The 54655-nt window shown below is 30.4% G+C and overlaps 7 protein-coding genes across 14 annotated transcripts; 2 read left to right on the top strand and 5 right to left on the bottom strand.

Annotated features, from left to right (window-relative positions):
• Window positions 1–6717: 6717 nt before the first annotated feature.
• On the bottom strand, window positions 6718–7471 carry LOC100777903 (alpha-amylase inhibitor/lipid transfer/seed storage family protein). Its single transcript, NM_001254265.3, has one exon. The coding sequence runs from the start codon at window positions 7383–7385 to the stop codon at window positions 6999–7001; it is 387 nt and encodes a 128-aa protein (NP_001241194.1). The 5' UTR covers window positions 7386–7471; the 3' UTR covers window positions 6718–6998.
• A 5365-nt stretch (window positions 7472–12836) lies between these two features.
• Window positions 12837–15013, bottom strand: LOC100820302 (trihelix transcription factor GTL1). Its single transcript, XM_003534697.5, has 2 exons — window positions 14647–15013; window positions 12837–13773 (listed from the first exon to the last, which is right to left on the bottom strand). Exons 1-2 carry the CDS (start codon window positions 14874–14876, stop codon window positions 12987–12989), a joined length of 1017 nt encoding a protein of 338 aa, XP_003534745.1. The 5' UTR covers window positions 14877–15013; the 3' UTR covers window positions 12837–12986.
• Window positions 15014–18167: 3154 nt separating this feature from the next.
• On the top strand, window positions 18168–22870 carry LOC100819062 (nudix hydrolase 2). The gene is made up of 9 exons (XM_003534902.5): window positions 18168–18581; window positions 19655–19881; window positions 20536–20601; window positions 20735–20872; window positions 21341–21418; window positions 21500–21550; window positions 21631–21665; window positions 22112–22220; window positions 22530–22870. The coding sequence occupies exons 1-9, from the start codon at window positions 18470–18472 to the stop codon at window positions 22728–22730; spliced, it is 1017 nt and encodes a 338-aa protein (XP_003534950.1). The 5' UTR covers window positions 18168–18469; the 3' UTR covers window positions 22731–22870.
• A 3944-nt stretch (window positions 22871–26814) lies between these two features.
• On the bottom strand, window positions 26815–27706 carry LOC100305641 (H4 superfamily). The gene has a single exon (NM_001251469.2). The coding sequence runs from the start codon at window positions 27636–27638 to the stop codon at window positions 27105–27107; it is 534 nt and encodes a 177-aa protein (NP_001238398.2). The 5' UTR covers window positions 27639–27706; the 3' UTR covers window positions 26815–27104.
• A 7891-nt stretch (window positions 27707–35597) lies between these two features.
• Window positions 35598–37656, bottom strand: LOC100305704 (uncharacterized). Of its 7 annotated transcripts, none has more exons than XM_006586549.4 (3): window positions 37369–37656; window positions 36176–36396; window positions 35598–36014 (listed from the first exon to the last, which is right to left on the bottom strand). In XM_006586549.4, the coding sequence occupies exons 1-3, from the start codon at window positions 37370–37372 to the stop codon at window positions 35826–35828; spliced, it is 414 nt and encodes a 137-aa protein (XP_006586612.1). In that variant the 5' UTR covers window positions 37373–37656; the 3' UTR covers window positions 35598–35825.
• A 1907-nt stretch (window positions 37657–39563) lies between these two features.
• On the top strand, window positions 39564–42747 carry LOC100811585 (SNF1-related protein kinase regulatory subunit beta-2). The gene is made up of 4 exons (XM_003534895.5): window positions 39564–40174; window positions 40944–41122; window positions 41380–41542; window positions 42233–42747. Exons 1-4 carry the CDS (start codon window positions 39932–39934, stop codon window positions 42557–42559), a joined length of 912 nt encoding a protein of 303 aa, XP_003534943.1. The 5' UTR covers window positions 39564–39931; the 3' UTR covers window positions 42560–42747.
• Window positions 42748–44686: 1939 nt separating this feature from the next.
• LOC100807490 (heavy metal-associated isoprenylated plant protein 7) lies at window positions 44687–49630 on the bottom strand. 2 transcript variants are annotated; one of them, XM_006586716.4, is made up of 5 exons: window positions 49435–49630; window positions 48990–49125; window positions 48347–48549; window positions 46607–46697; window positions 44687–45359 (listed from the first exon to the last, which is right to left on the bottom strand). In XM_006586716.4, exons 1-5 carry the CDS (start codon window positions 49441–49443, stop codon window positions 45013–45015), a joined length of 786 nt encoding a protein of 261 aa, XP_006586779.1. In that variant the 5' UTR covers window positions 49444–49630; the 3' UTR covers window positions 44687–45012. The 2 variants fall into 2 exon arrangements, with proteins under 2 accessions (XP_006586779.1, XP_003534939.1); XM_003534891.5 differs by having other exon boundaries at window positions 48990–49119.
• Between the last annotated feature and the right edge of the window lie 5025 nt (window positions 49631–54655).

Here is a 54655-nt window from a genome sequence, read left to right as displayed (position 1 = left end):
GTGATGTAATTAAGTGGAAGAAATAAAAGGAAAATGTATATAAAATGATAAAAATACCCTAATTTGTTATATATATATATATATATATATATATAACAAATAAGGGTATTTTATGTAGACATAATTCAATGATTTCAATATATATTAAAAATTATTTAAATAGTCTAAAAAATATTTAATAAATCTATTTTGAAATTAAGAATTTAAAATTGAAGTACAAATTAGAAGTTTAAAATATATAAAATCAAAATTCAATTTAAAGAATAAAAATTATAAATATTTTAAAGGCTGAAATATGTTTTTAGTCCTTTAAATTTGGGTAATTATTTTTTTAGTCTTTTAAAAATAAATTTGTTTATTATTCCCTCAAATTTTAAAAATGCTACTTTTAGTCTCTCTTTCAAAATATTTAACTATCATGGTTTGGCGGTCATATTCAAATATTCTAGTGGTTTTAAAGAAGAAGAAAAATAAAAATATGAATGTAAAATTGTTGTGATATTTTAAATATTATGGTAATTTTAGACGTTCACAAATTAAATTAAAAATAATAATTTGTGATACCATTAACACAAAAAATGATAGGGACTAATAAAAATATCTTTTTGAAGGACTAAAAATAATTACCCAAATTTAAAAGATTAAAAACATATTTAAATCTATTTTAAATATCAAAATTTTATGCAAAATCAAACAATTGTGAAAGGCTTATGAAAGAATAGTTGGTTGAATTGACATGTAGAGGTTCAAATTCTACAAAAATCTCTCACAAATAAATTAGTTGTGTTTATAATACACTCTAAAAGCATTACTTCAGTGTTTGCCCCTCTAATTTTATATCGATGATTAATTTTTATAATGACAATTAAATGGGAGGATCCAATTGAAAAAAAATAAAGTTCAAGGATCCAATTAAAAGAAATAAAAATTTAGAGAACTAATTAAAATTTGATAAAAGTATGGAGACTTACAAGAATAATTAATCATAAAGAAAGTTAAGACTTTATAGTAAATAAATATAATTTTTAATGAACTTTTATATGTGAAAAATTATTTAGGAGCAAATATGGTAAAACACTTAAATTTAAATTAGTAAGTTTTATTGTGCATTCACATGTGAATGAACAATTTATTTAGTGAAAAAATAAGTATTTGATTTTTTTGTGTATAAAATTTTCTTGGATTAGTATCAACAATCCACTATGGACGGAATAAGTCTTTGACTTGGTGGGTTAGAAAATATATGTGGTCTTTGATCCAAAAAAATAGAAATTAGTAAAATAAAAAATAGTATCTTAGAAAGTTGAGATTTGAAAAGAAGATTGGATAAAAAAAAGTTCTGTAAATAAAAGCTACTTTTCCTTTCAAAAAATATATTAATAAAAGTTGTTTTCTTTTTTAATGGATTTTTATAAATAAAAAAATTAGGTTATTTTTCCAAATAGACATATAAGAAATGGTGGAAACAAAAGTTTGTGCGTAAACATAATTGCGAAACTTTCTAAATGAGTTGAACAAATATATTTTGATAAGCTTGCCATAAAGAAATGTTTGGTTGGCAAGTTACTTTAATTAGTTTTTAGCTTTTTTCCTAGCTGAAAGTTTTGTTTGTCTATTCAACAACTAGTTTAACAATTAATTTTATCAAATATTTATAATTTAATAAATTAGCTTAAAAGTTTTTAACTTTAAACTTTTAGTTAGCTTTTCAACTTTCATTTAGTTTTGTCGAACATAACCCAAATGTATGGAAATAACTAAGCTAAAATGAACTTATTAGAAATATTCCGATTGACTCTTAAGTATGAAATAAATTATTTTGAAAAAAAAACACCTATCTTGTATGTGTTCAAGATCATCGATAAAGATTTATTGCATGAATAGTTTCATATCAATATCATGATTAGAAGAATGAATCTATTAGAAAGTTATAAGTATTTTTACAAAATTAAATAATTCTAAAAAAACTCTTTCAAATGTTTCCTTTTTTTACTAATTATTACACACATGGTTATAAATTGCTCTAACCAACTCTTCCCATTCTCTCAATGGCAAACACTAATAACATATATTTTTTTAGTATATTCTTTTAAATACAGTCTTTATCATTAGATAAATTTTATAAAAAAAATTACAGAATTTCATGCGATGCACCTTTTATTTAATAAACCCTACTTATGATTTTGTATGTATTTCCTCATAAATTTTATTGAATAGTATAGAATCTATCATAAGAAGTGGATAATTAGCCAAATATACATGTGCGGCTGCTAGTACTCGTCTCAATTATACATAATCAATATTTTTTTTATTCATTGAATAAAATATTAAAATTAAATTTTATAATATATATTCTGCTTAATCAATTATTGAGCTAAATTCCTTTAGTATGCATAATCAATATTTTTTTTCTTTTCCCATTTCAAGATGTATTTCAGGTACTATTACCACAACAATCCAAAAAATTTATATCTCGATCATCTCAAGCTGCATTCCTTTATTATTTTCAAAATACATTCTTTTATCTCTATATAGTTAAATTGATCAATTTCAATAATTTTTAAAAGAAATTATTAATAGTTAGAAATAATCTTATATAACAATTTAAATTGTTTGCTGTAAATTTAGAATATAATTTATATATTCAAAATAATTATTTTTTATGAATTTTAATTATAACATATTTTAATTATATAAAAATAGACATTTACTATGTAGAATCCACCTAGAGTGAGATGTAATAAACCAACCAATTAACCTGAATCACCAAACTGCCCAAGTCATTTATTGCCATCTAATTGACTCATGATCTACAAGGGCATTAGCTTCTGGGCCTTGCCAAAATGCTGTAAGACGCAACAAACCTCTATTATAAATTCTTCGTCTCCTTGCTTTCCTTCCTGATCCATCAATTTAATTGAAAATTTTCAGTCATGAGGACTCTGAAAGTGAACACCTGAATTTCTTTCTAACCAACAACTTGCAGATTTTTAATGTCACTTTTCTCGGGCATTGATGAATTAAAAATGTCAACTCACAATATGGCGTGGGATTTTTAATGTCACTTAAAATCCCACATTGTATTCAAAATTCAAAATACTATTTTTTCTTGTTAAGATTTTACTACTAACGTTATTCTAACTTATCTAGAGATTTTAAATTTCTGTCCTAGATCGCCAAATAGTCAAAAAAAATTATTGATACAATTCACAGGCTAAAATACTAGTATAATTTTATTTAAAAAATTATCATTGTAATCATATTTGCTTTGGTAAATACTCGTGAAATTAAAAAAATGATCTATTTTTCAAATAATATTATTTCAAATGTGTAGCATTATAAGAGAAAAGGAACGCAGAGGTTAAAATTTATGTATATCAAAAACAGTTTGTGTATAAATAAACTCTAATCTCCAAAAAAAAAAAAAAAACTACCCTTCCCTGTACCTCTGTAAGTGTGTTTTCCTATTAATACACCACACATTTTAACCCTTCATTAAGTCCCCCAATTGTCCTGAGTTACGTACACTGTACTTCATCCATTGTCCTGAAGAGACCATCCATAGTTATTTGGTTGTGAAAATTATATAGGTAATCGAATTAGATAAATGTTTTTCAATTAATATTTGATATATGTTCTTGATTTCCTGTATTATATCTGAGGCCGGTTAACTTTTAATTTTATGATTAATTAAATTTTTTATAATCTTATGATCAAAATTTCTAATTAAATAAATGAAATATGTATAGTTTTACATTAATTTTAATTAAGTTTATTAAACATTAAGAAAATCGCATACATGCAACTTTATTTGGTTGGAGTTTATAACAATAATACAAGGAATTGAACTGTTAGCCATTATAGTCTTACTAAACAATTCACATATGTCTCATATATATGGTTGGTGAAGTATTTGACTTTAGTTGTTTAGGAAATGAAAACAGATCGATCTGAAATTTAAGTGACGATGAAAGTACGTACAGAAATAAAAATCTATCATCTTGTACTTTTCTTGGAAGTTGTTCATGAGTTATAATCAAGGTTTAGGGTATGACTTTTAAACAAACACCTTATTAGTTTTATAGATTCTATATTTAATATAATATCATTTAATAATTTTTTGCAGAAAAATTATGTTAATGAAGAAGATATATTGAGGTTAATTAGAAATATTTTGAAGATTTAGTGAATGTTTAATTAGAAAAATAAAAAAAAATAAAGTAATTATTTTGACTGAAAAAAAAGAATGAAATTAGGTTTAAATTATATCAGCCTTAATTAATGGTAACAGTTTGGACGTGGAGGCCTAAAAAATCACATCAAGAACCCTAACCCCTATTTTTTTTTTACGGCAACCCTAACCCCTATTAAAGCAAATGTTTTTAATAATAATAGATTTATATATATGCCTTGGTGATAACAGTTTGGACGTGTAACTCTAACTAGCAGGAATTGCTTTAAAAAAAAAGCATAAGGATTCATTGTATATAGTATAAGAATAATAGAATTGCATAAGTTAGGGAGAAAGGGAACCATAATTGTTGCTTATCAAATTAAATGGGCCATAAATGTACGATCCATAAATGGTTTGCTCCATCGTCAACCCCCTGCCTCATCAATCAACATCACCACGGATCCAGAATCGCCATGTTTTGACTTCGATTACGAGGGGAGGGGTTATATTCTGCAGATAGCTAGGGTTGAGGGCTCGCAACTAACAAGCATTGCTAAATATAAAAGGAAGCTCGGAAGCCTGAGAAATTATAGATTTTCTTTTCATTTTTAAAAGTTTGATTAATAATTATAGATTTTTTTAATTATAGGCTTAAATAAAAAAATGTTGAAGAAATAAAAAAAATTATTTATAAGACTCGTTTAGTATTTTTTTGTAAAATTACATTATTAAAAAAGTAAATTATTTAAACTGAAAATGATAAAATAGAATTTTAATTTTCTGTTTTCATTTTGTAAAAATAATTTTCATTTTAAAACCATAAACCCATTCAATCACCAAGCATTTCTGACATTTGCTCTAACCAAATTCACACATGACTTCACAGAGATCAAAAGTCACAAACCCCATCCTCCTTTACACATTTAACACAGGGGTCCTTCAAGTTTTAAAATTAAAGGGCAGCCCGGTTTTCACTAAGAAGGCAATATGAAGCACCCAAAATGCAAAACCCAACCATGAATACTAATGTTGACTTATAAAAAAGAGAAAAAGTGCTATGCATACAGTCACTGTCTAGAAGAATTGGACTTACTATAATTATCAAACCAAAGGAAATAGTCCTAATATTAACATGATATCCAAGACAAAAGAATTTAACAAAAACCATAGAATTCTTTTTTCCTTTTCTATGTAGGCTTGCACTTTTCTGCTAGAAATAGATATACGATAATAATTGAATCTCAGTTAAGCCTTATCTAAAAACTAGAGATACCAAACGATAACTTAAAAAAAAAATTAACAGTTTCTGTTCAAATTAATCAATAAATAAAGAAAAGATAAATAATAAGGAAAGACAAAACACAAAAGTCAACCCATGAATATCATTTCAAGGGTTTGTTTGTCTGTTAGACCTGAAGCCACATTTACACCCCTATGTTCCTAGAAATCAGTTAAAAGCATGACAAAAATTGAGTTTTAAACATAATTTGCATAAACACTTTTCTTTAAGAAACAAAGCAGGTTTTCATTTTTCAATTTTTATCAAAAAAAAAAAAATCTCAAGAAATGCTTGATTATTGCCAATGCTTGTTTTCAAAAATTAACAGAGCATTTATAGAAATTCATGACCGATGTAAACTGATGCCAACCAACTGCACATTCTCTTTTCTTTTCCATTATTACACTTTGGTGGCCTGCTATATCCAGCTAATCAACTCTTGTTTGCCACATCTGCTCAACTTGTCTAAATCATAAAAGACCACATTTGTACTGAGCGATAATATTCAACTATATATTTTAATTTGTTGTCAAGATTGAAACAAATAATTTTTAGGCTTAATTATATTTAATTTTTTGCCCCCCAAAGTTTTACAATATTACGATTTCTTGTTCCCAATTTTTTTTCCGCAAAATTTTCCCCTTATTTACAAAATATCTCAAATTTTGTCTCCATGTGAAAAAACGACCACAACTAATGAAAAAAATTAACTGTCACAAAATTATCTTTATTGTGACAATTTTTCTACCTAGACTGAAATTCATGATACTTTTGTAAATTGGGGGTAAAATTTGTGGGAAAAAAAATTAGGTACTAAAATTTATGACATTGTGAAACTTTGAGGGCAAAAAATACGTAACGCATTTTCTAAAAACATTAGAATATCTCTGAAATTGAGATAATACTTTTAGTTACTGCATTCCTTTCTTGAATGGTGTAACAAATGAGTCAGACAGTTTATCTAATATATAATATTTATCCTACTTTTACAAAGCTATCAAAGTAAATTAGGATTAATTGTTTCAAGCTTAGCATAATAGTGTAACCTTTAGATTCTGTCAGTCAACAGAAGTTAATGGATTAAAATGTAATTTGCACACCTAAAATCATAGTTGCCATCCTTTTCGATCAACTGTTCTTTATATAACAAATTTAACTTGTTATACAACTAATCTTTAAATAAAGCTTTTTAGGCTATTCTTCACGTAAGACAAATTAAAAAGAAATGGTAAATGTACCCATAAACATTTTTTAAAAATGACAAATGACTTCTGGAAATTAATAAGAATCACGTAATTTTATTGGTACAACAGCTCCTACACATGAAATCAAAGATGCTGACGAGGATGATGAGTAACCCTCCGTTTCCAATAGTAGAACAATCTTGAAAGAGTGAGAAATTAGGATGGCAAACGCCAAAAAATAATAATACATGCAACACAACATGAATTGATGTAAAAAGAAAATTAACCATAAAGAGATACAAAATATGCATGAAAAAGACCAACAACATGTGGGCTATGTGGATATGTAGCAATGAAAAATTTAAGGGCACTGGAAGCCAGCGTTATTCCTTCCACAGTTGTTGAGAATTACGCTCAAGGAGATTGGGACGTTGAGGTTGATGCCAAGGACGTTAGCCTTTAGGGCAGTGCAAAGGCATGCAGCAACTTCAAGATCAGCAAGACCTTTAATTAGGTTGCAGCATGGGAGGGTTGGTGGTGACCCTAATTTAACATTGACCAAGTTCAACACATTGGCACACACACCCAACTTAAGTGCATCTATAGGGCAGGTACCCTTTTGATAAGGCACTGATGGATCAGGGATTACAGGGATATTGTAGGTGGAGCTCACCATAGTGTAGGAAAGCATGTTGAGACATAGGAATAGAGCAACATAAGTGGATGCAACTGTGCCCTTGGAAGCCATTTCACACAACTAGGAATATCACAACGATTAGGGTTTGGGATATGATGCTTAATTAGTGTGTGAAATGCTAATTAATTACGAGTGATGAAAGTTGGGGAAGTGTAAGGGGGGTTTTATAGGTAACTAATTTTGAAGTTTTTGTTTGGTGACTTTGTTTAAATTTTAAATAATACTACTTAAGAAAACCCGTGAACCTATGGGATTATAATTGAGATGCTTTCACAAGCTGGCACCCTGGCTGGGCAACACGAGGGATCATATGATCCGTAATGGAATCACTGTTGCACCAAACGCGTACAGTTAGTGGTCTTTTTTTTCACAATATCAAATTGACATATAAAGATTGAATATGCATAGGACTGAGAAGATGTTAATTATAATAGCTTCACTAAATTAATAAAAGCAAGTAGATGTTACTTTTTTAAGCAAGTAGATGTCTGATTGGCCAGTTCTTGCTTTCCATGACATCCACTTACGACAGCTTGAAATCACACAAGCAAGACAAAAAACCTAGGCTTGTGATTGGGCACAGATTAAAAAATTATTAAGCGATTCATGCTATTAATCTCCTAGTTTTTTTTTTAAATGATTAATCTCCTAGTTTATGCACAAATTAATTGGAGTTTGGAGTCTTGCAACAGGCTGCGTTAGCTCATTCATAACATAGGCTTCTGATAGCTAGCCTGGATTTCTATGTTCATGTATTTTTTTTTTTTCCTGTTAATGTATAAGTATTATAATTTCGTCATAATTAAGAAATTTTCTAGACCAAAAAAAAAAAAAAAAACTCTAGCTCGTTCGTTTACTCATTAATTTTCTCCAGCAAAATATATTTTAAAATTGCTGAATGTCACAGCTTTTCTTCAAAATGTATTATGTTTGAATTTAAATTAAATACTCTATCTAGTTCTTTGTCTTAGAAATAAATAGATACATTAGTCTCATAATTATAAGAAACATAGATACAAGGTATATTAATTACATTACAAAAAAAAAAACTGGATTTAGTGACAGAATCTGTGACCATAAAATATCAGTTGCAAATAGAGACAGATTTAGAGACCAGTTTTTGTAATAACGAAACTTAGCATAATAGACATGGAATTTGCAAAAGTTTAAACCAAGCTTCGGTCACTAATTCCGTGGATAAAATATTATTAAAACAAAACGATTATAATATAATGCTTTGTAATTGAACAATTCGATATATTATTATATATTTAATCTTTAACAATATTTTTCTATCTAACACTTAATAAAAATATTGTTAATATCTTTATATTATATATAACATTTGATCAAAAGTCAGAACAGTATATTAATTCATATTTGATGACATGCTAAAAGGTTTTAATAATAACATTTTTACTAAATGTTGATTTTTTTGTGCTAAAAATCATATAGATAATAGTGGTCGCTAGGGAGATGTAAGATTTGAGACCAACAAGTTTAGTCAGTAAATATAAGTTGGGATCGCATATTCTATTGCTAATGTCATTATAGTCGCATATTCTGTTGCTAATGTCATTAAAATAAATGTAACATAAAATATACTAAAATCTAAAATTAAGAAATTAAATTTTGAAATATTTTAAATAAAAATAACATAATAAATATAAAATTATCTTACTATAATTATTTATATTATAATTTAATGTTCCACTCCATAGTAATTTATTCAATCATTATCTTGTAATATGGTTGATATTAAATAGAATCTAAAAAAAATTAATTTCGAAGAGCCAATATTTCTTACAATGAGAATAATTGTTTTAATATTATATAAATATATTGTAAAAGAATCAAACTTCTACTCTAGTTTAATACTTTTAACACGGAATTAATTGATTTTGTTAGCGCTCTTTTAGCACCTTCAACTCTTAGAAGAAATAAAAATAAGACCATTAATATCAAATTAATGTTTACTAGAAAATTAAAATTACTTCAATGATAGTGCAATATTTTGCAATTCATCCTCTTTTAAAATTCATAATTATTAGGATTCAGATAAAAAAATAAAATTGATTTCATATTCTAAAATTTCTTCAAATATACTATCAATAAAAAATTATTTAATATGTATACAAGATAACTAAAACAAAAAATAATTTTTAAGAGCCAAAATAATTAATTTTCTACTATATTGAAAATTCGAAATGACATTTTATATGTGACTATTCAAATTTTTACTTGTCACCAAACCATAAAAATATATCATAATGTTTTATAAAAAACAAAAAGATTCGCATAGATGTCACTATAATTAAGAACTGAAATATGATGTCACATAGATTTGTCATATCATAACACGTGAAGATTAGTTTACATATTCAATAATAATAATAAAAAAAAAGAGATTAGTTTACATATCTCGGCAATGAAGTTTCTTTTTGACTGAAGCAATTAAGTTTGCTTTTCATTTTTAAATAGTAATATATAGCTGTTCATACATGATTTTATTGGTTAATAGCATAACACAAAAGATACCTTTTCCATCAACCAATTTATATGATTTTTTATAAATAATTTAACTATCATTAATTAAAAGGTACGACCTAATTTTCTTTAAAGAGCTTAGGTATTTTGGAAGGGTACTCGAGTATTGCAATTGTGAATTTTAATTATGCAAATTGGACTCCATAAAGTACTTACTAAGTAATAATAAATATATGTACAATATTTTTCCCTCAAAAAATATATGTACAATTTTGTTGTCCATTCAATTTACATATCTTATATTTTTTTTTTCAAACATATACAAAAGAAATTCATCATTTTAGTGGTTAAGGGTTGTTATTGAACCTAAGCCGATTGAATTCTACCTACACTAGTGGAAAAATTATATCCTATAACGTCATTTTAAAAGACTATGTGAAAATCGATGTTAATTAAATAAGTTGCAGTGATACTTTTATAAATAGAAAAAAAATACATCGGATATAAATTTAACTTATGTAAAAAGTAATTTCACATCGACTCCAATTTCGATCAATGTAAGTACATTTTAGAGCAATTAAACTTATATCCATGAAAAAACCCTTTCGCAAATTCACAAAGGCCTCATATTTTTATAACTTCATTCCCTTTTATATATCCACAACACTTACTTCCCCACCCACTCTCATCCATTATTTGTTTCACTCTCTCTCGCTCAATAACCAACCCTTCAGCTCCCTTTATACTTGTCACCCGAATCAACACCCTTTGCCAACTCTTCTTGACACGTCCCCCGACTCCAATTCCAAGCATGTTTGGCGAAGTCCAAAGAACAAGTTATCCCCACAAACATGTTGGTGACGGCGGAGAAAGGAAAGTACAATGAACCCTTTCAACAACAAGCTAACCCTAAACTACTTTGCACTGGTGTTCAAGGAGTTCATTGGAAACGTTCTTAGGCTTAGAAGGCTTGCTTGACAAGTGTTGCAAAGTGTTCGATGAAATGGGAAATGGGAAGTTGTGGTGAGGTGAAATAGCATCAAATTTAGATGTGGAATCCTTGAAAACTTTGACGCCAGATCTAGATTGTACTTTATTGTTTTCTACGTCGCTTGACTCATGTGGAATCTTCAATTGTGGTCTCACTTACATTGTACATACCTATATTATTTGACTTATTATGTTTCTAATATATGGTTTTGGAAGGCATTACATTTTTTTCATTGTTATATTTTTATTGCATATATATTTCTTTATTGACGCCATCACAAATCCTCATTTTTCATTTTCATTTTCATGTTAAAAATTGTATTTGCTTGTGTAGTGATGCAACTTTATTGTATAATTTTTTCATTTGGTGAGAAATGTTTTAGAAAACAATTTGGATTTCTCAATGTAATGTCGACTTTGAGGACCAACTAGTATCTCAACAAAATGTGAAACTTTTTAGCATGTTTTGACATTTCTCTCACGTGCTTCCTGATAAACATCTCACAAGATCACTTATCCCACAATCATTTCAAGTCAAATACTCCTAATTGCGAAATTAATTCTTAAGTAATAGATTATAAAAAAAAAAGATGTATTTTTATTGATATGCATAATACTAATTAATTTTTTTTCCGTCGTCATCAACTATACAGTCTCATAGTTACATATCCTTTGAATCCCTCTCATTTCAATATGTATTTGATTCATTCATTTGTCTCTCACGCTAGAAGCCTTTCATGAGTCACTTTTTGTTAGTGTCTCATCTCTTTTGCACTAGTGATCACTTCTCACCCTCATTTATGCCTAGGATATTACATGTCCACTACTTCTGCTTGGTTTGTTTTTGAACCACACTTTATTAGGAGAGAGGTCATGTTTTGATACCATGTGTATCGTTCTACTGCTTTCAAGTTTAATTATATTATCTCCACAAATCAACATAAGATTTTTAACGTATTTTGTTTACTCACAAGCTTCCTTAGAACCTTTTCGGGAGGTCACTTATCACATAATTGCTCAAATCCATGCATGCTCAATTCTAAAGTTTTTAAGTGATGTAGGCAATTGCCTCTGTCGATTAATAACACTAGTTAAAGAAAAAGGAAATTTAACCCTCTGCTGGCTAAAAGTGACTACATATTTTAATGTTTAATTGTCAGTTAAGACTTAATTAAAGGCGTCAATGACATGCAAGAAGATTTCATTTAGTGGAAAATGTTACAATTGAAAAAAATAGGATAAAGGATTAAATTGAAATAAAAAAATTAAATAAAGATATTAAATGAAAATTATATTTTGCAAACAAGAGAAATGTTGACACATTCTCTCTAACACATTCTCTTTCTGATTAGTGAAAATTAATTAAAAATCATCATTTTTAGTAGGTTCATTTAATGATTGTCTATTTTTAATTAAAAGTAAGACAAAAATTAGTGATTTTCAATCAATTTTTTTATTATAATATGACACATTTGGATAAATTGATAAAGTTCATTTTTCAAAACTATAATATGACACACAATTGGATTAAAAAAAAACTTATGAGATGAACAAGAATTTATCACGTTAAACTTAGCTTCACCTTACAATTTATACATTTTATGATAAGCATAATTAAGTTCCCTATGAACTTTTTCAAAGGCCCCGTTAAACACAAACTACTTATAAAAATGTTTCACGGAATGGAAATTCTCTTCTTTTCAATTAGAATTGCTGAACCTTTATGTTAGGACAAAACATAAATACGGTACTTTATGTTTTTTTTTACAGGACGGTACTTTATATCTTTTTTTGTACTGTTTTGAAAGAAATCAAAATTAGAATTTTACTTTAATAACTTACGCAACAAAAGTTAAGAATAAAAGTATGTAAAAATCCTTTGTTGATAGTAAAAAGTATGTCGATTTGTTCTGCTTTGAAACTCCAATTCCAACTTAACACTACCACCAAACGCACGTAAAAAGATACCTGTCCGTTGACATAAGCCACCCCAACCAAAAAATTATATATATCAACCCAATGAACTTAATATTTAAAATTTTAAATGCAGAGTTAGAGGATGGTATTGTACACTAAAGTCATCAGTGAGAAAATTGAAAGGAAGAATGGCTAAATAAATGCTGAAACGAAGGAACTTTTACATAAGCTGTATCTATGACTATCAATTACTAATATTCAAGTTTCAGTCAACTCCTTTACTTCAATCTGGGGAACATCGCTGGTATTGCTCAAGGCATTTCCAATACTTAGAAGACCATTTCTATACAAAATGTCCAACTCATCAAAGTAAGGGCAAGTTTTACTGTTTTGACGCCTTTTCTTGCCACTCCCTATTGTCCTTTTATAGTACTTGTTAATGTTTTCCCACTTCTCCTTACACTTCTTTGAAGAGCGGTTGTACCCCATGCCATTCATTGCTTCAGATATCTCCTCCCATATTGACCCTTTTGATCCCATGAAACGAAACTTGTGCTCCAATGAAGTTCTCACAGTGATCAGTGCCTGCACTTCAACATCAGGCCATCTATTATTGTCACTTGGATCATTGTTCAAATCCTTTCTAGCACTCACCTCAACTTCATCCTCTTCTCTTTTGCTGCATGGTTCTACTGGTTGTTGGGGGATTTGAATTTCATGGCCCAACAGGTTCTGAATGAAGGATATGAGGGCCAAATTTCGAGAATTTACTTGGGCTCTAGCCTCTTCATCTTTTCTGATTCTCTCCATCTCCTCGTTCTTCCAAGCTTCTTCTCTCTTTATCCTTTCCCTTTCCTTATTTTCTATGATTTCCAATAACTGTTCGTGCATCTGCTCTTGCTTTTCCATCACCTTCGCCATCAAATCCTTCAAAAAATCTTCGAGCTTCCTCACCGTCTTTCTCCTCTTCTTTATAGGGCCATGTCCTTCCGTACTTGCTGATGAATTGTCGTCATCGTCTTCATCCTCAGCATCTAAAGACGAGCTGAAACAAGGAAGAACTAATCAAAAGAACAGCCCAAACCCATATTAAAACTGTCATGATAAACTATTTGGGTCCCAAATTTGTGTTAGAGACAATCTTGTTCGAAACACAATTAGATCCTAAATGTGACACCTCTTTCAGTAAAGATTTGAGCCTTGATTTGTCACATTCTAATAGATTAATTTCTTTCACTGTACTCAACTCCTATTTGTAAATAAATTGTAATTAATTCTTTTACAGTAGTTGGGTTGCTGAATCATTGTGAAAATGGTTCCATTCCACAAGACTTTACCCCCAAGGTTTGTTTCTCTTTCACAATTGTGACACAGATGACAGAACATTCTATATGCTACAAACACTTGTGTGCAACTAAAACATGCCAGTTGCCCAACTATTAAAATAATAAAACATCGTACGATTTGTTTTTTAACCAACACAAACACAATACCGTAAACCAAAGCATTCTCGAATCAGAAAAGGATGATGCAAAGTAGTACCCAGTTGTGGGCTCTCTCTCTCACATATAAAGCCTATCATAATGAGAAGCATCAAATGGGCAACAATTGTCCTGCACTGCAACATATTCTAAGCACAAAAATCGTCCTTAACGCCTAATCACCACCACAAATCACAATCTTTTTTTTTCTTTCTATTTAACCAAAAAGGATACAACTTTATTGGTTGTTCCGCCCCCATTCCGCAAAGACAAGGTAAATAAATACATAAAGATAAAAGATAAAGCCATACAATTACAAATTCAAATTCAATTAAAAATTAACGGGAGTGAGAGAAAAAAAAGAACAAACTTTTTAATAATAAATAACTAATTAGATAAAAAAAAAGGAGGGTATGGTAGAAAAGAAATGGACTGACCTGGATTCGTGGCATGGGGCGTGACCCGACCCGGAGGGAATCGGATCGTGCGAGAGAGGGGGCGGAGGAGGGTGGGCAATGGGGGCGGCGGGGACGGACCTGATAGGGCGGAGCTTCTGGGGGTTGGGGCGGTGGGAGAGGAGGTCGGCGGCGAAGACGAGGTCGCCGGAATCGGGGAACGGAGCGACGTGGTCGGGGACAGGGAAGTGGTCGCCGGCGAAGAGGTCCATAAAAAAATGGTAAAAAAATAATGAAAGAGAAAAATAAAAATGCGGCGCGAGGGTTTTGGGGAGAGGTGAAAAATGGAGGGGAATGGGGTGGTTACTGGTTGGTAAGTAAAATGACTACTGCGTTACCCCGTAGGTAAATGTGCCCAAAATGCAGGATTGTATTTTTATTTATTTTTTTATGATTGCAGTATTGTATTATTACACATTTTAGGTTAGTGTAATGTTGTTTTCTTACATTGCCCAAAATGCATCTTTGTAAAAAAAAAGTAAGGAGAGAATTTTTATCCATGAGAATCATGATTTTTTAGAATTATATTTACCGATAATAAGGAAAATTTGTTTAATTAATTATTGAGAATCATTAAATATTTTTTTAAAAAATCAAAGAGTTATGTAATATTTATATTAATAATTTTAATTATTTATTATATTAAATAATTTAATAAAAGTAATACGATGATTTTACCATGATAAAACAAAAATTAAATTTTGGAAAGTATGATTTTCACTAATCTCTACATAAATGTTTTTATGAGAATGTAGGTTTAAAACGATTTATAAGAATCATAGTTTCTCAAAAATATATTTCATAAAAAATGTATATTAAATGTGAGAAACTAAGCTTTCCAAGTTAAAATTCTTGAGAAACTAAAAAAGTTTATCCTACCAAATGTCTCCTAAGTGTAATATTTTGATTTTTTTAAAAATAATCTTTTATGTTGCTATTTTTTTTTTGTGTTTGCATGGGTGTAACTCATTTAAAATTTGGTTTTTTTTAATGTGAGTCAGGATATTCATGAACAAAAAATTAAAGATTAATCCTTTCTAAGATTCATTTAAAAAATTAATATTTTTTAACATATATTTTTTCATTTGCATGGATAAAAACTTAAACTTGTGATTATATATTTAATGAACAAGATTATTCACTAACAGTGTCACATTAGTTAAAATTTAGTTTTTCATTTAAAATAATATTGTCACTTCATGGCAGTTAATTTAAATTAACCAAATATTTAGTTTAGAGTTTTGATAGTGAGATTCTAGAATGAAAAGGAGATAATAGCATGATTCATTATGGTTTTTTTCTACATTAAAAAAATTAAGGTCTTTGTATTGCATTCTTGAATTGAATTTCAAATTTTATGTATGTAAAAATATGATGTATTTTTTTTTTTTACTTTTGACACTTAAAAATAAATAAAAAATTAGCCTCTCATTTGGAGTTCCTTTTTACTACTCTAAAAACTATTTGGTAAAAGATATTATCGTCATTACCATTATTTTCATCAGTATCATAACCATAATTATTAGTATTATTGTCATTGTTGTTACTATTATCATTATTGTTAATATCGTCATCATTCTTATCAATATCATTGTTATCAACATCATTTTCATACTTATCATTTTTTTATATGAAAATTAAAATTATTAATTTGTTAAGACTGTTTCTCCAAATATTTTTAACCCAATCACTCATGTTAAGATAAAAGGAAAAAAAATTGACTCGAACATTTGCACTATCTTATTCTAATAACTTATTGAACTCCTAACTCAACATCATTACAAGACAATATAAAAAGTGGGAATATGAGAATTTCGCATCACAAATTCTCCGCAAAAATAAGAATGATTTACATGTCAATAATTTGTTTAAATACTATGTTGTCATTTGATTCCTGTTACCAATATCACAAAATGGTGTCACTTGATTCATGCTATCAATCTCAATCGCACCAAAAACTTGACTGTTACTGTAAAAAAGTTTTATCAATACTTAACGAAAACGTTTAATGAACATTTAATACATATATATATATATATATATATATATATATATATATATATATATATATAAAATACAATTCAAGAGTCCAACATATTAAAGTTTAAATAAAAATAAATATATTTAGAAGTCAATAATTTATTTATAATTATAATTATTTTTTAGTCATAATATATAGATATATATGGGGTTCGAATATAGTATCTTATAGCCATTGAGATAGGATCATTACCACATATATTAAGGATTTTAGTTATAAACTTAATTTTGTCTTGAATTTGTAAGACACTAACAATTGAGTCTTTAAAAGATAGAAAAAAAATTATTTTTGAATTTTCAAAAAGGGACAGCAAATTTGTTTTATGGTCAATTTTTTTCATTAACTCAAACAGCTAATCCTAGTAACATTGATGGACTTATTTGTCATCTTAAATTTCACTTTGTATTATTGATGCTGAGGGACTAAATTGCCAAAATTTTAATAGACTAAATTGACATCAACATCGTCACCATAGGTTGCCACCACCATCGTTGATCATGTCTTTACAAATCTCCTTCATTAAAAGGTGAAAACCACCGTAGATCCATCAATCACCACTGGAGTCATCCCAAAACTCCCCAATAACAACAAATCACTATCTCTATAAACAGTAACAAAAAACCTCCATTGCAAACAACAAACAACCATGAACAAAATCATCTTGTTAGGAACCTCTCTAACCCCACAAACAAACAAGGAAATAGTCGAACCATGAAGTCCCTTTTTCTCATTCTCTTTTTTCTCCTTTTGATTCAATCTCATCTCTCCCTCATGCAAATCCATTCTTTTGCAGCTTAAACATCATGGTTAAAATAAATTACAAAACTCATGACTTTCTGTGTCCTTCACAGTGACGACCTCCTGATGAATCTATCGTTGCATGGTTTTAAGGGGAGAAAAGGGGGAACTAATGAAATCATGTGGGATTAGTGTTAGGTTTGCGGTGAGAGACTAAGACACACTAGTGATGGAGAGTGGGGAGGTGCGATAGAGGTGGAGAGGATGAAGATGCAACAAATAAGGAAAGGGGGAGAACAAAGGAAAAGGAAGAAAAAGATAAAAAAAATATCTCTATTCTCCAAATTTACATATTAGTTAATCGAAATTTTGATAACAATATAATCTTTCCGTCGACAACACATGACAAAAATTAGGATGACAATTAGGTCCAACAATACCACATATGATTAGTTGTTTGAGTTAATAGAGAAAAAAATAATAAAATAAATTTGTTGCACTTTTTTAAAATTCAAAATTTATTTTTCCATCTTCTAGGTATTCAAGTATCAATGTCTTACAAATTGAATATTTACCCAAACTTGTAATTCATGCTAAGATGTCCTTTAATTTACCCTCTCAACCTCACAAAAGGACTTGATTGTTGCTATATTAACTTATTATAAATTTTTTTACTAGGACTTAACGGAAATATTAGATAAAACACAAAAAAATGACCTCTCAAACTGAATTACGGGGGTCTCCTTTTGTTGGTCCATAATGACGAGACTATCCCCACGCTGCCGTGTCCACTGCTCCACCGCTTCTCTTCCTTGTGGCTTGAGCTGCTCCACAAATAACACGCCAATCTCATTCCTTTGATTTTTCAACTTTCAACGTCAAATTTCGATTCAGTAAAATTTCAGTTCCTAACGCACTCGCTCGCAGGTTCATTACTTGGCCAGACAGACAGACAAAAAAATGTTACGATAACGTGTTGCGCTTGTTGTGGGTTTGGAATTGGATTCATTCAAACGAGTTAACAACATGCTCAGATCACTGCCGAAGCTCTCACTCCTCTTTTCCTCAGCTAGGAATCCCCATTATCTGGCAAGTGTTCAGCGTTTCATATCTGTAGGGAGAAGAGCAGCTTCAAGAGGTAGGTATGTTAAACTGAAACCAATTATCCAAACCTGATTACAGTGACCCGGTTTCGAATTCTGTTTCTTTTTTCATTTGGGTATCGTTTGTGACTGCCAAAATTCAACCTTTTTTTATTATTGGTTCCAACGTGCATGTCTGTCTCATTTTTTTAAATATTTTTTAGTGAAAATCGATTTTTTATTATCTTATGATTTGAATATTAATGACTAATCTGGACACACAAGCGGACAGTGATGGTTTTGATTTGGGTCTGCATTTGCTGGGTAAGCCTCACTAGGCTTGTTATTGGGTGATTTTTGGGGTATTGTTATGTCTCGGCACCAATATATACTGTTATGTCTCACCAATATCCTTGAACACCAGTATATATGTATGAGTTTTATTTTTATATACAACTAATCAGAAATGACTTTATACGTAATTATTATAAAACTCCACAAACTTATCCATTTCAGAAATGACTTTATACGTAGTTATTATATTGTTAATGCGTTAAAATTAAATTTTACATGTTTATATAGATAGTCTTGTTTAGCGTAGAGAATCATTCACTTCATTGTGGCACATTTCACCCTACAATTCTGTTGTAAAAAATTGTGATTCTGAAGTTGTTCACTTGTAGTGAGTTTTTGTATTAGTTGCAACATCCCCTTTGGAAGTTTTAAAAAGGAGAATTGCTTTTACTTCATTTTCCTGATTTTTCCCTAAGTTCTCCAGTCACAAGGTCACTGTTGCTCTTTTTTAACAATTGTGGAGGTTACTGAAAAATGAAGAAAATAAGAGGTAACTGAACTCTTTAAGAAAATCACGTTTTTTAGCTGCAAAACTGTTCTACAGTCTGAAACGAGTAATTCGGTCATTCATTTGGTACCATAAAAGTTTGTTTATATATTTTTCCTAATCAGTTGGGGAAAGTGGGCTATCAGGACGTCTTTGTTTACACTGGATACTGTTTCCCTTTTATAGGGAATGCTTAATAATTATGTTCAGGTTTGTTTGGAATTACTAAAATTAAACTTGTCTTTTGTATAGAGTCTAATGCTAATTTTTCTCACTTTTCCTTAATAGTCAAGATTGGAGTGGCAAGCACTGTTCCTATACGATCCATGTCTACTTCAACAATTTCATCAGCAATTACATCAGAAACGGCTGCAGAAGATCAAGTTCAAAGGGTTAACCTACTAAGATCAACTGATGACAATTATGATGGTGTTATTGTGGAACTGGATCAGCCTATGGATTCTACTACGTTCATCTCGATCCTTAGAGCTTCAGTTTCTCATTGGAAGAAGCTGGTAGGTAATCTTTCTAATTAGTTGCTTGATGTAATTAATATATGATATCTGATTTGATTCATTGTCGGAAACATACTGGTCAAATATTAATAAAATGTAAGGATTTAAAACTAGGCATGATTAGGAACTCATGTTAAAGAATACAAGCAGACAAATCAGGTATAGATGATTTCCATTCTACTAGCCATATATCCTTCTTTAAGTTTCTTTGCATGGCAATAAGTAACATATTCTCTTCATCAATGCATCCAGACACATACATGGAGTTTTACTTTTAAGTGGCTTTAGTTTCTTCCTTTGTCACTAACCTGCCATTCAGTATATAGATCATTTTTATATATTCTCATTAAGTTTGGTAGGTATTGTCGAAAATGTATTCAATAAAAAATGTCAGCTGACCCTTATAATCCTAGATTAGCAATTTTGATCTAGTGGAACAATTTTCATTTTGAACTTGCATTAAGCTTTTTGATTTAATAATCTCAGTTTCCTGCCTATTTTATTTTGCAAAACAAGCTAAAAAGCTTGTCATTTATATACAACAAAACTGGAGCTTTTTTATCTGTAATGCAGTCTGTGTGAATTGAAAATGAGAATCTAGAATCTGTCACTATCTTTGTTTGTTTGAGTTAATGAATCAACATTGTCATGCAGGGCAAGAAGGGTGTTTGGATAAAGTTACCTATTCATTTAGTCAATCTGGTTGAAGCTTTAGTTAAGGTAACTAACTTTATTGCTTACCTTAATGATGATGGTTGTGCTTGAAATGTTTGGTTAATGAAAATTGGAATGCTGTTAATGCAGTTAGGTATCAATTCTATTATTAACTTATTTCCATGACACTTCTATGCAGGAGGGTTTTTGGTATCATCATGCAGAACCAAAATATTTAATGCTTGTATATTGGATTCCAGAAAGTCCAAGTACTATTCCTGCAAATGCCACACACAGGGTGGGCATTGGTTCATTTGTCATGAATGAAAAACAAGAGGTTTTCCCCCACAATCAATCATAATATAGTGCAACTTCATAGTTCATAATCAGGCTTATACTTAATTGGAAGGAATCTCTTATTGTTTGAGGGCTATATCTTTGGCAAATACTGTTATGCCTGCCCGTCCTGTATATTGATAAAATGATAACATCATAGATTAGGATGAAAAAGAACTTTTAGATCATTTGAGATAGCTGAAGGGAAAAAGCAACTTGCTTCTCATTTATTCATAGGAAAAAAATAAGTGATGAATGGACTGCATCTTTATTGTTTATTTTAGTTTTCTCTCTTTATTTTCCCATCCATTGCTCCTGCTTAGTTTTATTCTTGTCAATTTCTGTCTGGTAGGTCCGTTATCAGAATTTTCATTGGAAAAGGGTATCATGTCTCTCACTAATAGAAATTCTTCAGAATTTAGTTCTATTGGCAATTAACATCTCATTTTCTACTTATTCAATGGTTTAGGTCCTAGTTGTTCAAGAGAATAGTGGACTATTTCAAGGAACTGGAGTCTGGAAATTCCCTACTGGAGTTGTTGATCAGGTAGATTTGTTGGATATCTTTCTCATTACGGTATAAAAATCTATACTGTGTACATATAATCTACTCATTCAACCTATTCAGGGAGAAGATATTTGTGTAGCAGCAGTAAGAGAGGTCAAAGAAGAAACAGGGGTAAGTAACCTCATTGCTGTACTAATTAAATGTGGACCATTGTTCTAGGCCTAATTATTCTGGGTTCTCTCAATTTTCAGGTTGATTCAGAATTTGTGGAAGTATTATCATTCAGGTGGCAATGTTTATGCCAATTTGTATACTTGATGGGAAGTTCCAATGATTGATTGTGGAGACTTCAAATAGGAGATAAAATCTTCAAATCTCATTGATAATGAATTTAGGGAATAGGGACTAATGGAAGGAGGGGCAACATTAGTCCAGAATCCTACAGGGGATGAGACAATTCTTAATGACACATTTACACCAGCTGCAGGATCCATTTTTAGGTCTTGTGGTGCCAAGCATAAGTATTAAAGCTTGCTTATGTTAACATATGCATTTTAAGCAATACAATTGTCTATGAGAGAATATGTGCTTGAAAAATATTTATATATTGCAAATTTGTTACTTGTCAATAATCTAGGGACTTCTTTCTTTTGAAGTTTCTTAGATTCTTGTGAGTCTACAATTCAGATGACTGAATTCTTTTCTTTTTTCATCTGAATATCTGATCAACAGACAAAGTCATAATTCGTTCTTTGAGAAGTCAGACTTATTCTTCGTGTGCATGTTGCGGCCTCTTTCTTCTGACATCAAAACACAGAGACTAGAGATTCTGAATGCACAGGTATGTAAATTTTAGTTGAAGCCAAGCAGTGATTATGGTTTGTTTTCCATGTGTCTTTCAAAATGTTCAATGCTACGGACGGTAAAATACTAAAAATATCATCATTTTTCTTACTCTTTCCATTGTTAAGCTAGCATTTAAAATCTTCTTCCCCTACTCATTAAAAAGCTTTCTTTTTCGAAATTTATTTTGATCCATTCTAGTCTGGAAATAAATTGTACTAGTAATTTTGAAAAGGATCCCGAGGAAATGTAAAATCATTATAGACAAAGGCAGACAACGATTTTTCATATGATTATTCTTCTGCAGTGGATGCCATTTGAGGAATATGCAGCTCAGCCATTCATCCAAAAGAGTGAGCTTTTGAAGTACATAAATGATACATGTTTGGCAAAGATGGGTGGACAATACTCTGGATTTTCTTCTGTACCTACGTCATCAAACTTTTCTGACCAAAAGAATTACTTGTACTTGAGTGCTGGGGCCTTAAAGAGCTCCTATTCTTCATAAGCATCATCAAAGGGTACACAACTAGAAAGGACATTCAATTAATTTGTATTATTTGATTCATTATGTGAACAATGTCTGTCTTCAAGAGGGAAGTTAATGTAATTTTACCATAAGTATAGGCTTTGCCATTTGAAAGCAAATTCAGTGATAAGAACATTTAGTTGCTGTCAAGGACGGTTAGAGAAAAGTTAGACATTCAACACACGGTCATTTTTGTAGTAATACATGATTATTTAAATAAATAAATAAATAAACTAGCATAAGCATAGAAAAGAGTATCGTCTGGATAAAATTCTCTAACAAAACTTACAGGAGAACAAAATAATAAGATAAAATGAATTGACTTTTTTATAGAAGATAAAATCACTTAGCTCTTTTGTAAAAAAAAAAAATCATTTAACTTATTTAAAAGTTTAGTCTTACAACTTAATTTTAATTAATGAAAAAACTTACTAATATTTACTTTCTTCTCATAAAAAAAGTAAATTATATTTGTACCCCTTGAGCTTTTTTCAAATTGTATGCAGCATCACTTTTTTTTTTCTATTCTTACGTTAATATATTTTATGGTTAAAATTATTATATTGAATTCTCGTATATGTTATATTAACATTTTGTTAATGTTTGAAAATATATTAGATCGGCATCTTCTTATATATTACACTAACATTTCTTATAAGAAAGGTTATCGATTAAAATAGTAAAAAGTATGTAATTTTATGAAACCTCGTTCTGATTAGTGTAATTTACTAGAAAAAAAATTACCGGAGAACTTTATCCACACAAATCTATATATAGTAACGAACAGAACTGTGTGTTTTGGTGAATATGACTGTGGTTATGAATTATGATGATCCTGTTCTGCAAGTTATTTTGGAGTCATGCAGACATCATAAAAGAACTTGCATGAATGTTGACATCATCCGTGACTTTGGTAGCAGCTAGTTAGTGCTGATAGTCATGCGCGCACATTTTGTGCTGCTGTGCACAATATTATTTGATTAGTTTCACAGTGCTGAAAAGCAACGGTGGGTGGAGTGGACCAATCACTTCCCAGTTTTTTTGCTGCTTCTCTCCAAATGCTATTATCATATATTGATATATGCCTTCTTTACAGCTAGCCTCTTTGTTCAATAAAATACAATTTTTATCTCTATTTACTCCGTCGCTAATTTTGATTCTCATACAATAAAAAAATACAATTTAGTCTCTTAATTTTTTTAAGATCAAGAATATTGATTTAACCTCCAATTTTAGGATATTGACCGTCTATAAAAACACTGAGGCCGTTAAATCACTGACATGTTTATGTAATGTTGAATTTTTTAAAAGTCATACAATAAAAAGAAAAATAAAGAATTTTCTTCCTTTTTGTTCCTTAAACTGTGAAGAGAGCTCCATAAAGATAACTATTCCTTACTCCAATCCTACTTAAATTAATTAACTCCACAAAGATAACTAATCCTTTATCTTATCCCAATCCCACTTAAATTGTATCATTTATGGCAGAATTAATAATATTCATAAAGCCCTCTTGTCAAGCACCTGTTATCAAACAACAAATGTGGAAAGGTACATGAAATTTATCTTATTTTAAAAGCTAGCTTTGGATGTGAAAATATGTTAAGATCGAGGTTTGGTTTATCCATCTGTTTGCTTATTTTTATTTTTATATTTTTTTACCAAGTCACTTTTTTCTACTTTCCCTAGTACTAAAGTTTGAAGAAGAGCAAAAGGAAATCAATTTATGATTTCACGTAGACCCACACATGGACCGTAAATAGCACAAGTAAAGACATATCCTTCACCCCTTCACCTATATTCTAATAATTTGCAAAACAAAACGTCCACTATCTTGACAAAATAACAAAATCAATCATACATTGAGATTAGACTCCATTCAAGACTTTTGTGTGGCCCTTCCTTCACGTGTAGTTGAAGCGTCAATAGATAACGCCTTCTTCAGAATGAAGAAAACTAATTCACAACCCTTCGGGGCCTTTTAAGATTTTTTTGCTTCGATTTCTACCTAGATGCTATTGTTTTACACAAGAATCTAACCTAAGAGGCCAATGGCCAAAACGTCCTTTCGGGGAACATATATTCATTCCCTTGACCAAAGACCATTCACCAATATGAATTTAAACAATTGAATTGTGATCCTAATTAACGTCGTTGTCTCTCTCTCTCTCTCTCTCTCCTCTGTGTATCTATAGATATGTATGTATAGACATCTAGAATAAGGGCATGGTAGAGACAAGAAAATGAAGAAATATCGTTATAGTTGATAGCACTGATTGAAGAAAGGCCAATTAACTCCGAATAACACGGAACTGTTGTCTCTTGTTTCTGCTTGGTGTTTGTCCGCATAGAATATGAACACATTTACACAAGTCTATACTTTGCTTCAAAGTTTTTGTTCACTTAAAGTCTTAAATTTGTAAAACATTTAGATATATTACTAGCTTATAAAACGAGCATATCCAACTCAAAGTTTGACCGAATACATTCATGCAAAATAATCACTCAAATGATCTAATAAGACCCTAGAAATTCGAACGAGTAAACAAGCCATTCAAAGTCAAGATCTTTTCGCATTGTAATTTCTTTTTGAAATCATAGGAAGAGTTATGTATTACTATTGCGCAATTATTATTAATGTATTATTATTTAACGGATCAGATAAATTTCATATTGATAAACATACCAAGAAAACCTTAAGCTTTTTTTTTAAGAGAAAATCTTAAGCTATTCGTAACAAAAAGATTATATAACCGTGTAAATAAATTAATTAGTACTATTTTAATTTTAGTAAAAAAAATAATCCTCTTTATTTAATTAATTACCTTAGTAGCAACACGGGTTCTTAAAGCACTAGTTATGAATCAATGTATTAGATTAAAATCTTGTTTGTTAAATTACATTTACTTATTTTTTTAGAAGTAAATTGAGTAATACATATACATATATACACACACACACACACATATATATATATATATATATATATATATATATATATATATATATATATATATATATTTAATTACTTTTAAAGTAAGTTAACAACTCACCAAAAATAATCTTGTTGTTAAAGCATTACTTTTATATGTTTAATATAATAGTTTAATTTATTTTTTAACTAATATCTTAAGAATATTCGATTTTTTAAAACAATTTTATATATTATACATTAAATAAAAATATGAAAATACATTAAATGCATGCTCTAAAAAGTTTTTAATTATTTTAAAATGTAAGTACGTACTCCTTTTATTTTATTTTTTGTTTTTTAAAAAATATATATTTTTATTGAAATTAATTTCAAACTAAAAAATTTATGCAGATATTGTTTTTCTCATGAAAATTATCACGTTTGTCGTTTTAGAACTAAAAGAGCCAGCATCCGTGAGGCATTAGACCATTTCAGGTCGTAACAAAAAGGTCATTATATGCGCCGCTGTCTCTTAGGTTTAAACATTTTTTTTCACCAAGATATTTATTAATTAATCTAATAGACAGAAACTATTTTTTTAACTGTATATATTATTTAAAGTGAATTTTAACTCTTAATAAAATATTTTCCATATACATAACAAACATTCAAGCTTCCACCAAAAAAAAACATTCAAGCCTTATTAGTCATATATGTTAAAAATCAGTTTGGAGAAGTCTCCCCATTTAATATCCGGTCCTATTTCAAACAAGATTAATTACCTTTTTTTATCAATAAATAAGACTACCTTAAAAAAATACATATAGAGATACAAAAAAAAAACTAATTATTAATTTACTGTGTCTCTTGTGTTATTTATTGCATTTAAACTAATTTTGCTACTCGTTCTTTAGCCTCTTCTGTAGTCATTAGCCCAGTTGACCATCAAGGGACACATACATACGTCATATTGAACTTCTAAAATTGAAAACTAAAAGACAAAAATGGTATACAATAGTAATACTATTCATATATCTGTTATCTCAGAAAGGAGAAAAAAAAAAAGGCAGAAGCAGCAGGTAGTTAATTAATTTCAAAGTAACGTAAGAGTAATTTCCTCCGTTAATTTTTCATTATACATGAAAAAGAAAAAAATCCGAACCTAGATAGCACCATACTAGCTATACGATCAGCAAACAAAGCCATAGTCCTGCCCTTACACAAAAATCCATAGAAAGAAAGAAGAATACAAAAATTCTGTGTATGCCACATATGCCACATCACCATCCACATTAATGTCTATATTCTCTCAACAAGGAAGTTTCAAGCAATTACAAGCTGGAGCTGGTGTATTTCTAAAACCAAACATATACGAATATAAATCTTATATCATATCATCCTCATAATAAAATCAATTAAGCTTAAACAGATGACACATGCTATCTAGTTCTTGCAGAAGATGCTGATCCAGATCCATACACGTGTCCCTGGTGCTGGTGCTGGTGCTGGTGCTGGGGCTGATGCCCCATCATCATCGTCATCATAGGAGTTGCATGACCATGGCCATGGCCATAACCCTCATCCCTCTCATGTGGCCTTCCCATCATAGCGGTTTTCTCCCCCTCCATCTCCCTATACTTGTGCAGGTAAATCTTGAGAGGATCCACGTAGTCCTCGAAGCCCAGGGTAGTCATGGCCCAGAGAAGATCGTCGCCGTTGATCGTCTTCCTCTTCTCCTTCTGGCACTTATCGGAAGCCTCTCCTGTTATGAAGCTGATGAACTCCGACACGCACTCCTGCACCGTCTCCTTCGCCTCCTTCGATATCTTCGCGTTCGCCGGCAACGCCTTCTTCATGATCCTGCTCACGTTTGCTATTGGGAGGAACCTGTCTTGCTCCCTGCAACCGGACAACTCGTTGCTCCCGCTCGCGTTCCCCGTGTGACCTCCTGACTCGTTGTCGGACTCAGCCATGGATATCTTTTCTAAAGACTCTAGACAAATCCCACCAAACCATATACAACCTTATTATATATACACACATATGTTTTTTTGCTATATATTCTATTTATACGTAAAGTATTGATATCACTCACTGCATATATCGACTCATGCAAACTTATTCTAATTTAACCACCAACGTATTTAATTAGGCTAACCGAATGTGTAAGTTATATAAATTCTTTATTATCTGTCTTCGATTTATCATCTATATTAAAATACTCGTAAACAAGACTTTTCGTTTAGAATACTTTTATCTAGCTGACTCAACTTGAGTAGATTGTCTAGTGTGAACTTGTTTTTATATAAATATAAAGTATTAATAACACTATTTGACCTAGCTAGCAAGGGTGTGAGAAAAAGGCCGTGACGTGTACTATATATTAAGATTGGATTGTGGGTGTCCTTGGATTCATCTAGACCACAAGTGATCAACAAGATTAGTCGTGAATGATTGAGATTGAAGAAGTTAGGGTTTGAGAGTGAGGATAGAATTAAATAAGGAAGGTTGGAGTGGGAGAAGTGGGTGAGTGGGGGAGTTTGGGTGTTGGTGTGTATGTGTGGGTTGGATTGGAGAATTTGATTAATTAAGAGGGTATAATTAAGTTGTTTGGAGTTGATCAATTAATTATGTTTTATTATTATGGAGTCGTGGATGATTTGTGGCCGTTGGTTTATGTGATAGGTCAATTAATTGACGCGTATGTATGCTTGATGTTTAGTGTTGGATTGAGGCTATACTAGTACCTTAGGAACCAAACATCCACGTCGATGTTGAATTGTTTTGTGCTAAAAGGAGACAAGACCTCCTAAGCTGTCTTCTGTAGGACGGCTCGTTGCCTCGATCGGCTCATGAAGGGAGAAAGCTCAAGCCTAGCCTTAGACATCATTTTATGGCATTCTCAATATTTTTTAATAAAAAGTTCCGAAATATATTAACAATTAAAAATAAATTACATGTAACTACCTTGATTATCTAGAATAATAACCGCATTAATTTATTGAATTATTCACCTTAAAATAATTTAGTTAAAACATTATAAAGTACCTTAGTTAAATCATATATATATAGTTAGCATATCTTATGAGAAAAAATAATTAGCATGAGAGGATTGAAATTTGATATATAATTAGAAGGATTGAAATTTAATGTCAAAATTATATGACTTTTTTTATAAAAGTCATGACATTAAATTTTTATAGTTCATGTTTGATTACATGGATACAAGTCTAATCTATTTACCCTTATATAAGATAGTTTCCTCTCATATGATATCGATGTTGATTATTATTGTTCATTCAAATTAAAAATTAGAATATATATATTCATCCCAATTACCTTAATTAATTCTTATAATTATACATTTCAATGAATTTAAAAATTAAAAACAATTTTACTGAATCTTGATAAGAAAAGAAAAAAAATAGTGTTGTCATGTGATATTTGCTTACTAGAAAAGACTTTATTTTATAATAATATAATTACAATAATTAAAATTTATTAAAGCATTCAATTAGTTAATGTCATTAAAGATTTTTAATTCAATCAGCTATTAATTTATTAGGTTTTATTAGGTTTCAGTTTTCAACTTATAACTTTTCAACTTTTAATATAAAGAATGAATTAATTTTGGTCTATTTAGTTTTTAAAATTTTTGCATATAACAATGGAGGGAGAAGAAATTTTTAGAGAGAAGAGGAGGAAGTGACAAAATAAGATTAATAATTTTTATTTATTTTTTAATAATTAATTATTTTGATTCATTTATAATTAACTTAATAACTCAATTAATTATAATTATTTGTTACCAATATATAAGACTAAAAAGATCAAATATTACCATTAAAATATAAGAGGATCAAAATTACAAATTAATTTAATATAAAAACATGACTTTTTACGTTAATTAATACTAGTAGTATTTTCTACCAAAATAAATACCAGCAGTATTTATCAGGTAGTTAATCTAATTAATTTTAGATTAAAATATATTTTTTGTTAGTATAAAATTGATAAAGTTTGTTTTTCATTACTTGAAAAAAAAAAATCGTCTGTTTTTCTTTTCCGGTAAAATTATGTTATTTTTCATCCATCGCTGTTCGTGAAGGTGCATCTCGTCTTGAACACCAAACATCATCGCACCTTCTCTCGATTTTCCTCCCAATCACGTATACACCATCAATTTGTGCCATTATTTTTGTGTTTTTGGGTCAGATGTTGCCGCTAGGATGCGAGCAGGGGGCGTTTGGTTGCCAACTACGATTTTCTTTTGCGTGTTGGGTCTGGTGCTTAGGGTGTGAAAAATTGGAGTTTTTTTTCTTCTTCTTTGCCTGATTATGTGTTAATGGTGTCCTGTACATGTGCAATTTGGTGTTTAATTTCAATTTCATTGTTGTGGGAATAGGTAGTAGATTCTTGCATTTTTTTTAATTTGTACTAATTTTTAACAGTCAAAAACTATGTTTTGATTATTTGTCATATAATTTGTGATAATTTTTAATCTTTAGAAATTATATATTAAAATTTAAATTAAAAAATCATATTATATAGGTTTGGAGTCATTCAATTCTAATTTCAGGCAAAAAAATAATACAATAGAATAAAAAATAAAACTCTACCAATTTTATATGAACAACAAAATATATTTTAGCTTTAATTTTAATTCAACTCCCAATTATTCAAGCTTATAACTTCTAAACTCTCCGTTTAATTTTCAACTAACTTTTTCATTAATTATGCAAAAAGGAGAGCCTAGGAAAGAAGTAGTGAAAGTTGTACATTCACACTAACTAGGAGGATCCTTCAAAATATTCTTCCAACTAGATGGCACCTTCCAGATAAAGGGGGTCGATGTAGGGTTGGGTTATTATTGTCTATGTGTGGTAAGCATAAGAAACAATGGCCTATCTATTATTTCAAGAAACCATCAGAGGTTGAGTATTTAAAAAAATTGATTTTTTGCAACTTAATAAATTAAGGTTTGAGACTATTAGAAAATAGATCATTAACATCAATTCTAAAAAATATTTAATATTAGCTTTGAATCGATGTTGAAACGATGATTGTTAAAAGTAAATCATTTTTAATATTTGTTATAAAAATCAATGTTGAAAATCAAAAGTAACATTCCCAAGATCGATGTCATATAAAACAAAAGTAACATCAGTTTTACCAAAATTGATGTTGAAAAGACACTTTTCATATCAGTTTTGTCAAAATCGGTGTTGTATAATACTTATAACATTGATTTTGTCTAAAATGAAAGTGTCTTTCCTACATCAATTCTTCTTATAACCAATGTTGTATAGTCACTTTCTACATCATTTATTATATAACCGATGTAGAATGTTATTTTAAAAAAAATGCAACACATTCTCTTTATTTCCCTCCCTGTAATTTTAAAAGACACATTAAAAACTTAAACAAAATTTTTAATGCACTTCTATTAGCAATATTTGGTACTTTTTATATCAATATTTAATATAAATAGTCATATAATCATATATCCAAGAAACAATAAGGCATCAATCCTATCCACCTTGGGCAAGCCCCAATGACTGAATGTGTGGAAATTAAGGCATATGAAACATTGTTCAAATAACTAATCCAAGAAATCAAATTAAATCAGGTAAAACTCTCAAATAATATATACACAAACTTGTACACAATTAATGGAATCATTTCCAAATTTTCATTTGTGTCACATCATGCTTCTAAAAAATAGTAGAAAATATGTTGGTTTGAGCTAAGACTGTTGTTAAGATTGAGTCAAGACACTGTATGAGCCACTGAGAATCTTTAAATAAAAAGCTGAAGAACATAATAGTAATGTTTATTTTAAGGCACATGAGTCAATTTAAGCTAAAAAGATCAATTTAGGCAAATTACAATTGACAAAAAAAATTGTATTTTGTTTTTTTTTGTGGGGGAGGGGGGTTTATTTAGACATTGAAGGCCACATTTACAAAACAACTCAGGCAAGATGCAATGACATAAAAAGATAATTACCATGTCCTTTTAATTTATATGACTGAGTATCTTGAATTAGATCTGTGACCAAACGATGGTGAAGGAAGGAAGGTCGTGATGGTGATGGGAGTTGTCACCAGTATGGGTGAGAGAAATAAATGGTGTTGCTTCTTAGGAGATTGAAAATCAATGGAGGTGTGAGGAGGTTGGGTGTCGCGGTGGTGGGAGTTGCAATGAGGTCGAGATCAGAAAGGAAAACACCATCGAGAAAAGGGTTGCACCATTGTTCTGAAGAATATCTGGAAAGGTAATAAAGAGATATAATAATAATAATAATAATAAAGTAACATAATCCCTTAATAGATGAGAGAGAGTGTGCAACATCCTACTAGCTAGAAACGTTGGTGTTCTAAGAACCGATGTTAACATCCTGTTAGTAACATCGATTTTTAGAAAATTGATGTTTGTATCTTATTAGCAACATTGATTTTCTATAAACCAATGTTAACATACTATTAGCAATATTGATTTTTTAGAAATCGATGTTTCAAACTCCATTTATTTACAAATATGTCATTATTTTTTTTTACATCAATTTTTATAAAATTGATTTTAAAATGATGATATTAAAAGTATATTTTCTAGTAGTATAAATTTTTACATCGAGAAATTTTGACATACAGGTAGATTTTCGTAAGAAACTAGAAATTGAAAATAGCTAATAGAAAATTTAATAACTTATATATTTAACTAAATGAGTTAGATTTCTTTGATAAAAAAAAGATTGATATAATATACTAAGTGAAATAAAAGTAGAAAAGAAAATAGTTAAATTAGTTTTTTGTCATTTAATTTATTATTTAAGTTCAATTTGGTTGTTTAATTTTTTTTATTCAATTTGATCCTTTAGTGTTTTTCTTTTCAATTTGATTATCTAATTTTTAAAACTAATTCATTTTTAAAAAAAATATGTATTTTGTGATAATTTAAAACTACTTAGTGATAATTTTGAATTATCATAAAGTATAATTTTCTCACAATTTAGATTGAAAAAAAATTGAATCGATTTAAAAAATTAGTGAATCAAATTGAATTTGAAAAAAAATTAAAAGATTAAATTAAATCTAAAAAATTAATTTAATCAAAACTGAAGTAGTATATATGGCTTATGAAGCTTCTGTCAGCCCAGCTTTGCCTCTTGTCAGCGTTACGATTGCTGAGATGTGTGCGTCACGTATCAGACAAATCCATGGACACTGATCACTTGATTTGCCACTAATTTTGAAAGAAGGTCGTCATGACTCATTCATTCTTCACGAAACCACCTCCTTCAGCCACCTGGCAGTTTATCATCAACTGTGGGGGTCCCGCTCTTCAATTTTTAAGGTGTCAAATGCTGATCAAACATCACACTAATTAATTAATTACTACTCGAGTCGATTGCTATAACCTAATTGGCGGTGTTTAAATGTTGGAAGCAAGGTATTTGAAACTTGATTCATTTATATCCTCAACAAATCAACTTCCCATCAAATTAAAAAGAAAATAATATATTTTACACCAAAAAAGAAAAGGAAGGGACAACGTATGAGTTTGAGCAGTATCATCAATTTCATTCATGCAAAGCATAACAGAATCGGCACTCTTATAACCCAAATCCAACTATATTCAGGGAATTAAACAAACCCTTTTCTATGACAAAAGGATATTGGAATTTAGACAAAATTAAGGTTCGGACTTTGGTGTCCTCACTCCGGATACATCCGCTTGTGCGTGCTACAATTAACTCAAATTAGATTCTATATAATTTATTAAGTTATTAGTAGCAAGTTAATGATGATTAAGTAAATAACTTATCAAACATTAAGGGCCCATTTGAACAAATGATGGTGAATTTTTTGTTTTTGTTCTTAAATATAATTTTTGAAATAAATATATTATTTTTACCGTCATCACATTTAATACTATTAATATTATCATTACTAAACATGGTTATTATTGACATTATTGTTGTCTTTGTCATTTAACAATAATTCTCATTATTATTGTTATCACTTTATAAAAATGTCCTTAAATTAATATATGATTTTAATAGGTTAATAAACTTTTAAAATGAATTTATTTTGAAATTAAAAATTAGATAATAAAACTAAAACTAATAGCAAGGCATCTTTTACCCATGTCACATAACTAGATATATTTGATTAAGGAATACCATGATCTAAAATCAAATACCCGAGTCAAAAACAACAGAATTAAATTGAGCATACAAATGAGGGATTGATTACCCTACCCTTGTGATGCTGTTCCTATGCTTAGTCTTCTTGGTCAATCCGCTGTTCAAGTTATTAAATGGCTGGCTATGGAGAGAGCAAAATCTATTTACAGTTCTAGTGAAAAGGCTCAGTTTATCGAGTGAGGATTTTTCCATTGTGGAAAGGACCAACCTCGTGAATGGCCTATACCGGATATATATATATATATATATATATATATATATATATATATATATATATATATATATATATATATATATATATAGTTTGTTTCTTCTATATATGAAATGTCCATTAAGTAGCAAGCAAATCACTAATCACGAGCTAGGTTAACCAAAGCAATATCTGTCAGCACTTGGCAAATTAAGACAAAGATTAATGTTCCGAAGCTTAAGATTTACAGCCTTGGGTATGCCATTGATTAATATGGTGCAAAGAAAAAAGGTAGCTAGCTTGCACTTTTTGGAAATATATACTTTCTAGTTTGGAGAAGAAATACTCTGTTTCGAATTTACTAATAGACATCATTGATTTTAATGAGAAGGAAAGATGTGGAAAGAAAATACAGTGAAAGTGATTCCAATTATCCTGTTAAATTATGCCATTTTATAATGATAATGATATAAGAACCAGAAAGGATAGGAACCATAACTGTATACCTATGCGTGGATGCGTGAAAGAATTTGCATTGAACATTCTTCTTATCCCTACACGTTTGCCGAGAACAAATAATATATGAACTACCACACATAATATTATAATAGTAAACGAGGTTTATATCATAATGAAGCAGCAAAACACATGCACTCTTATATCATTCAAGTTGACGACCAATGTAGGTGTCCTGAATAGCACGATTGAGGTATAATAGCTTCCACCTAGCTCCAGACACACCATTAACAAATTTGATGCCAATTCCATGCAACGTAGATATTGAATGGGCGATTTTTGTGTATTTGGATGAGTGCTGATAAATTAAATTTAAATGTAATTAATTTCGGTTAAAATTAATTTTAAGCTGAAATGATTTATGTTTGTATGATTTTATCTTGAAAGCAAGTTCATTATAAAACTTAAGGAAGAATTTTTAATTCAACACAAAAATTACTTTTTGTTACTTTAAGTTCAAGCGAGATTCTAAGAAAAAATCAGTTTTGCCAAACAAAAATCAAACTTTTATATTTTTCTGAAATCCATTTTGACTGCAGTCAAAATTAATGAATTTTTATTATGGTCATCATGAAACCAAACCACTTGAAATTTCTTTGCCTGCAAATTTGGTTAATTCTAATATTCAGACAGGAGTTTCAGTTGCTGTCAAGTGCCGCAGTCATGCTGCCGAGAGGAGGAAAGGCAAATAAATGGTAGCAAACGCAGTTACTGACGAATTTGGAGGTTTCATTGTCGACCTCCCTTCACGCCTTCATGCAATTCCCAACTTGGAAAAGATATGCAGAGTGAAAATTCTTTGGAGTCCAAAGGGATCATGGTGCTTGGATGCTCATGTCTAGATACATAAGGGACTTAGGCTTCTATCCTTTGGGAATGACATTCGCAATTACAGTGCAGGAGACATAACGTTTCAGCATTCAACATTGAGGCAAGAACTGAGTAAAGGATAAGCGACTACACGCCTCGTGTGTAAGAATAGGATTTCACAAAAACTAACAAACTACCATTTGTCGATTAAAAACAAAATTCACAATTATTTTATTGAGTGAATCAGTGCATTTCAACAGATCTAAAACTCAACATGTAAATCATGGGGTTCTTATGCATTCTACCAATAACTACCCGAACGAAGCAAACTGTCGATCAACTAATATGCATAATGCAACTAAGCTGACTTAAGAGAGATCCATGTAGCACAGCCACAAAAAATGGAATGTACATCCCATAAACAAAACTGAGAAGTCAGGGCTTTTCCAGGTTTTTCTGATCAACCTCTGCTATGTATTTTGCAATATCAGCACAGCAAGCAAGCTTATCAGCCTTCTCATCAGGGATTTCAATAGAAAATTCTTCTTCAAGGGCCATAATGAGTTCCACTCGGTCCAAACTGTCCAGGTTCAAGTCTTTTTGAAAATCAGCTGTTTCAGTGACCTACAAAATGGGCAGGTCAAGTAGAACTGTAAGAGTAATCCAGCTGTCAGCAATATTTTTTATGTTTGCAAACATGAATAGTAAAAACAGAGAAATGGATTCCAGCACTATATATAGCTACATAGAATGGTAAGTCTCTATTAACCATTAATTTAATATACCTTTGAGCCATCAATTTTATCATATTTCTTGGCCAGTGCAATCACTCGGTCCAGTATTTGATCAGAGCTGACAGCTGTTGAAGAGCACCAACATCTCAATTGCTTATGAGCACCCTCATCCCCAGCCAAAAACCATCTTTCGGTTGATCTCCTCAAATTCACACGAGTCAAGATAGATTTCCTTATGCTTTGCATATTCAAGTCAGCAAATGATCCAGGCACTACTTCAAAGTTATCCAAGGTGTTAGTTTCAGAACATAGAAGAGGTGTCATCAAAGAGTGTATCTGTGAAAGTAAGGATAATAAAAGACTTTTCCCCCTTTCTCTCACTCAAAACAGTAAGCTAATACTTCCTCACAACTGAGAAAACTCTGAAGTGTACAAGTGTGTGTTTAGATTCACGTTGAAACATCCAAAGTTTACAATGAAATATCAGCAAATGTAACTTTAGTTAAATGTTCACATGTTTGGTTTTATGTTAAGAAATTGATTCTGCCTCAAAAATTGATTAAGTCAAAGCAACGTTAGGTAACTCTTGTATTAGATAAAAAAAATAATAATGAATTTTACTATAACTCAGCATAAAGCACTTCACTTCAAAATCAATTTTACAGAACCTCACTCAAACACACACTGACAGTATAAGCATTGTACAAAACTAAATCGTATGGCCCATCAGACAAAACGTAAATACATGGTAAAATAAATTTCAGAGAAACACAGCTTACTGTTGGAGGAAAAAATTAAAGAAACCTAAGTCATAGTCAATAAGCAACAAGGATCCTAGAAGCTATACATATGACTGGACATCATTTAAGACTATAAAGGCCTCAACTCTCAGATGCCAACACCACTAGCTAGGTCTCTTGTCAAACAAGATATCACTCACTGGTAAGAACCAATACAAGATTTACACAAGGCAAGGTGCTTGTCATGTCCCTATTTCCTTGGCACCAGGAACTGTATCTATTACATTCCATCAGGGTCAAGAAAGATGGGAAATTCCCAACAAACTCCTAGTATCATTAACAGAGGTAAAAAAAAAATATTGCAAAGAGCATGTCACAATTACATCAACACATTTCCATTAAACTGTCTTGAAAGAGATAGATTATAAACAACTTTACACACACACCTGAAATGTGATATCATGTTTCCATATAATGTAACAAACTAGGAGTGGCTAAACCTACCCATAGCATAGCATTCATCAAATGGCAACAAGTGGGAGTGGAATTAAGGTTGAAGGTGAGAAAATTGTAAAGAGAGAGGAAGAGACAGAAGTGGGCACTCACGAGATTCGGCGCAGTGGACTGGGATTTTGTCAGAATATACTGACAAATGAAGCGATCGGATAGGTGTTTGATATAATGCCTGATAGAAAGAGTCAAAACGAAAATACACTCTTTTTTTCTTTACCTCACACTCGCACGCTCCTACGCTCAATCACTTTCAATCCTTCTCTTCACAGTTACGTAGCAACTCGGTTTTATTTTGTATATTTATACAAAATTAATATTTTAACTGAATGTTTTCTTACTCAGAAAAAATAATATATTTTCGTTTAACACACAATAGTCTAATTGAAACACTTATCACTTAATGCATCTTTGGATTTGTTTTGTTTTTTTAATTAAAAATGTATTGTTAAAATTATAATTATGAGCTGTTATTTTATTAAAAAAAATTATTTAAATATATAAAAGTTCGGTCTGTATTGAATGAAAGAAATTTACTTTCGTGTTGATCAAGTCAAATTTATTACACATAAGAGTAATACAGGTAAATTAATCCAATTACACGGGTTGTCGGTTCAAGTAATAAAAAAGGAATTGTGTTATCAGAGATTTTTCATTTGAAGTTTTGAAAAGTTAAAATTAATTTATGATATAAATTGAGAATCAAAGTCAACGATAATTTATCTACATCTTTCTCTTTTTCATTCACTAAAATGCCTTTTAATGACGAAAACATGAAACTCATCCAAATCAGTGGAATGTTTCAAATGTAGTGAGTCTACTGATGCATAAACTTGAAGTCATATGTGACCCTTTAATCTCAACCCAAAGATTATTGTGATTATGTTTGATAAAATTAGTTAAAAATTTAATTGAAAGCTCAAAAGATTATTGAAAATTGAAAAGTTAAGTGACAGTTAAAAGTTAAAAAATTAATTTATTAAATTAAAAGTGTTTGACTAAAATTAACAGTTGAAGTTAATGAAAAGTATAAAATGATTGAAAAATAATAGAATAATGATTTATTTCAAAAGATAACAAGTAAAATGAATAAATATATCAAAAATAAAAGTGAAAGAAAATATAAAAAATTATATAATAGAAATTAGCATTTTAAAAAATGTTATATCAAATAGTATGTCAAAAAAAGTAAGAAATTATTAAAAAAAAATTATTTATCGAACAATCAAATGAATTTTTCATTTAATAAAAAATATTAAAAACTAGTTGAAATATTTTATCGAATAGGGTATATTTCAGTATCCCAATAGAATTTCACATTTAATATAAATTGAAGTTTAGAATAGTTTATAAACTTATTTCTCCTTTAATCCACTGGGACATCTTTTTGAAATAATGAGACCCACACAAGTAAAAGGTAATGTTACTCAACTACAAGAATCTTTAATTCCTATAAATATGTATGAATATTTTTAAAAATATTTGACTAATCAAACAAATTTTAATAACTTTTAAATTTCAATAGTCATGTTTTTTATGAAATTTTCTTTATCCTACCAATTACTTTTGGAAGGTAATTATGATAAAAAAAATTAACAAATTTATTATATATTAATTCCTAGTCTAAAAGACAATATCAGTGCATGCATTATTCATTCTATAACTAAAATCTCAAATATATATCTTTATTTATTGAATTGAGGAGTGTTAGAAACACTTTATAACACACTCCTTTAAACACTTTTTTTCCTATTTGATTAACTGTTTTTGAAAACTACAAATTCAAGAAAGAGAAATAATAAACATGATATGGAATCCACAAATAATTGTTATTTTCAATAATTTCAATCAACAAGATTACGTGTTCAAAAATGTGTGTTGAGTAATTTGTTCCTTGCAACATCTAGATGTTGACGAGCAATGTGGCAAATAAAGTATAAAACAAATTTTAAGAGAAATATTTTACAGAAAATTATATATTGGACCCTTTTGTCAACATGTGACATTTTTTCCTTTATAAAAACCAAGAAATCAACTGAGGGGCGTTACATTACATTCATAGCTTTTCTCTTATTGACTTTGAAAAATTGAGTGAAAACAAAAAAAGTAAAAAATTCCATGAGACCCAAAAGATTAACCCGATCCAAAGTCCCATTTAAACCCTTTTTAAAATTGATGTACTTCACCCACAAAACACCTTGCTCCACCCACACCACTGACGGGCCAATTGTTGGTACAGGACCCATATGATAACCGTACTGAGTTTCCTTTCCTCCGGTTCGGGCTTTTTCAGCCCGTAACCGGAAGCACTCAGTGTTGGCTTGGCGTCCTGCCATGGGAACAAACACAACACAAGGCTCCTTGTGAATTGTGATGACGTGACCAGTGACCACCATCCATCCATCCATCCATCCCCAACACAACGTCCCACCCTCACTCCTTTCTCTTTCCATCCCCAGAAACAAAGAAACAGTCACACTTCATTATTCTATAACCCATTCCCTCCCCTTTCTCTTTCTCTTCTCTTCTTCTTACTCCCTCTCCCTGCATAACAACGATGGGCAATGCCAATGGGAGAGACGATGTGAACGGTACTCCATCCGGAACCGAAGGAGAAGAAGAAGAAGAAGAAGAAGAAGAAGAAGAAGAAGAAGAAGACGACGGAGAAGAAGGTGGTTCTGACAGTGTCACCGATTGCATGTCTTCCAATCCTTCTCACCATGCGCCCTCGGAGTTGATGGGTCATTCTCCCCCTGCTAGCCCTAGAGCTACCCAATCTCCATTCATGTTCACCCCACAAGTAAATTTCTCCTTTTTTCATCTCTTTACAATTCATCCATAAATGGGATTTTTTTTCCTTTCTTCTATATCCGTCCAGATTGTAAAAAAATCATTTTTTTTTTATATTTGTTCCCCCTTAAACTCTTGATGTTTGGAGTGTCTAAAAGACTAAAACGAAAGTCAAACTTTTTGGTTCGACAAGTCCTAGGAGCCATGATGTCCGAGTGCATTCATTTTGGAAGGGGAATTATACTATAACTTTTTTTTTAAAAGGTTTTTGCGATTGTAAAAGAACTTCTGGTGCAGACTAGATTTTTGATGCCAGTTCATGAAGTGGATTATCAAGTTCTGAAGCTCTGTATTTTTTGTTTTGTTCATTTACTATTTTGGAGTTCCATGCTTTCACCAGCCAGTGGTTTTTGGTAATTTGTTAGCATGTGTGGGAATCTAGTTGAGTGTTGCTGTAACTGTGAAGCAATTTGGTTACGGTACTGGGATTGCTTTAAAGGACTATATTCGCGTCTTCTAGCTTTTTTTTTGGTCCAGTTCAGGAATCAATAGTCGTACCCCCTTGCTCTCCTACGTTAATTGTGGACACTAGGGGCTATACGATGTTTTGTTGTCAATCATGTTAGATTTCCTATTTGCTCTCTATTTAGCGTGGTTCTGAAATTTTGCTGCTTTGAATATACGTGCTTGGCTGTTGTCTGTTTTTAGGTACTGTTTTTGTGGATTCTCAGTTTTTTTGTCAGTTGTTAACTGTTCCCCTTTCCCGTGTTTGTGTTTAGGTTCCGGTGGTTCCGCTACAAAAACCTGATGAGATGCATGCTCCAAGCCCTTCCTGGATGCAGACTACGTCAGTTTATGAGGATATGTACTGTGAACTGGGAATTCCAACGATGATTACTTGGAGCTATGATGGGAAGGAAGTTGCCGTGGAGGGTTCGTGGGATAATTGGAAAACAAGGTTTGGAAAATTTAGGATGCTTTTGGTTTGTTTTTTAGTTTTCAGTTGATATGGTTTCTCTAATAATTATAAAATTGTCACCATGGATCACATGACACCATTTGACTTGGTTAAATATCAAATCTCTAGAGATAGTGCAAGCATATGAACTGAAAATTAAAACAAAGAACAAATCAAATGCACCTTAATGCGTATTTTATTTGTCTTTAAAGGTTGCTATTACTGTTGCTTAGATACTAATATTCTTGGTTCATCAGAATGCCTTTACAGAGATCAGGGAAGGACTTCACAATAATGAAGGTGCTGCCATCTGGTGTATACCAATTTAGATTTATTGTGGATGGACAGTGGAGGTACGCACCTGACTTGCCTTGGGCTCAAGATGATTCAGGGAATGCTTACAACGTTTTGGACTTGCAGGTACTATTTGTTGATTCGTTTGGCTTATGATCAAAATTGACATGTGATGGTGATTTTGTGCATGCTTATCTCATTGTTAAGGAACCCTGTATGAGTGAATTGTTAAGGACCTTATTTTTTTGTGGCAACTTGGATTAGATTTCACTTTTCTCTCCTTTCAAGGTATCAAATTCTAAATTTACTTTTTTGGGGGGTGAAACTTGTTTTAGTATCCCCCTGCAATCAATTTCTCCTTGGAATGTCTTTCCCTTTTTCATTAATTTCATGCTCTTCGGCCAAATTTTCTTTTCTTATTGCAAGAACTTTGTTTTCAACGCATATGATCCTGAACTCATTTCTATGCCACTTTGTGGCTAAGCAACTCTGCAAGTCTCCGTTGCTTTTTAGATAATCAACCTTAATGTGCGTGAAATTTATTTTTGTAATGGTTTATCCATTTTCTTAAATCATTTTATTGTCCTGTAACTTCGTACTTATGAAATTCTCTTGTCACTCTTGTAAAACTCACATGGTGATCAGTATAACTTGCAATTCCTAAACTGGGGATGATAGAATGATGATAAAATTGATTTCATTACATTTCTTATAGGACTAAAATTAATGTCTGCAATATGTTTTACTGCTAGAGCCCAGAAGGCACAGACATCTATATTGAGAGTTGAGACTAACAATTTTGTATATTATATACAGGATTATGTTCCTGAAGACATTGGAAGCATTTCTAGTTTTGAACCTCCTCAATCACCAGACTCTAGCTATAACAACTTGCAACTTAGTTCTGAAGATTATGCAAAGGAGCCGCCATTGGTTCCTCCATATTTACAAATGACGCTTCTTAACGTTCCGTCAACAAATATGGAAGTCCAACCTCTTACATCCAGACCTCAGCATGTAGTGCTCAATCATCTTTACATGCAGAAAGGAAAGGGTAGCCCTTCAGTGGTTGCACTTGGTACAACTCAACGGTTTGTAGCCAAATATGTGACTGTGGTGCTGTACAAGTCTTTGCAGAGGTAAGCAACATAAATTAGATGGACTGTGTAGTCTTTAAAAGCCTTTAAGTTAATATAGCTTCGAGCAGTACGGTTATAAGTGAGCGAGAAATTCTGAACTTCATAAGGATCATTACATGAAAGTGAAGATTGTGGTACATATAATGCAATTGCTTGATGGCCATTCATCATGCAATTCAGTTTCCATTCTTACATCATTTGATGATGCTATTCTCTAGGAATGTTTTTTGGTACATTTTGATTTTTTTGGTACATATTTCCAGGAATTTTGATTAAACCACACTAAAATAAAAGGAAATAAATTTTTATTTTTATTTTTAACCTTGCCAAATGACGTTGTGAGATCAATGTAATTAACCTCACTTAGTGGGGTAAAGGCTTTGCTGTTATTGTTGTTGTTGTTATTGTTGTAATTGGGTTAACCTTGGTTACTCTCTCACTCACTCACTCATATCTATCATAAGCATTTTTAATTTAATAGTTGAATTAATAAAATTAATATTTATAAAAAAAATGTCTGAAAAGCGTGTGTCTAGGTAGACACCTAAAATATGTGGATCCCATTATGAAAATAAAAAGTATTTTGTGAAATCTTAAATGTTATGGGTTTTTAGAACGTGTTTTTGCTGTGCTTCAGTTTCATGAATATGTTACTCTTGAAATTTTCAAAAATACAATGAAGTCTTTGGTGACATAAATTGTAGCTTGCAGATTAAATCTCGCTCTAGCACAAAAATAGGCAAAACATTGGTGTTGTTACTATAGATATAACTACATGAGACTAGCTTAATATTGCATTAAATTTTCGAATTCTGTAAATTAAGTCGCGCAAGGGCAATATTGTCATTTTTGTTGTTCAACTTCAAAAAATTTCGTTAGTGGTGCAGTCTATATAATCTATTTGAGAAATGGTCCTGTTTCTGCCTTCTTCTAGAATAGGTGTCGCAGTTTTATGCTATAGGCACTGTTTGATCTAATGTATTACGTAAGTTGAATTCTATTCCCATTAAAATGATGGATTAATTTACACAATTATAGCAACTATAAGTCTATGATTCCAACAAAAAAGAAACTAAAAAAGAAAAACCTGTAAGTCTATGTCATGGCGTTTCTGTTTCTTACTTAGCCTTTGCCACCTCAAAAAGTTGTTAATTCCAGCTTTACAAGAATAAAGTGTTCCTGATTCGTCTTTTCAGATTTATGCATCCATTTAGATATCACCTTCGCTATCTTAAACGTCCCATTACTTCAGAGATTGGTAGATTGCATTGCATGCATCCTATTCCTTTTGGAATTAGATTCCGCGCGCGGCACTACTTTGCATGATTCTCTTCCTACAGAACTGATAATAATATTGCATCTAACATGCCCTTTTTGGTTTATATTCAAATGAATAACACTTACTTTATATAGAAAACATTTGATAAAAAGTTTTAAAAGAATATAAATATAATAATTTATTCAGCATGTAAGAGGATTTAGAATTCTTAAAAACCACGAGCGCTGCTACTCAAAATTTATAATTGGAAGGTATATTTTGTTCCATTACTAGTAAACTACATATCTGGTATTTATGAGACATGTAAGAATTGCATTAACAAGGAAAGACCCTAATGCATAATGGCTAAGCAATCAGTTCCTACCTTTTTTTCTTATCTTTTGGTCAATAATTGGTCACTAGTCACTACCTTACTCAGCTGCTGTCCGTATAAAAGGACAACCCTCATCCTTAGTTCCTTAACCCTAGTCATTGAAGCCGAAGTTCAATGATCCAATTCAGTTCTCCATCACTTCAAACTGTGGATTGTATTTTTCTTTTCTCAACATATTATATTATAGATGTGAAATATTCATAGGTTTTTTTTTTTTTTTTTATCGTTGATTAATATGAGAACCTCATCGATTACTTTTAGTAAGATTTTTTTATTCTAATTACAATTTTTTTATTCATAACACTCAAATTTGAGATTTGATTAAAAAATTTAAGTTTAATTTTACTTGGACGAACGTAATATTATTCTATGGCTTGTACTTTGCTTCAGCCAATGTGAAGGCTGGCTTGTGAGTTCTGTAAATTGCAAGTAATTATACTTTTGTAAAATTTCACTAAAAGTAGCATTTTCGCAGCAAGTTTTATCATGACATGACGACTTAAAATTACTAATTGATGTCATCATTTAGGTACATAATTGAAGTTGTAGGCCAAAATTCAGTACACACTAACACAACTGATTCTAGCCACCCTTTGCCAAGGAAATATGTAGAAAGCTCATAAAACACAAGAAATAAGGCATCTATCTCCATAGAATGCCAACTCCGAGGGATGCGAAATCATATACAAAGCCTTGAAAACATTCACAACCATGCATCTTATTCCACGCTCCAACGACACAGCACAAGTTGCTTCAGTTGATCGATCAGCTACTATAAAATACTGAGTTAGTACAAAAGACTGATCTACATTACAGTGCATGCATTTGGGTTCTCATCACTGAAAATCTGAGAAGCATAAGGGTAGTCAACGTAGTCAACGTGGGATCTTAATGGCCAGTATTCACTTCGCTTGATGTCAGTTTTAGTATCAACCTCTTCACCATCTTCTCCTTTTTTCTCTTCTTCTTTCTCTTCCTTTTTCTCCTCCTCTTTCTTCTCCTCTTCTTCCTTCTTTTCCTTTTCCTCCTCTTTCACTATAGAAGCTTGCTTTTTGGTCCTCTTGTACACATAATCAACTAGCTTTGCTGGGTCAATCACACCTTTTACTATGACTTGATCATTTCCCAAGCTTGTCTCCACTGACTCTACTCCTGCATACATAGATTATCATTAACAAAATGTTAACATGTCATAGATTGCTTGCCAATGATTAAATTATTTATTAGAGTTTGATATTGCAATATAAAGATATAGTTTAGAGATTAATTAATTAAATTAAACTCTGGTCATGCTTGTCAATTTAATATAAAAGGACGAGTTAAACGCTGACGACGTTTCTTTTTAGTTTATAATATTATAATACTAGTTAAGATAGATCCTAAAAAAAAAACAGATAAACCATGGATCGATTATATTAAATATTAATCTCAACATCAAGTACCCCCCTCCCCAAGAAATCAGCATCGAAATGGAAAATTTATAATCCTCGAGATTTATCAATGACAAAATCACAACTCTTTCTTTCGGCCCAAAGGTTGCATGAAAAACTTTGAAAGCTTGCACAATTTTGGAAGGAACCGGATCAGCGCCACATATTATGATTCTTACGCTATGATTAAGAAAAATCAGTAAATTATATGCTCCTTGACCTAGCTTTTAATACAGAGACAGTAACATAATTTTTTAATACGCTCTCGATTATTGAGAGAATATCATTTGAGTTCACTTAAAATCCAAAACACACTTAGATCTTTTTAGTGACATCTGCATAAAATCTGAAGAAAGTGTGTTGATATTGCTCATAATATGAAAGTCTTGCATTCGAAATTTATTCACATGTCATTTGATTTAAAGATTTGAAGACAAGGATATAAACAATTATCAATTTTGTTTAGAGAAAAATAAATTATACACTCACACAGTATAAAAAATTTTATATCGTCATTTAATTAAAATTTATCATGTATGATAAAATTATTAATTTTTATGATAATTATTTTAAAAATTATATTAAAATATTATTTGTTGGATGACTTATGACATGGCTATTAAACTTTTTTTATATATATTATAAGTATTGAATACAAACGAATATATTTAATATCTTCAAATAAAACATATAATTAAACTATATATATATATAATGAAAAGCATGTTCGTCATCATGAAATTCAAAAGAATGGATAAGTAAATTCAAAGAAAAAGGAAAAGAGAATTCTTTTAAATATGTAGGGTCCAAGATAGCGAGTGATCTAAAACGTGTTTGTAGTGAGTGCACGAGGGAGGGAGAGACAGTTCGCAGAAGCAATCAATAATATATATTGAAGAGAAAGAGAGAGGGCATGAATTATGAATATGAATATCAAGAGAAAAAGAGAGAGAACATGAATCTATGTACCTTGAATCTTGCGGATTCGCTTTTGTATAACTTGAGCACATGCTTCACAATGCATTCGAACTTTGAGGACTACTGTTACCACAGGAGGGAGCTAACAAATAATTGAAACAACCATGAAACATGTAACGTTCATTGAACAATACATAAATATATTAATTTAGCCAAAACTAACGTATATAACGTGAGCAATGTTAGGTTAATATATATATATATATAAGAATACGCAGCTGCACATTCAGTTGTTGAATTCAAGATTGTTAGTTAAACTGAAATGACCTTTTACACGCCTAAAGGGCTAGTACATATATCGGTTCATGAGTTAAAGTGAATTCACCTTAACTTATTTCATTTTGATTTGTTTATAATTTTATATAGTACTAGTTGTTAGTTAGTTGTGAGAACCCACTTAGTTTGCCGGAAAAAAAAAAAAGAGGCTTTTTAAGTGCTGCCACTAATTTGTATTTTGTCAATTCAGAAATGGGCCATGTGGGGGGTTTCCAATTGTACGCTAAAAGCCAAGGGGTACAAAAGTTACAATATCTTCGTCCCAAAACACAGTTAACAGAGGCCAGAGGACCAGTCTCACACAGAACTACCTTACACTGCTGATCTAATCTAATAGAGAGTGATTGTTGTTTCAACTTTCAACTTCTGCCCACGTACTCACTTCACAGTTCACATGGTTATGTTTGTACTTATGCGTGTGCCCTAAAAATTCTGAAATGTGTGGCATGCATATAGTGTTATCAATTACTAACTTTCTGTATTTTACAATGTGGGGAAGGTAAAAAAGAAGAAGTAAAAACAGGCTTATAATGAGCCCGTGAGCGTGACCCCATTGTGCTGCAAGCTACATATGTCAAGTTGCAAAAGAGAGTGGGGTCCTCTTAATTGTTACCACCACCGTTGCCCTCGTTACACCTGCCTTGTGGTTGTGGGAGAAGGGGCATCATTTTGCTGACTTTGTTTCTTTACTTTCATGCTTGCATATAGCATCCATCTTCCTTGGAAACAACAGGAACAAGAAACCAAAACATAAAAACTATGGAAATGGAAACTCCACCCAAAGTATTTCCATTTTCACTTTGTAATAAGCATGCCATGTTGGTCATGTTTCTCTTGCACAACCATATTCACATTCATCTTAATCTCCAAAGTAAAAAACTCACATGGTTTAAAGTTTTGCTTGTAATATGGCTAAAGAGATAGTGTGTATTTAGGTGAGTGGTTGTAAAATTATTTTTAAATGAATTCATTTTGCAAAATTAACTCTGATTAGAATTACTTTTAAAGTGAAATGATTTATCTTTGAGTATGATTTTATATGAAAAACATAGTAAAATTTAGTATAAAATGTTTGATGAAATGTACAAATTTCCTAATTTGGTTTAATTTAACCAAATAATGGACCTAGAATGACTTTTTTAAAATAAAATCAAATATGTGAATACTTATTCTTTTTTTACATGTGAAAATTGAAGACAAATATAAGAAGATGTATAATAATTTAGATATTATATTCAACTAATTAATTTAGATCTTATATAAATATTTAGTTAAAATTATGTCAGTAGATATTTTAATGTAACTTTGGATTATTCAATGTGAAACAAAACACAACACTTTCTAAGATCTCTCAAGGAGAATTAATTGTACACAGACCAGAAACAAAAAGAGAATTTAATGTCTAATCTGGAAATTAATGGAGATAATAAGCCAAATAAGGGGGGAATGATTTACCTCCTCCTTTTTCTCCTCTGGCTGCGGTTCTTCTTTGATTTCTTCTTCTTTTTTCTCCTCTGGAGGTTTAGGCAAAGGTGAAATGAGCTCTACTTTCTTGCCACTTTTCTTTTGTAGTCTCTCACACACCTTTATGGGGTCTGCTGCCTTTCCTTTCACTACCACTTTGCTTGCCTTGCTATCTGCAGTCACCTCCTCCACTCCTGTCTCAAAAAAAAAAAAGATTACAAGTCAAAATTCGTTAATATCACTTTATTGTTAATCTTTTCCACCACCTATACCATTATCTATGTTAAAACATTAATAAAATGATGAATTTTTGTCTCTATTTGAAACGGACATGTGTAAAATTACCTGTAAAAGTTGAGAATAATATATACCTGACAAATTACTTCATCATGTATGTGTTGTTAAATTCTAAATCAATTATGGATAACAGATCCCTCTAACAAGAAAAGAAAAGAGGGAAAAAAGAGAACAAAAGTAGAAGCTGACACCATTCCTTAAAAACTAGTAATGTGTAAAAACAACCCTTTTTGATTCTCCTCTGATTGCATTCATAAATTTATCAATTGTCACATTTAATCAGATTAAATGACTTAGAGTTAGAGCAAAATAAATTGAAGTAATTAATTAAAATGACCTTCAAATCCTTTCAATGCTTTTGCAACTTTCCTTGCACAAGCTTCACAGTGCATATCAACCTTGAGCACTATCTCTGGAGGCTCTTTTTCCTTCTTTTCCTCTGTGGTCTCTTCTTTCTTTTCTTCTTCCTTGTTCTCCGCAAATATATAGAACATTAATTAGATATAGCAAAGATGTGATTGAAAAATCTCCACCATGTGTAGAACTAGAGTATATATATATGTGTGTGTGTGTGTGTGTGGCATGCATTACTTGATAATGATGCCACCATATACATCATAAAACAGACATTATATACAAAAGATCATAAAAGTTTAAAAAACACGATCCTAGTCCCGTGGTGTAGTTAGTTTTCAAAGCAAAAGTTGTCGAAAAAAGGAAAGAGACAGATTGATTAAGAATAAATATAGACAAGAATTTTTTGTGTAAGAGAGAACTCTTACTTCACCCATTTCTGTGATAATGGACAATGATCTCTGCTTCAGAAAATTTTGCAGTGGTGTGGTAATATATTGGAGCTAGCAATTGATGCTCTTCTTCTGAAGTTTTCTGTTTCTCTCTCTCTCTTATTTCCCTTTCCTTGCACTCTGTCAGTGAGAGAGAGCTATGTTACGGGTTGGAGAGAAGCACATTAAATTAACGTGGGGATTCTGAAAATCTGAGGTGGACCTTTTAATGCTACGTAACACTATATAGCTGAGTCAGCATCCACAAAGCTACTACTATTCTCATTTCTTAATTAAGCTTGTGTTTCATAGACTTTGGAGTTTCAACTTGACCAAAGTGGCTGGACACCCACTTAGTTGGTGAAAACTCAAAACTCTTGCATATTCTTTTTAGAACAAATGCTATTTGAAGGTACTATTTGTTAAGAAATTAAATGTAGAATTTTTTATTATTAAAAATATGATTAATGTATTGTATTATAATTTTATCATATTTCTAATATGATTTTTAATAAAAATATTATTAATTATTTAATTAGCACCCTAAATACTATACTGATTATAATTATGGCAAGACCGTTTTTTTCTCCCTTTTAATTTACAAGTTTAAATCCAAAACCATATTAATATTAAACTCATTTTCACAAGTTTCAATCTTCACTTTTCTGCCTTAATGACCTACTAGTAAAACTGTAGGCTGTAATATAGATGCTTCTGCTCTAATATTATGGCTATTTAATGAAAGTTGTTTTGATGCGTTTTCTATTATTTTTTTATGCCTTTACTGAGTAGTATCGGACATTTTTGTAAAAATAATTTATTGCATAAATAGTTATGTTAATTTTATTGAACAATTTATATTCAATTTTTGTAAATAAATTATTTGGTGATTAATATTTCATGTAATAATTAATAATAATAGTAATGAATGAGAGAAAATATTTCATTTACTACATAATTAATAATTTTTAGATATTTAATAATAATAATAATAAATTTTACATAATTATCTTAAAAATTATACTAATCACATAATTTATAATTAATTGATAGTGTAAATTTTTTTACACTAATAATACAGAAATTAAATATTGTATTTACATTTTTTATTGTACTCCCCTGCCATGCACAAGACAGATCCCTACTGGGTGCAGTCATAGTCAATGTACTCGTTGAATCACAACTGTTACATAAAAATCGAACGACTTAGATTCTTTGAGATCTCTTAATCATTCACAACTGTTTCATCAAATGACTTATGATTTGATGAATACAACGCAGTGCATTAAATTTGACTGTACCAAATTCAAGTATCTACACTGGAATGTGCTAGAGAAGTCCCCAACACCCAACACTGTCGCAGAAAACAGACAAAATCAAGTCAGTATATTAGAAGAAAACACAAATAATTTTTTTTTAATTTTATAACATGATTAATGTTAAAAATAAGAATTCAAATTTATTACAATTTATATGTCATGTTCACCTGACGGTAAGCTATCTCTATGTGATTCAGCTACAATTCATGAATTAAAAAAAAGTTAATTTAAAATTTTATAAAAAAATATTTTAATTTTATTGAAATACATGCTTTTAATCGTTTTGATTTAATCCCTATTATGATTGTTGTTTATTAAGTGCTAACAGATATTATGCATATTAATTATAGTACAAGATATGCATGCAAAAATTTTAATCTCTATTCTTTAATTTTTGAATGCGTAAATGTAAAAATTTAATTAGTCCTTCAAAAAATGAAAACTTTGATTTAGTTTCTTAATATTTAAAAAGTATGATAATTGTATTTTGTGGTAAAACTTAATAATAAATTCATCTTGTATTTTACAATTGATCCTTAAACATTTTTACTTAATTAATTTATAAAATAATCTTACAAAAACATAATATCAAGGCACATATTTTTTTACACATTTACAGACAACAAAGAATGATTGTGCTAACAAAATAATGATTTATCCTTCTAAATCTCCTAAATGCCAACAAAGGATGATTGTGATTCAAACACAAGTAACATTACTATTATGAAAGAATGATTAGTCATGTCAGTTCGTTAAGTAAAGAACATTGTTCTTGTATGATTGGCGATCCCACTCTCGATATGGCTTATCAATTGGATCTTAATGGGGACTTCATCCATGTGTTAAGACGATAGTGACTCCTATTCATGGTTCCCTACGCCAATAGTTAATCACTGCTTCCTAATTCCTGCTATTAGACAATACGAGGAATGCAGAATTTAAATCAGTCATGCATGTGTGCATGTGTGTCTATTTTGATTTAATTTATATTTTTTTTATTAACAATAGCCGTAATTATTTTATTCAGAACTTAGTCACGTTTAAGACTTATTATCACTCCTCAAAAATATATTAGATGAAAATTCAACTTAGATTTTTTCCACGAAGTGTTGCTAATTAAACTATACATTGGATATTTTGAATTGTATTCATAGAGTGATATACTTCATCTAAGATCATAAGTTGGAAGCTTGAACCTTTGTGGGGTGGGGCCGTTCAAAAGCATGGATTGATTAGCAAATAAAATGCTATCCTCCTTGCTTGAGTTTCCATTTCAAGGCATGCTGCTGGCTAGTACAAAACTGAGCATATATATACTGTCTGATATTCAATTGGAATTTGTGAATCCAGCATTGGATACACCATAATATTTATTTAAAATGTAATATACATAAAATATGGATTGAATGTTTTTGATAGGCAAATAGAATAATATTTACTTTTTCATCTTCAAAAATGACTAAATAGCTTTTAGTTTCTTATTTTTGAAAAACATGCTATATGTGATCTTTATGTCTATAAAATAATGAACTCAATTATTCATGCGGTAGGTTCAGATCCCTTCTAATAATGAATACTTTTTTTTCACTTGGTGGACAACCTACTTAGAATAATTCCTTGGCATCTAAAGGATGCAATTGAGCGAAAGTACTTGTAATTCGAGTTTGTGCAATAATTCTCCAGGAAAACTTTTGCAGACATACTAATATGTATTAGGGATATAAAATCTGGAGACTGGAGGTCGAATGCCATTAACTCGTACACAAGGATGTTGCAAATGGAGGATATAAAATCAAATGTCCATAAATATAATTCTTTGTTTCCTATGAAGAGATCAAATACAAAAGTTTGTGCAAGTAGAACTTGTAATGTGTAAGCTATTTTAATGTTATTTTAAGTTTTTTCCTATATATATGCATCATGCTTACGAAAATTTGTTTATTCTGCTAAACCTTTGGCAGATGTTTGCTTCTCCCTGCATTCCTCAGGACCCATTGTCAAGATTACACTAGATTCTGTGTGGTACGTTCTTACATCATATTAATTTGTCCTCGAACATAAGTTTGAATACCATGTCAGTGCAATGCAGTAAGTATGAGTGAATATATAATGCTGCCATCATACTGGCCTGTTGCCAACAATTTATTTGTTTGTTGTCCAGTGGTTAATGATAAACTATAGTTTACCATTAGAAAATTCGATTTTTTTAAAGACGGAACGGCGTGATTCAATTGTTCAAATAATCATTTATCTTCTTATTTGATTATATTAAGAATTTAGTATTAATATAAATAAGTTTATATTTTGTATTTCATATTTTACATACACTAATGGCTTAGCATTGAATTGTATTAGCCTCCACCAATACAATTTTTTTATAGCAACACCAATTAATATACTATCTTTATCTAATAGAAATTAATCTTTTAATGTAGATATTGCAAGTTTATACTATTAAAAAAATAATGCATTGTACAAACATAATTTTTTTTGTGTAAAAATTGATATATAATATTAAAGTATCAAATAAAAGTATAATATTTTTAGCATAAATTTATACTGTTTGTATTTACAATTTAATTTTTATAGACAAATTTTATTTCAATGAAAGTAATCCTAACACTTAACATTTTATGTTGGTATTAAGTAACAAACTCTTATAGAGCGTGAAAGTTTAAACTATTTATTAAATTCATAATAGTTATGTAAAAATAAAACAACCGAAAGAAATTTTAATTTTTATGCTAATTATTAACTAAAAAATTAAAATTGTATATAATAAGTTGAAGTTATTTCATAATAAAAAGTTACATATTTTAACACAGATCTTTCTCAAAACTAAAAAATTATAACTTAACGATATAAATATTTTTTATTATTTATTAAAAATAATTTTCACATTTTTTTAATAAAAAAATATCAATTTATTAGAAGATTAATTTTTATTAAATCGAATTCATCATTTTTTCTTCCACTCATTCTTTGGACCGTTCTCCCTTCATATTCTAGCTTCCCTTACATCTTATATCTTATGTAACTTATCACACGTGGAAACTTAATTTTTACGGTTTCTATTTTATTTTTTTTCTTCCAAGTTGCTTTTAGCAACTTCTTTAGTCTTTGACAATTATGAAAAGACAATTTATGTTGCTTGAGTGGCGGTCCCGATAAAGTGTGTATATAGATATAGATGGGCTACAACCAATTAATCAACAATTTACAAATTATATATAAAAGATAAATTGAATATATAAAATTCATGAACAATCCGTTTGCTTGCAAATTGCAATAGCTAAAGAATGGATGGATGACATGGCTGCATCACATTCACACGGGTATGCTAGGTATGGGAAGAAAGGGAGAAAATACAAATTAATTTTTAATTTAATTTGTTGTGAGGCCATCAAATAAAAAAAATCATTTTACTTAGAATCTTTTATTTAGTTAGTTCAATTAACTTTTCTATTGTCCTCCAGTTAGTTAGCTTTTGTTTCTGTTTTTGTTTTTTAAGGGGGTACTCCACTTAGTTAAACTCTTGGTTTCAATTCTCTGTGAGCAGTTTATGATTTTTTTACCAATAACATTAGCACAAGTGATAATATCTCGTGTTTCTTAATCCTTCGAATCATGATTAACCCTTAGGTATGAAATAAATTATACCAAAAAAAAATTCTCATTATTTTTGTGTTCACTATCTCTATGAAAATGAATCATAACTTCCAACAAAAATTACTTCCTATCATATCAATACTATGATAACAAAAAAAACTATTCTTGACTTTTGTTATTTTCACTCTCCTTTATTAGTAATACATTTCTCTTTTTTCCCCCCAAAATTACCTAGAAAATGCAATTTCCCTTTGCACTGCCACTCACCCTCCTCATTTGTGAATTGTCTT

The sequence above is a fragment of the Glycine max genome, chromosome 9, assembly GCF_000004515.6.
Source record: "Glycine max cultivar Williams 82 chromosome 9, Glycine_max_v4.0, whole genome shotgun sequence".
Lineage (NCBI taxonomy): Eukaryota > Viridiplantae > Streptophyta > Magnoliopsida > Fabales > Fabaceae > Glycine > Glycine max.
Note: the sequence above shows the minus strand (reverse complement) of the source record. Positions and strands in the feature narration are given on the sequence as shown.

Coding starts and splice junctions, on each gene's coding strand:
- LOC100777903 (NM_001254265.3), bottom strand. CDS start 7,385: ATGGCTTCCAAGGGCACAGTTGCATCCACTTATGTTGCTCTATTCCTA.
- LOC100820302 (XM_003534697.5), bottom strand. CDS start 14,876: ATGGACCTCTTCGCCGGCGACCACTTCCCTGTCCCCGACCACGTCGCT. Junction 13,774..14,646: donor GCCCCATGCCACGAATCCAG/GTCAGTCCATTT, acceptor TCCTTGTTTCAG/CTCGTCTTTAGATGCTGAGG.
- LOC100819062 (XM_003534902.5), top strand. CDS start 18,470: ATGCTCAGATCACTGCCGAAGCTCTCACTCCTCTTTTCCTCAGCTAGG. Junction 21,419..21,499: donor CTACTGGAGTTGTTGATCAG/GTAGATTTGTTG, acceptor CAACCTATTCAG/GGAGAAGATATTTGTGTAGC. Junction 22,221..22,529: donor TAGAGATTCTGAATGCACAG/GTATGTAAATTT, acceptor ATTCTTCTGCAG/TGGATGCCATTTGAGGAATA.
- LOC100305641 (NM_001251469.2), bottom strand. CDS start 27,638: ATGGCTGAGTCCGACAACGAGTCAGGAGGTCACACGGGGAACGCGAGC.
- LOC100305704 (XM_006586548.4), bottom strand. Junction 36,015..36,175: donor ATAAAATTGATGGCTCAAAG/GTATATTAAATT, acceptor CCCATTTTGTAG/GTCACTGAAACAGCTGATTT.
- LOC100811585 (XM_003534895.5), top strand. CDS start 39,932: ATGGGCAATGCCAATGGGAGAGACGATGTGAACGGTACTCCATCCGGA. Junction 41,123..41,379: donor TGGGATAATTGGAAAACAAG/GTTTGGAAAATT, acceptor TTGGTTCATCAG/AATGCCTTTACAGAGATCAG. Junction 41,543..42,232: donor ACAACGTTTTGGACTTGCAG/GTACTATTTGTT, acceptor TATTATATACAG/GATTATGTTCCTGAAGACAT.
- LOC100807490 (XM_006586716.4), bottom strand. Junction 46,698..48,346: donor CAGAGGAGAAAAAGGAGGAG/GTAAATCATTCC, acceptor ATTATTTGTTAG/CTCCCTCCTGTGGTAACAGT. Junction 45,360..46,606: donor GCGAATCCGCAAGATTCAAG/GTACATAGATTC, acceptor CTATGTATGCAG/GAGTAGAGTCAGTGGAGACA.